Source organism: Monodelphis domestica, chromosome 5 (genome assembly GCF_027887165.1).
Source record: "Monodelphis domestica isolate mMonDom1 chromosome 5, mMonDom1.pri, whole genome shotgun sequence".
Lineage (NCBI taxonomy): Eukaryota > Metazoa > Chordata > Mammalia > Didelphimorphia > Didelphidae > Monodelphis > Monodelphis domestica.
This window is the reverse complement of record NC_077231.1, coordinates 208,288,866-208,349,917: the sequence shown is the minus strand read 5'-3', so window position 1 is coordinate 208,349,917 and position 61,052 is coordinate 208,288,866. Positions and strand designations below refer to the sequence as shown.

The 61,052-nt window shown below is 43.7% G+C and overlaps 2 protein-coding genes and 1 long non-coding RNA gene across 3 annotated transcripts in view; 2 read left to right on the top strand and 1 right to left on the bottom strand.

Annotated features, from left to right (window-relative positions):
• LOC100022115 (solute carrier family 23 member 1-like) overlaps window positions 1–17,385 on the top strand; it is a 59,791-nt gene extending 42,406 nt beyond the window's left edge. The window contains 11 exon segments of the mRNA XM_016426178.2: window positions 1,331–1,455; window positions 1,458–1,489; window positions 3,538–3,634; window positions 3,637–3,718; window positions 7,613–7,733; window positions 9,334–9,490; window positions 10,834–11,087; window positions 14,906–15,070; window positions 15,738–15,846; window positions 15,971–16,066; window positions 16,861–17,385. Coding sequence (XP_016281664.2) covers window positions 1,331–1,455; window positions 1,458–1,489; window positions 3,538–3,634; window positions 3,637–3,718; window positions 7,613–7,733; window positions 9,334–9,490; window positions 10,834–11,087; window positions 14,906–15,070; window positions 15,738–15,846; window positions 15,971–16,066; window positions 16,861–17,123 — 1,501 coding nt within the window. The 3' untranslated portion in view covers window positions 17,124–17,385.
• A 2,375-nt stretch (window positions 17,386–19,760) lies between these two features.
• On the bottom strand, window positions 19,761–36,057 carry STRA8 (stimulated by retinoic acid 8). The gene is made up of 8 exons (XM_016426179.2): window positions 35,843–36,057; window positions 31,220–31,295; window positions 30,733–30,817; window positions 29,324–29,485; window positions 27,087–27,375; window positions 24,827–24,876; window positions 22,987–23,098; window positions 19,761–19,927 (listed from the first exon to the last, which is right to left on the bottom strand). Exons 1-8 carry the CDS (start codon window positions 36,032–36,034, stop codon window positions 19,853–19,855), a joined length of 1,041 nt encoding a protein of 346 aa, XP_016281665.2. The 5' UTR covers window positions 36,035–36,057; the 3' UTR covers window positions 19,761–19,852.
• LOC107650147 (uncharacterized) lies at window positions 27,236–31,631 on the top strand. The gene is made up of 2 exons (XR_001625029.2): window positions 27,236–27,371; window positions 30,807–31,631. It is a non-coding gene; the product is annotated as an uncharacterized LOC107650147 (long non-coding RNA).
• Window positions 36,058–61,052: the final 24,995 nt, after the last annotated feature.

Here is a 61,052-nt window from a genome sequence, read left to right as displayed (position 1 = left end):
CTTGAAGGCTTTGCCAGTAAACTATGGCAGGTTTTATTGGAGTTGGGTTTTTTTGGCTGCAGACATTCCCTAAACGATTTACTTACCAAGGGGTGAAGTGATTTCTATCTGAATTGGTGAAGGCAGGAAAACCACAGATTTCTGGGAGTACCAGAGTAAATGGCTTCTCCCTCCTCTGTGCTTAATGGGACCGTCCTTAACTTGGACACCAGCTTTAGACACAGACTAACTGAGAGACTGGCGTAAGCCAACATTGATCCCTGGCTTCAGCATTTGACATGACTGCTCTGGACCATCCTCTCACCGAACAATACTTTCCCCCTGCCATTCTAGGCTGCCCAGTCTTCAGTTTGAGGCATTTCCTTTTATGGTGCCCATTATCATCCCTGTGGTTCAATCTTAATGAAAACTTAACAAACTAGAACAAATCTAATGAGGGTGAGCACAGTGGTAGAGGATTTGAAAACTGCTCATATGAGGAAGAGTTGAAGGAAAATGAGGTATTGTAAGGGCTGTCATGAGGAAGGGAATGTAGACTTGTCATGTAGTCCTGCTGGGCAAGACTAGGACCAATAGGGAGAAGTTACAAAAGGACAGCTTAAAAAAAAAAATAAATATGAATTAGTTAAAACAAACCAGAAAGAGTGGTTTGTCTATGTGGTATAAGAATGCCATCATTGAATGTATTTTAATAGAGGTAGAAAACTATCTGTCAGATGTTGGAGCAGAAATTCATATTCTAGGTAGGGAAGAAGAAAGAAAGAAATATTTACTAAGGACCTTCTATGTGCCAAGTACTGTGCTAAGCACTTTATAAATATTATCTTGTTTGATCCTCACAACAGCCCTGGGAGGCAGGTACTATTATTATCCTCATTTTATAGTTGAAGAAAGACAGTAAGTGACTTTTCCAAAAAGTAACTTTTCCAAGGCCACAGAGCTAGTATGAACTTGAGGCTGAATTTGAATTCGGGTTTTCTTAACTCCAGGACCAAGTCTCTGTCCATCCTACCACTTGCTAGTTCTAAAAGGTGATGATACTCCTTGGAACACAAATGCAAACATATCATTAATGCAACTGTAAGTAGCACCCCTGTCTTTAGGAATTGTCCTTTCCTACTTTGATATTTACACTGGGATGAGAAAATAGCAGGAAAAGTTTCAACATAGTATGTACTTAACAGTTTATTTTTGGTGGAAAATGCATTGGGATGCTGATCCTAAACTCAATCCTTACACCAATCACCATGCCAGTCCCAAATAATGTTTTTTCCTGGCTGAATGAAAAGAAGTGGTCAACTAACCCTATTCTCTCTCTCTCTTTTTCCAGGTTACCTATTCTCCAGGGTGGCACATTTGCCTTTCTGGCCCCATCCTTGGCCATGCTCTCTCTCCCTGCCTGGAAATGCCCTGAATGGACCCTCAATGCTACCCAGGTGAATGTCAGTTCTCCAGAATCACTGAGGAATGGCAGAAGAGGATCCGAGAGGTAATTCTGGAGAGAAACTGTTGGGAGCTGGTCCAGGGAAATGTTGGGACTTGTAGGTAATAACAGAACTAAAAATGGGGAAGAGGCCATCAGAAGTAAAATGGCGCCATACATAATAATTGAAACTTTTATAGTTTTCATCTAAATTTTTCAGAAGATTAACAAAATGGCTCTCAGTAACTCTCCTAATCAACCCAGAGAACCAGGAGGAGAGAGGTGGGACTACTGGAGGGCGATAGAGAAATATCAGCTCGAGGCTGCATGGACACATCCAGGGTTAAAGTGGGTATACATAATGCTCACGTTTGTCAGTGTACTTAGAGGTGTATCTTTTTGTGACAATTTTGCCTCAATGCAAGAAACTATCTGGAATTATTCAAAGCCATTTAAGACATTAACTGGGAGCAAAAGTAAAAGACAGGAGAAAGACATCATAGGGATTGGGCAGGGACAATCCCAGTTCTTCTTCCCCCCTTCCTCAGAAGGATCCAACAAGCTCTCAATTTTCTGAAGACTTTCTCGGATGGATAATTGAGTTAGTTTAATGAGCTTCTTCCAGCAATATCTCAAGGCCTGGTGGCTGACCTGTTGCTGGACCAGAGCCCTTGACGATGTCTAATCTGGCATTACTAGCTAGAGGGAGATGTAAATATGGGGAAACTTTTCTTATACAGTTTCATCCTCAGTAGTTTGTTTCTGCTACTTTCTCTAACACAAGAGCAGGTTGGGATTGAGAAATGAACACTGGATTGGCTTTGATTTAGGTTTAGGTTTGTTGGAACCTAATCTAACATAGACCCCTCCTGATTTGCCATAGAGGATTAAATAGAAGAGATAGGCTCCTACTCCGATGGGATGGGATGTGGGAGCTTCCTTCTCTGGTTGCTTCAAGATCTCCCTCCCTACTCTGCAATCTGGATGTCTGGGCTCCTAGAGGCCATCAGACCATATGTTCTAGGGCATAGACTGTGTGTATTGATGTATTTTAAATTCCAGACTCCTAAACAAAATTTTGCCAATCTCTTTGAGTTGACTATACCAAGAAATACTAACCATTTACCTTGACTCAGTCATTTCAGTTGTATCTGACTCTTCCTGATCTTATCTGGGATTTTCTTGGTAAAGATAATAAAGTAGTATGCCATTTCCTTCTTTTTATTTTATTTATTTGTTTGTTTATTTGTTTAAACCCTTACCTTCTGTCTTGGAATCAGTACTGTGTATTGGTTCCAAGGCAGAAGAGTGGTAAGGCTAGGCAGTGGGGGTACAGTGACTTGCCCAAGGTCACACAGCTAGGAAGTGTCTGAGGTTAGATTTGAACCTGGGACCTCCTGTCTCTGGACCTGTCTCTCCATCCACAGAGTCACCTAACTGCACCCTATTTCCTTCTTTTTAGATCAGTTTACAGAGGGGTGAACTGAGACAGAGTGAAGAGATTTGCCCAGGGTCCCACAGCTAGTGGCCAGATTCCTGAGGCCAGATTTAAACTCAGGAAGATGAGTCTTTCTGACTTCAGCCCTGCACTCCATCCACCTCAACTATTTACTTTATGAAGTCTCAAAATACTGCTGAGGATTCTCAGAAAGTAGCTTCACTTATACTCTGGCTCTTCTATATAAATGTCTGGCTGCCTAAGGAGAGGTGGTGTGGAATAGTAGAGAGTTAGACTGAAAATCATGAAGGTCTGGGTTCAAAACTTGCCTTTGCTATATATTTGCAGTGGGACCCCCATGTGAATAATCTTCCCTCAGAAAGCTCTAGACTTTATTCTAGACTAATATTCCCTCAGAAAGCTCTAGATTATTATAAAATAGAGAGAAAGTGTCAACCTGCCCTGGAAGAGGGAGTTTCTTCACTCAAGAGCTTACTCTGTCAGTGAAATTGGAGGTTCAGTGCATGTCCTTAGACTGCTACAGCCCCAAGGCACATAGTGTGCCCTCAAGTCGTCGTTCCTACAGATGATAGACTGGTATTAGATTAAAACATTTAGTTCTGACAGGTTCAAGAAATGGTTCAAGAAATATAAAAGTATAGTTCTTCTCTTTCAGTTACAGGGTGCCATCATGGTGGCTTCTTGTGTCCAGATCATTGTGGGATTCTCTGGCCTCATTGGCTTCCTGATGCGCTTCATTGGCCCCCTGACCATTGCCCCACCATCTCCCTTGTGGCTTTGCCTCTCTTTGACTCTGCAGGGAATGATGCTGGGATCCACTGGGGCATCTCTGCCATGTAAGTTTTCCTTGGAGAGGCCAGCTTCTTTGGGGATGAGCCCACAATCTCATTTGCTGAGAAAATCACCTTGTGGTCGTTTCAGTTCATTAATGCTTTGACTCACTACTAGTTGATAGAAAAACAGAATTTCAAAGTTGGGAAGGAGTCCAGCGGTCCATGTTGTCCAAGTCATTCTTGAAAAAGATCCCCTCCCTACAGAGTACTTGAGACTCCCTCTCCTTTGATTGATGAAGCGGGGTTCCTGAGGGAAATCCACTCTCATAAGGCAGCCCACTGCCACTGTGGAAGAATGCTAATTGTTGGAAAACCTTTCCTTACAAAAGAAACGAAACTTGTCCCTTTGCAACGTCTTTCCCTTTGTTTCTAGTTCTTTCCTCTGGAGCCAACTAGATCATCAATGATCCCTCTAACACAGGGCAGCCCTTTAAGTAGCCTGGAGTCATAGCGATGCTGTCCTTCATCTGCCACATGACGCTGCTTACCCAGAGCCAGGAAGACATCTCCTGTAATGACTTTTCCATCAGTGGAGAAGACATCGGATACACTATGGCCATATATCCCCCTTGTCATAGGGATCCTCACTTACAGAACGTTTGTTCAGAGTTAACAACGGTACAGCTTGTGGCAAGGAATAACCAAGATAGGCATCAGATTGGCCAACGTTAGCCTCATCAGCACCCTGCTGTAACTAGTAGTTGTGCAGTTGTGTCTGACTCTTCCTGACCCCATTTGGAATTTTCTTGGCAAGGATACTAGAATGGTTTTCTTATTTCCTTTGCCAGATCATTTTATAAATGAGGAAACTGAGGCAAAAATAGTTAAGTGACTTGCCCAGGGTCCTACATCTAGTAAGTGCCAGCTTTGAAACCAGGTCTTCCTGACTCCAGCTTTGGTGCTCTATCCACTGTGCCACCTAACCACTATTAGTGCCATCCATGCCCAACTAGCTCCAATTTCACTTTAGTCTCTGATGGACGTATGGCCCTTCTACTTATGGAGCTGATCTATACCCTTCAATCTATACCTCAACATGTACTCTTTGTCCCCTTGTCTCCCTTTTCTCCAGCATATTCCCCCTACCATCTTCAGCTTTCCTCTCATCTTCTCTATCTACTAGTTCCTTTCCTGTTGCCTACAAATAAGCCCAAGTCCTCCTCCATCATTAAAAAAAATCTCTCAATTGATCCTGCCATTCCCACTATATATCATCCTGTATGCCTTCTACCCTTCTCAATTAAATTCCTTTAAACAGTCATGCTTGGTGCCTTCCCTTCCTCTCCCCTCATTCTCTTCTAAACCAGCTGCCTCTCAGGCACAGAGTCTACTTTTTATTCCCAAATCTAAAAGCATTTTCTCAATCCTCATCCTTCCTGACCTCTCTAGCATTAGACGCTGTCAAACATCTTCTCATCCTATGTACTCTCTTCTCTGGGTTTTTGTGACTTTGTTCCATCTTGGCTTTTTCTTGGCTCTTTGCTCCCTCTAAGTCTCCCATGCTGATCTTCATCCATGCCATGTCCACTAACAGTGGGAATATCCCAAGGCTCTGTCCTGTGCCCTTTTCTCTTTTCTCTTTATGATCTTTCCCTCAGTAATCTTGTCAGTTCCCATAAGTTAAATAATTATCTCCATGCAAAGGATTTCCAGGTCTGAATATTTAGCTCTACACCCTCTTCTGAGATCCATTCCCAAATTATCAACTGCCTTTTCGACATTTCAAAATGGAAATGCCATAAGAGTGTCAAACTCAATATACCTAAAACAGATCTTATTATCCACCCACCCAATCCACCCATCTCCCATATTTAACTATTATCATCAATGGCCCCGCCATCTTTCCTAGTCATCCAGGTCCTCCCTCTTGCTTCTCCCACAAATCCAGTTGTTATTGAATCTTGTCATTTCTACCTTCACAAAATCTCTCGTATGCAGCCATAACTTCAGCATAGGTCCTTGGTACTTTCCACTTGGACTTCTAATTGGACTTTCTGCCTCAAATCTCTCCCAATCAATCAATCAACATGTATTTATTAGACATCAGCTATGTGCTAGTCACTGCTGCTGAGGATAGAAATATAATCAAAGGAACAAACCCTACATCTTCTACAAAGCTGCCAAAGTGATTTTGCTAAAGTATAGTCTGAGGGGGCAGCTGGGTAGCTCAGCGGATTGAGAGCCAGGTCTACAGATAGGAGGGTCCTGGGTTCAAATTTGACCTCAGACACTTCCTATCTGTGTGACCCTGGGCAAGTCATTTAACCCCCATTGTCTAGCCCTTACCCCTCTTCCGCCTTAGAACCAATATATAGTATTAACTCTAAGATGGAAGGTAAGGGTTATTTTTTAAAAAATGAATAAAGTAAATGTCTGACCTTATTATCTCTTCCCTATTCAGAAAAATCCAGGGGTTTCCTAGGACCTCTAATATCAAATATGAACCTTTGTAGGGTGTTTAAAGCTCTTTGTGTTTTTTCCCCTTGATATCCTTCAGAGTTTTCTAATACATTCCTACTTTCAACATTCTCTACGGTTCTCCCATGCTAGCCTAATTGCTGTTTCAGCACAGTGCTAAATCTCCCATTTCCTGGCTGCCCCTTATTCCAGAATGTTCTTCTCCCTCCTGACCTTTCCTCTTTTGACCCCTGCCTTCCTTTTATGCTCAACTCAAAAGCCCCCTTCTTATAGGAAGCCTTATCCATTCCTTTAGCTGCCTGGACCTTCCCCACTAAGACTACCCTCCAGCTCTTCTGTACATTCTTGTGTGTTTGGATTTATGTCCATGTTGTGCCCCCCCCCAGAAGGCTCCTTGAGGTCAGAGGCTGGTTTTGCATTTTCTTTGCCTCCCTGGCACTTAGCACAGAGCCTTAGGACATGGGAAAAACCCAATCAATGAGTGACTGATGGATGCTAGGGTGGAACTATGTGGGACCTTAAGGGTCAAGGAGGATCTAATCCTTTCCTTTTACAGATCAGGAAACTGAACCTTACAGAAGTCACAGAGAGTAAGGAGGAGAGCTGGAACTCTAATCCAGGTTTTCTGACTCCAAATCCAGTGCAGAGAAGGCTTCTTTCTTTTCCACCTTGGAACTGCAAAGACAAAAGAGCAATATGGTCTAGACCTGGGATTTCTTGGTGGTGTCAGGTATCTTGCATCAGATAATTCTTTCCACCAAGGCAGATGGTCACCTTCTCTGCAACTTACAGTCTTAGAGAGTTGCTTAGAGCATTGAGAGGTGAAATGACTTGACTGGGGTCACACAACCAGCATTCGTCAGAGGCAGGACCTGACACCTAATTTTTCTGGCTCTTGAGCTGGCTCTCCATGTGAAGGAAAACAACATGGAATTAAACTAGAAAGGTAGTTTAGAGCCAGATTTCTGTGTTTCAGTCATTTCATTTTTGTCTACCTCTTCTTGACGCCATTGGGGTTTTCGTGGCAAAGATACTGGGTGGTTTTCCATGTCCTCTCCCTCATTTTCCAAATGAGGAAACTGAAGCCAACAGAGTTAAGTGCCTTGCCCAGGGTTACACAGCTAGTGTCTGAGGCTGGATTTGAACCCAGTGCTCTGTCTACTGCACCACCTAGCAGGGCTTCAACTATGAGGGTCAGGAGTTTCTGTTTTATTTGGTAGACAGAGTCACCAAAGATTCTTGAGTAGAGGAATGACATGATCAGGGCAGTGCATTTAGAAGTGTACACAGGCAGTAGCATTAAGAATGAATTGGAAAGGACAGGAATCACTTTAGGAGGATTATATCCATTGTCTAGATGGGAAGAATGAGAGAGTTGTACTGGAAAAGAAAAAGAAGCAATTTTGAGCACAGCCTAAGGAAGATCTGAAATCTTTTCATAAAGAGCAATGCCCAAGATTTGGTTTCTTTCCATTCCAGGACCATCTTCCTCATTGTACTGTTTTCTCAGTACCTAAAGAATGTCCAGGTTCCTGTACCAGCTTATGGGCAAGTCAAAAAATGCCATGTTTCTAAGCTCTACCTCTTCCAGATATTCCCGGTAAACTCTATTTTGAATTCTTAAAAAAGAAACAAAAACAAAAACAAAAACACATTGTTGATGCTTTTTTGTTTTGATCTGATCTTTTTCCTTCCTTCCTTCCTTCCTTCCTTCCTTCCTTCCTTCCTTCCTTCCTTCCTTCCTTCCTTCCTTCCTTCCTTCCTTCCTTCCTTCCTTCCTTCCTTCCTTCCTTCCTTCCTTCCTTTCTCTTTCTTTCTTTCTTTCTTTCTTTCTTTCTTTCTTTCTTCTTCTTTCTTTCTTTCTTTCTTTCTTTCTTTCTTCCTTCTTTCCTTCTTTCCTTCTTTCCTTCTTTCTTCTTTCTTTCTTTTCTCTTCTTTCTTTCTTTCTTTCTTTCTTTCTTTCTTTCTTTCTTTCTTTCTTTCTTTCTTTCTTTCTTTCTTTCTTTCTTTCTTTCTTTCTTTCTTTCTTTCTTTCTTTCTTTCTTTCTTTCTTTCTTTCTTTCTTTCTTTCTTTCTTTCTTTCTTTCTTTCTTTCTTTCTTTCTTTCTTTCTTTCTTTCTTTCTTTTCCACTTTGGAACTACCAAGACAAAAGAGCAATATGGGCCTAGGCAATTGGGGTTATGTGACATGTTCAGGGTCATATTGCTAGGAAGTATCTGAGGCCAGATTTGAACCCAGGATCTCTGTCTCTGGGCCTGGCTCTCAATCCACTGAGCCACCCAGCTGCCCCCCTCTGGTTTTCATTCTTGACAAATGAAAACAGGGATGGGGGTCACATGAGCTGTTTTTGTTGGTTTGCTTATTTATTTGTTTTGGCATGGTTGTTCTCTGTTAGAAGAGATCCTTTAATCTGGAGAGTAGGGGAGCTATTTCTAGAAATACTGAGATGTAAAAAAAAAAAAGATCAACAAAAGTTATTTATAAAAAAGAAGTCAGACAGGGAAAAGCCGTGTTGACAAGCCACTTAGGGTTACTTGGGCTTCCCTCTCTTCTTTATCTCTAGGCAACCCAGGAATGATAACAGAGTCTCACTTTGTCCTTCTTACTCTTTTGCCATGTGTAAAGCACGTTCACGAGTTATCTCATGTAATTCTCGTAACAACTGCTAGAATCAAGCAGGACATGTACCACTATCCTTACTCAGGATATGAAGTAGAATGGTGAATAATGAAAGCTGCCAAAAGGCCATAATTTGAGTGGGCTGCCTTAGACATAGTGATTTTCAGCCTTACTAGAGACATGAGTAGAGGCTAAATAATCACTTCTTGGGGATGCTAAAAAGGGTTGACTGGACTTTTTCAGAAGCCCTTCCAACTCTGAGATCATTTGACTCCTTAAGGAGAGAACTGAGCCTCCCAAATTCAGTGGCGTGTTCAGGGTCAGATAGCTAAGAAGGGGGCAAAGCCCTAGACCTCTCCCGCCTAGCCTGCTGCCCTTTCTACCACTACCTCTCCCTTGTTCAAAGTTTAGCCAATCCACATTCTGTCTCTAGTACTTATGAAATTCCCACTGGTCCAGAAATGACTTCTGGCTTTATTCCCCATCACCTCCCTTTCCCCAGCCTTTCCCGGAGGCAGGCAGCTCAGGCTAGGATGAGGGGACTTAACATGGAGTGATTGAGCTGCTTCTCTCTGGCCAGGTGCTGTTGGGACTCTCCATTTCTTGGATCCTCTGCTATGTGCTTACTGTGACCAATGTCTTCCCCTCATCCCCCTCTGCATATGGTTATTTGGCTCGTACAGACACCAAAGGCAGCGTCCTGTCCCAGGCCCCTTGGTTCCGCATCCCTTACCCAGGTATGGTCAGTGGCTTGTTTCTGCCTAGTAGAAATCCTCAGGTGTAAGGAAAGACATCATTGAGGAACAAAGTCCTAGGGGAATAGAATGGACCTTTCTTGTCTTCCCAGGCTTCCATGAAAGCCAAGGACTCCTCAGGCAGTACCTGGCTGGATGCCACTGTTTCCCCAGCTACCATTTTGATCCCAGTCCGGTCTTAGGAGTATGAGACCAAATGGAACAATAAGGGGTCAGAGTGGGATACGAGGATATGAGGGTGGGCAGAGAGGCAGCCTAGGGGATAGAGTATGGGTTCTTCTTGGAAAATCTGAGAGGGCCCAGTGAGTTCTAAAAGACTCCAGACCAAACTAGAACCCAGGTTCCCTTTAGAGTGAATTCAATACCAGATTTCTTTGGAAAACAAGTCCTTTGAGAGAACTTTTGTCTCCAAGGTTCCTTAGACTGGCTCACAAGATTTCAGATTATTTGTTCTTCTTCCTGCACCAAGCCTACCCCATTGTTGAGTCTATATTTTCCTTATTTAACCAGCACTAAACAAACCTTGGAATGTAAGAGACTAGCAAGTGGGAAGGGAGGAAAGAAAGACATTAATCACCCATTCATCTTGACTCACTCCCTGCCCCCAAGGTGAAAAACCAGGTAGCGCTATTTCCTCTCTCTACTTTTCATCTCAAGTGGGGTTGGTCTAGGACTAAGACACCAGATCCTTGAATTAGATCATTTCTGAAGAAATCAGGTCAGGTGTGTCCATTCAGCCCTAACCCTGAGTCCTTGTGAGTCTGGGAAGGAAAGCCCCACACTGCAAGGAGGTCTAGCCTGGGCTTCCAGTGTATGACGCAAGGACGGACCCTGGTAAGAACTTTTCAGACCCTTCTCAGCCCCTCAATACCCACGCCGCCGCCCCAAGAAGCAGCACGACTTCTGAGGCGCTCTATCAGCGCTGGCCTCTGGCGATCTGGCAGCTGCTTCCCCTTCCAACAGGCAGGAGGAGGCTGGCAAGAATCCTTATCCCACAGGTCTAGCTGAACCGCTGGAGATCTTGCAAGCTCAGCCAATAGAGTATTTGTGGAGGGCTTTTAATTTTCCGAGAAACGTCCGTGATCAAATTTTACTCTTGGGACCCGGGAACCATGATACCATTGTCTAGCCAGAATATCTATTGGGTCCTCTAGCCAACATGTCTTACGCCACGTCCGCTCTGTGGCAGTTCAGTCTAGATTCATGAACGTTTGTCTTCCCAGACCATCAGACTTTTCCGAGGCCAAGGGTAGAAGAAAGGAGGACAGACGAGTTTGATCGCTGGCTCACGTCCCCTAAATTAATTGTTTGTATTTCATTTCCAGGCCAATGGGGACTGCCCACCATCAGCTTGGCTGGGGTGTTCGGCATCATCGCGGGGGTGATCTCCTCCATGGTGGAATCTGTGGGGGATTATTATGCCTGTGCTAGGCTTGTGGGGGCCCCACCCCCTCCAAAACATGCCATCAATCGGGGTATTGGGATGGAGGGGCTTGGATGCCTCCTGGCAGGAGCGTGGGGGACTGGCAATGGCACCACGTCCTACAGTGAAAACGTCGGTGCGCTGGGCATCACCAGGGTAAGGTTGTTTGGGTTGTCAAATCAGCCCATCAGATCGATGTTCTGACATAGACGCCAGTTAAAAAATTAAATTAAATTAAATTAAAGTTAAAAAATTAAATTAAAAAAAATCCTTACCTTCTTCCTTACTAAGTATTGATTGCAGGGCAGAAGAGGAATATGGGGTAGGCAGTTGGGGTTAAGTAACTCACTCAGGATCACACAGGCAGGAAGTGTCTGAGGCCAGATTTGACCCCAGAACCTTCCATCTCCAGCAGGCTCTCAATCTACTGTGCTATCTAGCTGCTCAAAGTTGGTTGATTCTTACAGACGCATCATAGGATTATAGATTTTAGACAGGCAAACTAATCTTAGAGGCCATATAATCTAATCTTCTCATTTTACAGATAAGCAAATTGAGACCTAGAGAATAAGGAAGAGAACTAGAATATTAAGTATCTACTATGTGCCAGAACTGTGCCAGGCACTTTACAAATATAATTTTATTTGATCTTTTACAACCCTGAGAGGTAAATACTCTGCTATTATTATCCCAATTTTACAGTTGAGGAAACTAAGGCAGGAAGAGGTTAAATGACTTATCCAGGTTCATACAGCTAATACATGTCTGAGGCCATATTTAAACTTAGTCTTCTAGGCCCAACACACTATCCACTGTACCACATAACTGCCTACATTAAATAGCAGAAATGGAACTCGAACTCTGGGCTTTTGACTTCAAATTTTCCAGTATATCATCTGGTGACTCATTTAAAAGTGAAATAGAAAATGACCAAGTGATCTTCATATTACTCAGTGAATATAAGGAATTCTTAGATGGTGAGTGAATAAAGAAGAACAGGCAAATAGCATTTATTAAGCACCTACTATGTGCCTGTTAAACTTTGGGAATACTCATGCAATAGAGATAAAGACTTCCCCTCAAGGAGCTTGCAAGACAGCCCATAAAAGGAGGGTAAAAAGGGGTCATGAGACAAAGGCACTAGAGGGGAGAATGGTGGAGAAAATCCTGACTGTGACTGGAAAGCTATGAGATACATCTGCCCTGGGCTCCCTCCTTAAATGGAAGTTCTTGGAGAAGCCATCCAAATCTCAGGGAGAGACCCTAGAGGTGGACGGTACTTCCATTGGGTGCATTCCAGGGCTGGAGTGAGTTTCAGGGCATCTGGAGAAAGTCCTGAGTCAAGTTGGAAGGGCAATGATGACCCTTCATTGGCTCTGGAGAGCCAGAAATCAGGATACATTGATATCCTAGCACTGGCGAGAGTACAAATACTAACTAAAAAGAGTCATCCACTTGGAAGTTGGGGTCCATGACATAAAAAATGCTTGAGACCCCCTACCCAATGGAGAAGGATAGGAGAGGTTTTTTCTCTGGATGGCCACAAGAAAATAGGTATATTAGAACACTTTCCCTCTCCAATTGCCTCGGAGAGAAAAATGGTGAGATAGTGTGTCAGGGCTACAACTTCTCCATCTCAGGAGGCTATCCCAAGAAGAGCTTGGGGCACTAGGACTAGGGATTAGGGAGCCTGCCAGGACCAGGCAGAAAAAGGCAAGAGAAATTGGAAGAGAGTGGAAGTAGATGAAAAAGGGAAGGAAAGAGGAGAAAGAGAGAAGAGCTGCTTCTAGCATGGTAGGATGGAGTCAGCACCACCTAGAACTGGCTTGGGGACCACTATGGCTGCCTTATCCTCTTGGGTTTCTTACCCCCAAGCCACATCCTACATTAACGTCTAGGAGTTTGTTAAGTATTTGGAAAGGTACAGTAAGTTTTCTAGGCCATTGAGGGCACAATTCACTAATCTGCCCATCTCTAGTGGTGGGTGAAAAGTAGTACTTTTCAGGAAGGGTAATAAACACAGTGAAGGCCATTCAGATGGAAGAAGACTTTTCTTTGATCCATGCCCCATAGATTCTAAATGAGCTCTTAACATCTGAGGGGCATGGCTAACCTTTGAAGACAATATCTTGGACACCAGCTACCACACTTTCTGAATGGTCACTGCCTTTGGAAGTCTCAGCAAATTTCGTGCAACATAAAACAGGAGTATACAAACTGATGTCCAGTTCTGCCCCTGAAGAGCTTTTAGTCTAATTGGAAAGATAAGAAAGATAACTAGACAAGGAAAAAACAGATATAAACACAGACATTGATATAAACATATGGAGAATTATAGATACCCAAGTACCTATAACATATATATGCATGCATGAAAATAATAGAAAACCATTACACGCTTGTGTTTGAAGAAATATGTATGTTAATAATGTGTTAATTTTATTATTTTAATTTTTATTTATTTATAAATATATATTTATATATAATAAATATAAAATATAAAAATAATTTAATTTAAATTATTAATTTAAAATTAAGAATATGTAGTTAACAATGCATAAGTGTTAAAAGTACCTAGAATAAAGGAATAATCTTAGGGAGCTCAAATTAACCTGTGGCACTAATTGATGAACAAATAATTATTATATGCCTTTTGGAGGCCAGGCACTGTGTGATGTGACAGAAGCTGACACATAAGAAAGTGTCAGGCTGAAGAGTGTGTGGAACTGATCACCTTGATGGGGGAGGGGCCCCAGGAGTTTTGGAATCTGGAGGAGGTGAAGACTCTGGTCTCTCAGATGGGAGAAGCTGAAGAGACACTGCCATTTGTATTCGAGGGGTTGTTTAGTTGTAACTGAGGGGTTCAGTCTTTCAGTATAGAGAAGGGGAAAGAGAGGAGAACTCCCTTCTCAAAACAGGGTTCAGGGGAGATAGCTAATGTTTAGGGTTTGCTCAGAGAAAGGAGAGGAGGTTTGTAGGTCTGCCCCCCCCCCCCCATCTGCCTTCCCTCCTTAGCTAAGGCTGCTCTCCCAGATTCGCTCTTGTCTCTCTTGTCCCACTACTCGAGACCAAAGGGTCTCACCTTGATCACAGCTTGTTCACAGCTTGGGGAATAGTTAACTATTTTAATGTCAACTCCAACAGGATAATACAAAGGAATAACTAGCAGGGAAAGAATAGGAGAGGAAAAGGGGGTCCCTGTCTCTATCTAAACCCTTTCCCCTCCCTCCCTGAGTTTGGGGGAAACTCAGGCCTTGGCAGCCTGAGCCTCCTGAGAGAAAGTCAGGTTGACTCACCCAGGGGTTGGCCCCTTGGCCACAGTTCAGACTCAGGGCAACAGGAACTGAAGTAAAGTCAAACAGATTTTAAAATGTCTTTCTCAGGTTTCCTCTTCAATAGTCTTTTCAATTGGGAAATGTTGGGGGGAAAGATTTCCAGTCACAAACTGGAAAAAGTGAGTAACCCTCAGGAGAAAGTCTTTTTCCACCTTTTCTTTTTGGCTTCTCCTGACTGAGAGACCAACTCCTCTACCAGCCAGAGTCTTCACCTCCTCCAGATTCCAAAACTCCTGGGGCCCCTCCCCCATCAAGGTGATCAGTTCCACACACTCTTCAGCCCGACACTTTTCTTATGTGCCAGCCTCTGTCACAGTGAGGCACTGGGAGATACAGTCCCAAGGACTGAAAATGATCTTTATTCATGTAAAGCTTATGTTTAAAGCTGATACAAAGAAAATACACAAAATAGACAGGAAATTGGAGCTCAGGGGTCACTACTGCTTCCTTTCCAATTCTCTCCTTGGAAGCAGAATGGAGTGGTGCCTCAGGCCTATTTCTACCTCACCTTCTTGCTCTAGTAAAATTGTTCTAAGGCGCCACCCTATCCCATTGGAAGCCATGTAGATGCTCTGTGTCCTCCTCACAGGCTAGCTGGTCCCGAGTGCTCCTATTTCTCACCCTTCCCTTTGGCTGCAGGTTGGGAGCAGGATGGTGATCATTGCTGCTGGCTGTGTGCTCATTCTGATGGGCATATTTGGGAAGATTGGAGCTGCATTTGCCACTATCCCAAGCCCCGTAATTGGGGGCATGTTCCTGGTGATGTTTGGAGTCATCACAGCGGTGGGAATTTCTAATCTACAGGTAAAGAAAGGCTTTTTTTTTCCAATTTAATTAAATATTTGTAAGCACCTACTAATTTCAAGGCGCTGAACATTGACCTCAAGACAGTCTGCCTCAAAGGAGCTGCAGAGACATTTTGCCTCTTGGAAGAAATTCTTTGGGATTTAGATGTATGAAATGGTAGGACTAGGGTTAGGAGGAAATTCCCTGACCCCGCAGTGCCCCACCTCTGCAATGACAGTGGCCCAAATCTGAATTTCCCTGTGAAAATAAAGTGGCTCAGATGAAACAAAACAATGTATAAAAGGCCTTACTTTTGACTCTCTCTCGGACAGTCAACTCCTAATCTGTGGATTAACTAAATAGGTATAAGAATGACATAATTATAATAATAATGTGGATTAATTAAACAGGTATACTTCCTGAATCACGCCCCCCCAAGCAGGAGCTTGGTAGGACAGCATGATAAGTAGCACTCCTCCCTCCCGCCCCTTTGCATCACCGTCCTGTGTCCGGTTATTCCACTTGACTTGTAATGTGCCAAGAGAAGGGTACCTCGCCTTCCTGGCTCCTCACCCATCCCCTCCTACGTTCCGGTTCCGAACAATTGCTTCCAGTGACAAGAGGCTCCCCCTGGGTGGTAAGAGTAACTCACAGGACTATCTGCAGGGATTCCTTCTCCCTGCAGTATGTGGACATGAACTCTTCCAGGAATCTCTTCGTCTTTGGCTTCTCCATCTATTCTGGGCTGACCATCCCTAACTGGGTGAACAAGAATCCAGAGCGAATCCAGACAGGTGAGGATCTGTTGAGTCGACCGAAGACCAAACTGATATTGAATATTGTGACTGGGTCAAGGGCACAACCTGCAGCAGCTCTCCAACTGCTGGCCCTCGTTCTTCTCCTCTTATCTCCATGTAGGCATCCTCCAGTTGGATCAGGTTGTCCAGGTTCTGCTCACCACTGGCATGTTTGTGGGCGGATTCCTGGGCTTCGTACTTGACAACACTATCCCAGGTAAGGCTGGGTCGCCGCTGCTTCTGCCCAAGGATAAGCGGATGCCCGCAGAGCCTCTAGTCTGGTCTTCATTCCCAGTCAGGCAGTTAGCAAAGACGGGCTGAAGTGTGTGCAAGGACTGAGAGGAGAACACAGAAATGGAAAGTCGTCTGACGCCAGCCTGAGGGAGGAGATAGAGAACAAGCATTTGCTTACCTTCTCCGGACACACTGAGAATATGTGCGAGGAGGTGCCAAGATGAGAAATAGAGAGGCAATTGCTTTGGGCTTCTTGGCCCACTTCATAATGGGAAGAGGGGCGCGCGATGTGGTGTGGAGCAAGAAAGACACTCCATGGGGAAGAGAAAGCGTCTACAGACCCACAGAATAATGGGGAAATAGCCAGTCCACCATAGAAGTAGCCCAGAATGGGCTTTGGTCCCCTCCCTGCCGTTAGCCATGAGTGTCGCTTTGGAAAAAATAATTTCCTTTCTTTAAGTCTTGATTTTATCAACTGTAAAGTTATAGTCAGGCTAAATGATCGTTAGAGTATCTCCCATTTCTAAGTGTTTGTGATTCCACGTGTGTGTAAAGGGATAGCAACTCTTAGTCCTACCTGAAGGTCCGGAACTGGACTTAGAACTGGAAGGGTCTTCATTTCGTTCAACCCCCTCATTTTACAGCTTAGGAAACTAGGGCTACCTAGTACATCTTTATGATGGGAACCTCCCCAAAGAATGGAATTCCTTACCATTACCCCAACTGCTATAGCTACAGGGCTTGGCCCACTCTTGACTTCTTATTTCCTCTTATTAGGAAGTCAGGAAGAGAGAGGACTCATAGCGTGGAGCCAAATACACAAGGACTCAGAGGAGGCCCTGAATGTCACAGACATCTACAACTTCCCTTTTGGGATTGGCACAAAATTCTGTGCTGCTTCCTGGCTCTGGTATATCCCCTTTTGGCCCAAACCAGAATCTGGAGGGGGAGCAGGGGAAAGGGAGCATCATGTCCCTGAGGAGAATGGCCACATTTCACTAGGAGCAAGAGACAAGGTGGCTATTGAAACAAGGATGTGAAGAGATGCTTCTTCCCCGTGAGAGACATCCCGGAAGACACAGTGGCTTTGCTAGGCCTCCATCCTCGGGCGATGAAGTTAATGATCAGCCATCTTCCAAGCAGTCCCTAATTCTCTTATGCACTGATCATACCTCCTCCATGTCTTGTTTCCCCCCTTTAGTATAAATGAAATGCATATCCTGAAACATACAAAACACGAATTTTATTATTGGCAAGTATAGGAATGGGTTTGGGCAGTGGGATTAAAACTCTACATTGAAATGGCACGGGTTTCTTTATTACACCGAAGATTTGTCTTTTCCCAAGGGGTTGTGATGAGGGGGGGGAGGGGGAGGAAGGGGGGCTGAGCAGAGCTCTGGACTGTTCCACTCTCCTGACCAGTGGTGGGAGCAGCAACTCCCCTACAAGGGTTTTTTCATAGAAGGTATTAAAAGCATCCATGTGACTTAATGACTGTAAAGGACCAAGATTCAGGCCCTGGATGTAGCTTCCTGGTGGCTTACGTACAAAAGGAAGACCATCAAGAGACAGGAATTGACCCTCAGACTTGACAGGTATGACAACATGGTCATCACAGACTGAGGGAAGCTGCACTCAACTGAATCCCCCCTGAATCCTTGCTGAGCATCTTTCCAAAGATGGACCACATGTGTCTAGTTTCACACCAGTTCCATACCTGAAGCAGAAGCCCAGCCTGAATCAGGTCTAGACATCATGCCCCAATGTCCTGCCTTCTTTTTTTGAAAACCCTCACCTCCATCTTAGAATCAGGACGCAAATAGAAAAGAACTTGTTGTTTTAAACTAAAGTTGTAGTCAGCTCTATGTCCTAAGCAAGCAATTAAAAGAGTTCTTGGGCTGGCCATCCACTTGCTAATAGTTAGATGTTCCCGTGTAGGATTAGGTCTTCGAAGTATCCTATTCTTTCAGGATGTTATAGATAATATCTTCAAAAGAGGAGACTGAGACAAAGATGTGAAAGGTTTCCGATTCAGTGGAGTAGCAAATTTTGAGAAAGCAAAGACCAGTCTGTTTTCTCTAAGAACTAGAACACACACCCACACACATCACTGGTTTCTAGAGGTTTCTAGTGGGACATCCAGGCTTTGGGTGTTTCAGTAACAAGTTCTCAAAATTAGATTAGGGCTTTTACATATAAAATTGCATTGACAATTAACGGTAAAGAAAATGAAATCATTTTCCTGTTTTGAAGTCTCTGTCTAGTAATAAGAGACAGAAGAACTTATTTTCCAAGTCAGGCCCCCATGAATCTATTTTTTCTTTTTCAAGATTCTTTCTTCAGCCTGTGGATGGCAGGGACAGGGTTTAGGTAAACGGAAACAGCAGGCGGTGTGTAAAAGCTGAAATTCTCTGAAGTTTCAGGTGCATCAGGAGCTGCCAACTTCTTATAGCTCTTTCTATAATAGGATCGGGACCTGGAGCTGGTTTTTGACTTATCACCTCGTTACTAAAAAACCAAATTTAGAGGTTATACTCAATTGTACTGATCTTGTTACTGGCAGATTTTAGCGGAACCACCTAGGAATCCCTGCAAGTGGCTTGGAACCAGAGAGGCAGATCTACTGGGAGAAAGCCTTTCAGAATGAGATCTATTCCAGAGTATCCAAGCAAAGATGTTTCCAGAGTCCACACCACTCCCCGGGACTTCTGGGCCTCAAGATGAGATGTGCTGGCTAGATGGATGCTGGGAATGGGTTACTAGGTTACAAGAAAACACTGTTATTTAATGTTGATGTTCATCATTATATTCCTTTGGCCTTTTGTTTCATGGCGCTTGTTTGCGAGCTTCTTTATTTGCCTTGGGTGCCTGTAAATCTCCCCTCTCAAATTAGTCCGCGGTAACCCCTCTAAGGAATTCGATTCCTAGCCTGACTTAGTTTGCCTACAGGGCCACGATTATGACTCTGCTTGTACTCGTTGTGCCTCTCACCTCCTCCCTTTGGTGCCCTTTCAGGTAGACTGATTCCACGCAAAATTCTCTACTAGATAGAAGTGTGTAAAGAAGTGATCTTGGGGGCCCAGAACCCCAGAATCACGGGAGAAGTTGGGTCAAAATAGTGTGGTTGCATTGTGCCTCTCTCCATCGTTTGTGACGGTCCAGCTCCTTTTAAGCCGGCTGAGCACGGGAAGGTCCCAGGAGGACCCCCCTCCCTTCCGTGCCTCCCAGGCCCCTCCCACAAGGAGAAACCTCCGATCCTGTTTTCCACCCCCTTCCATCCTGTAAAAACTAGACACGGAGGCTCCGGGGCTCTGGCCGGATGCGCTTCTGCGGCCACGCACATCGCTGTCTGGATGGACTATCGGTGTGCTTATCCCAACCGCAGTCTCGAGAGAAGTCGGGGCTCGTTCCTGTGCCGGTGCTCTCCCCCCGCGGCCGATGCCGAACAAGGGCCTCCTGAGCAGGACGCTAGCCAGTGGCCTCCAGCACCCCTGCCCTGCCCTCGTTTGTCCTCGTTGGTAGGGTCTAGGCCGCGTGTGCGGCCGCATCTGCCCCCAGGCCTGGCTCTCCGCCCCCTGCCCCTGCCGCCTCCCAGACGTGCGGCGGCCTGGCGTGAGCGCCGCAGACGTGTTGTGGAAGAACTTCCCCTCCCTCACAAACCAGGACAGAGCCTTGCATTCTCTTAAGTGCTTTATACAGTCAGCGCCCGGCCCATTCCGGATGTTTCCAAGCCCCGGGCTCGGCCTTCGCCACGCATTGGGCTGCCCTCTTACAGGTCTTCGTCCTCGAAGGTCTCGGTGCAGCGCAGCATCACCGCCTCCTCGTCAAGTAAGATGATGGTTTCCTGCAAAAACAGAGGAAATGAAAGGACGAGGAAGGCTGTCCAGGCCAGCCCGGGGTTGTCCCCTCCTTTCACCAGGCGGCCGGAATTTCTGTTCCTCCATCCCCGGGTCTGGCAGAAAATAGCCCCCAAGAAGGAGGGTCCCCAGCCGCCCCGCCTCCTGGAGGGACCCATCCTTCCAGCGGCCCTGTGGGCGGCAAAGCAGAGCAGGAAAAGCTCCGACGTCCCGCGGTAAAAGCATACTCAGGAGTAAGGCCTGTGTGTGAGGGCACCCCTGAGGGGGGCGCTGGCTAGCCATAGCCGCTTGACTGTTCTGGCCAGTGACCGCTCTGCTCTCCGCTTGGGTCTCGGGAAGGACTCCGGGGAATTCCCTCCTCCCCACCACAGAAACATTTCCGAGCGCAGGGCCCACTGGTGATGGGGGCGTCTGAAGGGAATGCCCAGGAAAAAGTACTACTGGCCCTTTCCCCAGAGTAGCTGCCTGCCCAGCTGAAAATGACTTCCAAAACCTCAGCAAAGGAGATTTAATTGGAAAAGGAACTATTTGGATCTAGCCAAGGAAGGAGAAAAAGAACTAGGCTACAGGCATAAAAGGAATTAGAATGGGAACGGCTGGGTGGCTCAGTGGATAGCGAGTCAGGCCTAGAGACGGGAGTTCAAGTTGGGTTCAAGTGTGACCTCAAACACTTCCTAACTGTGTGACCCTGGGCAAGTCACTTGAACCCCATTGCCTAGCCCTGACCACTCTTCTGCCTTGAAGCCAATACACAGTATTGATTCTAAGAGGGAAGGGAAGGGTTTAAAAAAAAAAAAGGAATTAGCAGAAGATGGAAGGGGAGGGATTTAGGATGTTCAAGATGAGGCCAGAAGGCCAAGTTTATCAGGAGGAGGAAAAAAAATCAAGTGAAAAACAATTAAGAGCAAACAAAAACCCAACTTGTAAGGAACCAATCCTGAATCTCCTAAAACACAAGATTCAATTTATTCAAAATGCCCTGTGCAGGAAGTGCTTGAGGGGCCTAAGAAAACAACTGGAAGCTGTCAGCAGCAGAAAACGTGCGGCCCACCGACAGGCCCTTAGTAAAAGGCCGGGATGGGAGGGAAATGCAGCCCCACTGGCTCATGTGGAGGAAGCTGAGGGCAGCGAGAGGGGGAAGATCAAGCAGAAAGCTTTTCCTCCTCCTGGGGTCAGGAGGCTGGTAAGCCCGCTGGGGCTCTTGGTTCTTCTCTCTCTGTCTGTTCTAGGCCAAGATTCTAAAAAGGCAGGTGACGTTGGGGTGTGAAAGCTGCCCCAATACCTGCAGGAGCTGCGGAGGGAGAAGCGTTAAAGGTCCCAAAGCAGCCCAAAGCTTCTTGCTCCCAGCGAAGAAGGAAGAGGTAAAGAAGCATCGTGAGGCAAGAGAAAGGCCCCGGACTGTACCGTCGTGGTGTGAGATGGTTAAAGAATCTTGCTCTAGAACAACTCTTTAAACCTCAGGGCTGGGTATTGTTTAGATTCGACTATTTTAACAATTTTTCATTTAATATCATTTTAGTGGAATTTCCATTTTAACGCAATTTACGTTGTAAAAAGTGTGGGAGATTCGTGGCTTTTAATGAGTCGCTGAAGGCTTGGCCAGGGAAGTGCCAGCATCAGAATCTCAGGCAACATCCAGTAACAGCTTGAGCCTAGAGTCTTCGAAGCTCTTGCCAGAGGATCACTGCCAGCTGATGGTGGATCTCTAAATGCCAAGGCCAGCCTTTTTTTTTTTAAGGATGAATGAAACTTAATTCTAAAATGTCAGCAAATTTCACAATAAACCTTCATGAAATACGTGACAGCCCACCCCAACTGGGGTGACGGAGGACAGCCTTCAAAGTCAGACTATCCAGAACAGTTATGCTGAGGCGGTAGAGATGTGGCCCTCCTGGGCAGCCCATAAGCAAACCTCTTCTTTCCACTTTTGTCCCTTATACTGAAGTTTAACTGGAGTTCCAGGCTACTCACCAGAAGGTCCCTGATCATTATGAAATTGTTTTGTCCTTGTGAGTGATATAAAAAAAATATTTTTTTAAAGGCTTTCTTGGGGGCAGCTGGGTGGCTCAGAGGATTGAGAACCAGGCCTAGAGACGGGAGGTCCTAGGTTCAAATCTGGCCTCAGACACTTCCCAGCTGGGTGACCCTGGGCAAGTCACTTGACCCCCATTGGCTAGCCCTTACCACTCTTCTGCCTTGGAGCCAATACACAGCATTGATTCCAAGACAGAAGGTGAGGATTTTTTTTTCTTTTTTTAAAGCCTTCTTGCTTTAGAAAGAGTTCTCTCTTGTTCCTTTTCTCATTTTTCTCTTAATAGTTTTCAGTTCCAAAGAACACATGACTTAAATCACCTTCAAATGGAAAAAGGACAAAAAGGAATGAAATGAAAATTAAATGTCTTGTGGCCCCATTTTGTGTGATCAGGAAAAAAAAAGATACAGTCGTACCTCGCTGTCTTGTGGTTCACTTCTGGCTTTACTGTATCACAGGTTTAAAAACAAAATCTAATTCTGTATCACAGAGTTTTCGCTCTATCAAGGGACCAACTACAGTTCTTTTTTTTTAAACCCTTACCTTCTGTCTTGGAGTCAATACTGTGTATGGGTTCCAAGGCAGAAGAGCGGTAAGGGCCATGGGGGTCAAGTGACTTGCCCAGGGTCACACAGCTGGGACGCGTCTGAGGCCAGATTTGGACCAACTATAGTTCTGCTCTGTATCCTGGGCACTGATGGGCTCAGTGTTTGTAAGGTGTGGGGGGTTTATAGGCGAGGGGAAGGGCTTAGGAAGACTTATAGATATAAATGAGGACCTCAATCGAATGCTACCTCGTGCGTTTTCCCTGTGAGAGGCGAGGGATGGCTGTACTCAGTCATGTGACATTGATTCAGCTCCTGCCACATACCACATATTTGTCCTCAAAACCCGCCCTTTCCGCTAGGACTTCCTGGAAACTCGAGGAATGACGCCCATTTTGAATTCTTCTCCCTGGCGCGGTGGAGCAAAGGAAGGGGCAGAGAGAGGTCTCCCTGCTCTGCTCTGTCCTACCTGTGGTAACTGGGTGTGGCCATAGAAAAGGCCTTTTAGGAAACTGATGATCTGCACATAGAGGTGATCGTTTTCCTCTGGATTTTCTGCGCTGCAACCTGCAAACTCGGAGCTGCCGGGACAAAGACAGAGGTGTTGAGCTCCGAGGCTTTGGTTTGGGTTTCTCTGGGCCTGGGCCCGTGGACCGCCCACACAGAGATGGCAGCCAGAGGGCCCCGGCTCCAGCACAGACCCTGGAACCCTCCCTGCCTCGCTCTGTGGCCTCTCCTCAGCGCCCCCCTTGTCATCTCCCCTGATCGTGCCCCCAGTTCTGGGCTATTCGGAAGCTACTCCGGATGCTCATTCAGATGGCAAACAAGGAGGACGGCCATCAGCTCTGCTTATGGCGGGGTTGGTGTCCCAGGCAAGCCTCAAAGGCCCCAAGTGACAGATGGGCGCCAGTCTGCCCTGGCGTGGGGTTCACCCATGAGGAGCTGCCTGCACCCCTGAAATCGTCTAGTTTCAAACAAAATTCTAGTGATCGGATTTGTGGTTCCACATCACAGTCTGTGGGCAGAATACAGGGATGGCATGGCCACACTATCTCCTCCTCTGGTCCCACAAGACAGTGGCATAGACCGTTGGTTTTGTTCTCGAATGCTGCTCCTTTTACAGAACCAGCAGCGGGTCTGGACTCTGGGTCCTGGTTCCTCCACCCGTAGCCCACGGCCCTCTTTCTGAGCCCCATTGTCTCCCCGTGGGGATGAAAGGGGAAAGAACACAGTGGCTTTTGTAGAGGACCGATGACGTCATGGGTGAGGCCTTGGGAGGGGATGGCCTGGAGCGCGGCCGTCCCCCACGGGCCTCCGCCTCACTCACTCTCCTCCAGCGGCCCAAGTGCAGAGGCAGGACACGGCGGGTGCCGTGTGACCCACCTCCCAGGGCTCTATGAGCTAGTGGGCCTACAAGGGAACGGTACATATGAAACCTGTCCAGCAGGTCCGCCCCCTCCTCCAGAGCACGGTCCATTCCCCCTAGAGGCTCGGGAGGCGGAGGGCCCGTGCCAGGATCCCGTGTCTGCCGCTGCTCTGGGTGATCCTGGCTAGTCACTTACACTCCATGGGCCTACATTTGCTCCTCTGTTGAGACAAGGAACAACTCCCTGCCTCCCCCTGTCCCTTTAGGAATCAGAGTGTAGCTATTTCTGCTTCCCGTGGGATTCCCTCTAAATCCCACGCGTCGGGGGACACCTCCCAGGTTGCTTTTATTCCCCTTCTCTGGCTGCTGCTCTAAGAGCCTCGCTGTGGGCCAGGCTGCCCAAGGGGCCGGGGATGTCCCCGGCCCATCCCCGAGTCCCCCCGCCTTGATGGCAGCGCTCTAGACTTATGTTTCTGGGGTGCAGGGCTCTGTGGCCTCTCTCTGGTTCCTCCTCAGCACCCCTTCCTTCCTTTTCCAGCATCGCCTCTCTCTGGGGTCCTCCCCAGTGGAATGTTAACTCCCCAATGCTTAGTACAGTACCTGGAATATACTAAGTGCTTAATACATTTCTGTCTGTCTACCTCTCTATCCACCCATCCCTCATCTATTTATTTGTCTCTCCACCTAGCATCTAAGTGTCTGTCTAGGCAACAAGGTAATGCACTGGACAGAGTAATGGATTTGGAAAGGAACAGACCTGGGTTCAAATCCTGCCTCTGGTGCTTACTAGTTCTGGGACCCTGAGCAAACCACTTAACCTACCTCAGTTTCCTCATCTACAAAATGGGGATAGTAACAGCCCCTCCTGGGTAGGGTTGTTGTAAGGATTAAATGAGACCACGTATTTAAAGCACCTGCTAAATGCTCCCTATTATTATCTTACCTGGGACTGGACACACTTGTAGCCACATCAAATGCATCTTCAAAAAGGATCTGCAATCAAAACATGCCTTTGTTCAATGATTTCCTTTGTGGGTTTTTTCTTGCACGAGCAATATGGAAATCTGTGTGGCGGGAGAGCCCAGATCAGACTTCTCACCACCTCAGGGAGGGAGGAGGAATCTGTGAAGAGTGTTGTTAAAAATGGTTTTTCCGTGTCGTTTTAAAAAAGTTAAAGAAGGGAAAAGGCTCTGCGAAAGGCTCATGGTTCCTTAGGTCAGAAGCAATACTCGGTTTCTGGGCCCAGTGTGCTTGGGATCTCCGGAGCAAGACTCCTGGCTTATAAGATCTTCCTAGCTGGGACAGCGGGGGAGGAGGGAGGCCTGACGCCTTTCTGGGCACCCGACTAGAAGACAGACGCTTTGGTCCCTTCTGTACATTTACCCCGAGGACGGCAAAGATGGAGAGAGGGTCCACATAGACCCAAATATTCCCAGCAACACTTTTTGTGCTATCAGGAACTTGGAAACAAAGTGTCTGCTCCCCAATTAGGGAATGGATGAATAATTGTATAGAATTTGAGTGGAATGGCAAGTTATTCTAGAGTAAGAAACAACAGTTAAAGAATCCAGAGAAACTGAGGGGGCCCTGGTCAAACTGATGCAGAATGAAGCAGGCACAGGAGCAGCTGGGTGGCTCAGTGGAAGGAGAGCCAGGCCTAGAGACGAGAGGTCCTGGGTTCAAATTTGACCTCAGATCCTGGGCAAGTCACTTAGCCCTCATTAATCTAGCCCTTACTACTCTTCTGCCTTGGAACCTTGCATAGTTTTGATTCTAAGATGGAAGGTCAGGGTTTAAAAAAACTGAGAGAAGAGTACATATGAGGGAAACAATTGTATACAGGGAAACAACTCTTTTTAAAAATCCTTGTTTGAATGCATTGAATAATCTTGATTCCTGATAATGAGGTATAACTTTCTCTTTTCAGTAGAGAGGGGAGGGACTACAGGTGCCAAATGGTGCATATACTTTTAGGCATAATAGTTTTTGTTTTGGTTTGTTTTTGTTTTGTTTTTGCTTTACTACTTCATTATTTAAGAGAGGATGTATGAGACAAGAGTCCTGGGAAATGACTAATTTATTTTTGCATGTCAAAAGGAATCAATTTTTTAAAAAATCTAAAAAGAGAATGATGATTCCATTCCTATTCCAGTTTGGTTAAACATTTGGTATATTCCATCAGAGGTCTCCCTAATGCTGGAATCTGATGGAAAGAGCCCTCCTTGAGGCAGCTAGATAGCACAGTGGCTAGAGAACCAGGCCTAGAGTCAGGAAGACTTGGGTTCAAATCTGGTCTCAGACACTTTCTAATTGAGTGATCCTGGGCAAGTCACTTAGCCTAGATTGTGTAATTACTCCTTGCCATTTATCTGATTTAGAATTGATACTAAGAGAGAAGGTAAGGGTTATTGTTTAAAAAAGGAAGAGAGGAAGGAAGAAAGGAAGGAAGGAAGGAAGGAAGGAAGGAAGGAAGGAAGGAAGGAAGGAAGGAAGGAAGGAAAAGACAGAGTAACATCATAGAAAGAGCATTATTCTTAATAATACCAGACCCGAGTTCAAATCTGAACTCATATTATTAGTGGTAATAAATGAACAGGATATTCTCTGAGCCTTAGCTTTCTCATCTTAGTAATGGGGATGAAAATGCTTTCCTCCCCTACCTCTCCCCTCTCCAAAGTTGTTGAAGCAAAGCATGTAGTAAACCGCAGGGCCCTATATGAATAGGAACTATTTTATGAGGTACTGATTGATCGATTACCTTATCCTAGGCAATGTGGCCTAGCACTGGCTCTGGTGTCAGAAGGCCTGAGTTTGAATCCAGCGCTTACTCTGTGCATGACCCTGGACAAAGACACTTAGCCTCCCTGAGCCTCAGTTTCCTTACCTGCAAAATGAAGGGGTTGGACCAGACAGCCCTTCCAGCTCTGGGTCTGTGATCCCACAGGTGAGAATTGAAGCTGGAACTGGGATGTCCCAGATTCCGAGCCAAGAGTTCTAACTTAGAACCTCCCCCCCCCCCCCCCCCCCCCGCCCCCAAGAGCCTCTGACATTCCTGGTCATGGGCTTTGTTGGGGGGGGGGCAAGAGTCACCGCTGGCCTCTGCCCAGGAGCCCGGCAGTATAAAAGCCGCCCCTCTGCTTCCGTATGCGCCGGAAGTCCCCCCAGTGCCTGCAGCCTAGTCACCCTGCGGGGCGGGCCCTCACCTCCTCCGGGGTGGAGACCAGGGAGCCGCTGGCCTCCTGGCTGCCCAGGCCGCTGTCCTTGACGCTGTCCTCGGCTGCGCTGGGGGGCTCCGCGCACGCCGCCTCGGCATCCTCGCAGTCGCTCTGAATCTGAGCGCAGGCCAGAAGGATGCTCTCTCTCTTGTCTTCCGGAAGCTCCTGCCACAGGTGGGAGATGGCCGTGGAGACGATGGGGAGCGTCACCTGCTCCGGGGAGACGACCCCGTTCTGGATCAGGAGGCCCACCGTCTGCTTGTAAAAATAGAGGTACCTGCAGGAGACAGAGGCCGCCTTTGGGTGGAGGGTGTCTGCGGCTGGGAAGCCAGAGAGCACGGCAGACCTCCGGGAGAAAACATACGAATTGGGGGCAGCCCAGTGAATGGAGAGCCAGGTCTAGAGACCGGAGGTCCTGGGTTCAAATGTGGCCTCAGACACATCCTAGTGCTGTGACCCTGGGCAAGTCACTTCACACACTTTTCCCTCCTGCCGCGGAACCAACAGCAGTACTGATTCTGAGGCGGAAGAGAAGGTTTTAGAAAAAGTAATAAAACATATATGTGTGTTTATAATGTTACCTACATTTAATAGTCTTAAAGATGCCTCTCCATCAGGTCCTGGCTGAGTAGAGGTTTATGGGGGGGAGGAATCCAATAACAGATATGCTGAGGTAATTAGGTGATAGAGCACAGGCAGTGATAGGCCTGGCAGTCGGAGCGTCTGGCCCAGAGCCAGGAAGTCCGGAATTCAAATCAAACTCAGACCCTAATTGGTCACGTGATGGTGGGTAAGCCGCTTCACCCGTGCCTCACTATAGCTGTTCATGCTGTTAGTAACCTGGGATGAAGAGGAACTCCGAGAGGTGTTACCTCCTGGTAAGTGCCCCTTTCATGCCCCAAGCCTGTAGGAAAGCATTGCTCTGGCGCCCCCTGCCGGCCAGAGGCGCCCTTGACGTACATCAAGGCGGCCTTCTGCCCAGGAGAGGAGGGGGCAGGTCACAGGAGCATAAAGCATGGCGTGGGCTGGGACAGGCCTCGGAGGCCCGGAGTGCCGCCTCCTCGTGCTCTCTCGCTTCCTTTGCTAGCTTTGTTTAAATCTATGATTTACAATGAACTGAACCAGGCCCGAGGAGATTTGGCCCTTATAGAAGCGTGGAAGACCAAAAAAGAGGGTGCGCAGCACTGCAGAGGAATGGGCCCCTCCAGCAGCCCAGGGAGTCCCTGTGGCCCCTTCTCCGAGGAGCGCTGTAGAGGGGCTGGATTAATACACAGGCCCACCCAGGAGACCACTTAGATCTGTTTGTGCAGGGCCCGAGGAGGTGTGAGAACTATGGAAGGGACACTGGAAGGAGGGCCCTGTGAGCCTCCTCAGCCCCCACAGGCCTAGCCCAGCCGACCCCTTCCTTCTTGCTCCAAAGGAGGATACTCGGAGGAGATCCAGCCTCGGGACCCTCCTTTCCTCCCTCCCTCTGTCACCCTCCCACTTGCCCCCCTCCTCATCCCTCTCTCCTTCCTTCTCTCTCCTCTTTCTCTTTCCCCTTCTCTCTCCTCTCTCTTCCCTCTCCCTCCTTTCCTCCCTCCCTCCCTCTCTTCTTTCTCTTCTCTCTCTTTCTCTTCTCTCTTTCTCCTCTCTTTCTCCCTCTCTCCTCTCTCTTTCTGTCTCCCTTTCTCCCTCTCTCTCTCTCCTCTTCCTTTCTCCCTCCCTCTCCCCTCTCTCCCCCTCCCTCCCTCTCCTTTCTCTTCTCTCTTTCTCCTCTCTCTCTCCCTCTCCCCCTCCTATTCCTTCTCTCACCTCTTTCTCTTCTCTTTCTCCTCTCTCTTTTTCCCTCTCTCACCTCTTTCTCTTCTCTTTCTCCTCTCTCTTTTTCCCTCTCTCTCCTCTTTCTCTTCTCTCTTTCTCCCTCTCTCCTCTCTCTTTCTCCTCTTTCTCCCTCTCTCTTCTCTCTCCCTCCCTCTCTCCTCTTTCTCTTTCTCTCCTCTCTTTCTCCTCTCTTTTCTCTTTCTCTCTCCTTCTCCCCCTCCTCTCCCCTCCTCTCTCTTTCTCCCTCTGTCTCTCTGTCTGTCTCTATCTCTATCTCTGTCTCTCCTCTTTCTGTCTCTTTCTTTTCCTCTCTCTCCCCCCTTCTCCCTCTCCCTCTCTCCTTGTCTCTCTGTGTGTTTCACACACACACACACACACACACACACACACACACTCTACCATCACCATCTCCGTATACTTACCTTTCAAATTCCATCAGGTCAGGAGATGAGGTCACGGGGGATGACTCGGAAAGTTCACCGCTTCTTTCTTCTTCTTCTTCCTCCTCCACAACTTCTCTGTCAAACTCTTGGATCAGATACCAGATTTCTGAACCATTCTCAGCCAGGGCTTCCAGTGCCATGCTGGGAAAGATTGGGAAAGAAACAGACACATGTTAGATGGACAGCATCTCTAGCGGCATCCATACCTCCCTCCCTCTCTATTTTCATTTCCACCCCCTAGTTCAGGCCCTTGGACTGCTTGAACGGATTCATTTGTTCTCTACAGAATGGAGCTCCCAAGTCTTCCCTCCTGTGTTTGTTCCTACTGCTAATCCATCATTTACCCTATACCACCAGACCAGACTTTCTCTGCTCATAGTGCCTTTTCAATGAAAATACTGCAGGAATACTGTTGCCAACTGTATAAAGCTTAGATTCCATGGCTTGGCCTTCAAGGGTTGCTGCCACCTACTACCCGCTACATTTCCAGTGCTCTCTCTGAAACTCCTACCTTCCTCCTTAGAATCAACACTGTATTGATTCCAAGGCAGAAGAGCAGGTAAAGACTAGTTCATGAGAGTTAAGTGACTTGCCCAGGGTCACACAGCTAGGAAGTGTCTGAGGCCAAATTTGAACCCAGAATCTTCCATCCCCAGGCCTGGCTCTCTCTTCACTGGACCAGCTCTATCTTGTACTATCTCTATCCTCTCCACCTTTCCATGGCCCTATGCTTAAGTCAAACTGGATGACTTACTCGCTTCCACCTACGTCCCCTACTTAACCACTTCTGAGTCCTTCCATGAATCCTCATTCCTGGATGAGTATCCCTTATATCTCCACCTATTGAATTCCTATCCATCCTTTAAAGCTCAATTTAGAAGCCATCTACTCCAGGAAGTCTTCTCTGGTCACCCAACTAGTATTGATCTTTCCCCCAATCCTCAGACTTCGCATGATGCTTCATATCCCACTTCATATAACATATATTTTCTTCCCTTGCTCACAAAGGGAGGGCAAGAAGTAGGGAAAAAAGTGAAAGGGTTTAAATTCTGTTCCAAAGCCTTACATGGAACCAAAGAGTAAACAAACCTGGATGACTTTGAGCTAGGGAGTTCAACTGGCCCAGGTTGGAAATAGAGTAAGTCAAAGCTCCCACACCATCCAGAGTGAAACTGGGCCGCCATACTTTCAGCCTTGGTGAAATAGGGAAATCTACGCTCAGAAACAAACAAGAACCATTCCTTTAGCCGTCCCTCGTCAAGAAAAGTTTAAGTAGGCATGAAGTGGGGACGATTCTTATCCCTACTCTCCAATATGAAAGACAGATGTCTTTCACGTAACTTCTAGGGCAGAATGTCTTCAAACTTTGGGAATAGGCAGGACCTTACCTGTGATTGTTGGAGTACATCCTGGCATACTCTTCTCTGACCTCCTCTAAAGTGGATGCGTTTCCATCCTCCAGGTTGAAAGATTCTGTGGGCAGGAAGAAGGGAAGAAGTTGGAAATCAATGCCACTGCCCAAATGGGAAGCTTCTCCTCTAGATGCGAAAGGTACCGGGGGAGAATGCAAAGAATTAAGAAAGCAAGAAACACGTAGCTTCAAAGTAAGGAACATGAGCGCTGGATCTCCTGATTAATCTCCAGCCTATCAAAAGATCTTCCTCTTCCCTCCACTAGCTGGCAAAGGGCTCCAGAGGAATCATTTGGCCCTTCAGCCACACCAATCATCCTGCCTTTACATAGTGGCGGAGGACCCTTTGTTTCTCATTTCAAGAAACGCTAACCAATCTATCCAGACTTAAATTCTAGCTGATTGAGAAGCAGGGCCAGGTTTGACCATCAAGGGAGAGAAGGAGTACTCTGGGTCCTGATTACCTTTCATCTTCAGCAAGTTATCCAATGTTTTCTCCAGTTCCTGAATGTGATGCTTCGCCTTACGCAAAACCTGCCACTGAACACAAAGACAAAGCTGAAGCCCTTCCCTGACCACTCTGAGCAGGTTTGTGTCGCTAGAGGCCAAGAACTGTCCCAATGGGCCCTTCTTTCCCACTCACTCCAGCCAGGCTTTGGGTGCAAGTGATAGGAATGGGCAAGAACGCCAAAGCACGAATTCAACTACAATGGGTTAAGACATAATAGAGTTCATGTAAATGGGTTTTATATGAAACACTAAATACTTGGGTAAGCAGAGATCAGCATAATGTTACTAGAGTGTTTTTTAGTGCTTTGTCAAAATGCTGAGCTGAGATCCACAAATTAAATGTTGATGCCAACGTGGTCACTACAACTCTGCCCCTCTAGATTTTTAACAATTTAGAACCTGTCTGTTGATTACAATGAGATTATGGATTTAGAGCTAGAAGTTCATCTAATCTGGTAGTTCTTCATCTGGGTCCATGATCTTGTGTTCTTTAATATTCTGATAACTCAGGTATTTAAAACCATTATTCTGAGAAGAGAAAGTGTCCAAAAGCTTCACTGGATTTCCAAAGGGGTTGATGACAGAAAAAAGGTTAAGGATATTCTAGATAGTCCAGCTGAATCCCAGAAAGGTGAAGTGTGCCCAAGGGAACACGAGATAATTAGTGATGGAGCCAGGACATGGATCCAGGTCCTTGGACTCCAATCCCAGTGCTCTTTGCCCCTGGGCCATGGTGTTTTTCCATCAGTGTTACCAGAAAGACATCCCTTAGCTTGGTAAATTTGGAGTGATATGAAAAACAAACATACGACCTTATGGCACATCCAGTGTAGTCAGTGCTAAATCTGTTTGGTTTGTATTATGGTTTAAATAATTTCTTTAAGACTGGACTATCTGGCCTCAGACACATCCTAGCTGTGTGACCCTGAGCAAGTCACTTAAACCCTATTGCCTGACCTTTACCACTCTTCTGCCTTGGAACCAATATACAGTATTGATCCTAAGCTGGAAAGTAAGGGCTTAAAAACAAACAAACAAACAAAAAAACTAGACTAGAAGCAAGCTGTAGGTACCCTACTATGCATACTTCTTCATGGAGTGGTTGTCTGACTAGGTAATTTAGCCAGTAATTTAAGTAAATTAACCCATTACTTTTCAGTAGAAGATTTCCTATAATTGAGGACAAACTAGTTGGAATACCAATCTTGAGAATGCTTAGCTTCAAAGTATACAGGCAAATGGAAGTAGCAGGATTAGATTTGGCTCCTGAGTAATAATATAACATTCAAATCCACCATACCAACCGGGTTGAGTTTGGGAGCCAGGCCTCTGTCGTAGTCCTCTTTGTTTCCCTTTCTGCCATGCATGGAGCTGGCATTTAATAAATGCTTGTTAAATTTCAGTAGCACTGCAGTTTATCTAACAACTCATTAAAATAGCCACCACCAGGACAGACCCATTTCTATTTGCAAGGTCTGCTTTAACTCTGAATTTGTGATTTCCCTTCTGACCAATGGAACTTCTTCTCTCCTCCCCCCCCCCCCCCCCCAAAGCATGAAAAGTTAGAAAAAGGCAGACACAAATTAAACCTCTGAAATCCTTATTCCACAAAGCAAGGCAATATGAAAGGGTTTTTTTTTTTTAGTTGCCTTCTACCCTTATCTTCCATATTGATCTGGTAGGAATTAAGTTTGCAATTTTAAGTGAATTCATACTCTAAATAAATGCACTCTGGGGAATTCTCAGGTCAAAGCCATAGCCAAGGGACTCTGGTCAACCCAAAAAACAAGGAAGAAGACAGAGACAACAGCACAACAGAATATATTTTCCATTTAACACATTCCACCCTAATTAGCACCAACAGTCTACTTAGTATAAAGGCACACTTAATATTGCTCCAAACAATGCTAGGTGTCTACAAGGCCCATGACTCAATGGAAACCATGCTGGATTTGGAGTCAAAGACTCTGAGTTCCTGCATGATCTTGGACCAGCTACGTAATGAATTCAGGCCTCAATTTCTTTGGCTGCAAAAATTGAGGCCTTGAACTAGATGACCTCTAAGACCCCTTCGAGCTCTCAATATGCTCTTGAGAGATCCATCCAGTGTCTCAAAACAATAGGGAAAGGCCTGCAGAAAGAATAGGGTTCTTTCCGAAGAACTTCACTACTATTAATAACGATTTATCACCCTGTAAATAAGATCATGTAAAACCTTCTTCTTTCTATTCTCCTGCCCTACAGAAGTGTATATTGTATTTGGTATTTGTTAAATTCAAAATTTTTTTAAAAATGCAAAAGCAATAAGTTCAAAGTTTTTTTTTTAAGTTTGCAAATCACTTTATATACATTTCTTCCTTGATCCTCATAACAACCCTATGAAGTAAGTATTATTATCCCCATTTTATAGACTGGAAGACTGAAGCTCAGAGAAGTTAAGTTAAATTGCCACGAGTCACCCAACTAGTAAATGTCTGAGGCAAGACCTGAAGCCAGGTCTTCTTAACTCGAGACACTGTACCACACTGTCTAACTCTACTAGTCTGAAATAGCAGGCCACTGCTTCATTCAGCACCCTCTCCACATTGAAGGAAAAGTATGAATTAGAACTTTTTTCAACTGGGATAAACATTCCCCTTTAGGTCTTATACTCCTTAGTCACATGTAGAAAACACTTCCTTCCTGGCACAGAAATACCATTCAAGACTGGTTTCTTTCTGAATGACCCCACTTCTAATGTGTGGAGGGATAACAATGACTTCTTTTTTAACCATTATTTTCCCTCTTAGACACTGTGACAGAAGAGAGGCAAGCACTAGGCAATGGGAGTTAAGTGGCTCACTCAAGAGCACACAGCTAGGAAGTGTCTAAGATCATATTTGAACCCAGGACCTCTTTACTCCAGGTCTGGCTCTCTACCCACCATGCTAGCTAGTTGCCCTGATGACCACAACTTGTGATTCATGGAGAATCGACTTTACCCAAGTTCTCTTCTGCCTTAACTTCCTGCTGTAAAAGTGACTCTGAGGAGAAGGAAATGGCAAACTACTCCAGTGTTCTTGCCTTCAAGAAAACCTCAAATAGGGAACACAAAACTGCACCCAAATGAAACAACCAAAAAAAATTCCATTGTTCTGATTATAAAAATTTTCTTTTAAAAATTCCATTAAAATATTCTGAATAGTTTGCATTTAGTTAAAAAAACAGTCTTGGGCTCTTCTTTGCAAAGGAGGGTCCTCTCACATAGCCCCAATCCAAGCTAGAAAGACTTCAAGTGCAGATTCTGTCAAGGAAGGAGACGCATATATTTTGTCCAAGGTCCCTGCGTCTGAAGAAGTCAGAAAGTCAACAAGAGGTTAGCCTAGAGGAATGCCAAGTGACCATCTATGTCAGGATTGCCGTCTGGACCTATGGAAGGAGCAGCTATGCCTGGGAAATAATGGAACCTCCCATTCAAATGGAGTCAACAGTCTACCTTCAGGGGAGGCAGATTAATGGAGAGGAGAGATTGGGCCTGAGAGATAGAAAGACCTGGATTTGCTCTGTATTTGTGACACCCAGTAGCCAGGGGCAAATCCTTGGATCTTGGTGCTTGGAGCAACTCTCTACAAATGGCAGGCGAGATTCCAGTTCCCAACAGTGATGAAATTCCATGGCGGACCCCCAAAGAAACAAAAAGGAACAAAATCAAAGTACAAAAAAGGAAAGCAGCCCCTGCCCTCAAAGTGCTTACAGTCTATGCCAAGTCCTGAAATCTCGCCAGGGCTAACTTACTCTTTTTAGCTGGCTTTGGAAATGTATTGTTTAGACCCTTAGAAGCTTCTGCATGTTCTTCCCGACAAGAAGTGGACTCCAGTAGGACCAGGATTTCCAATTCTTTTGTATTCCTCTCACATAGCACCAAAAAGTGGGAGCAGTGAGTCTAGGCTACAATCCCTGACTCTAGGCAGATCTTTTTCCCCCCCATGGAAGACCCAATGATGTAAGATGGTCACACAAAGTACTTAAAGTGGCTTCTGCTAGTCTGAGCTCTTTTCTTACAACCTAAGATATTCATCATAATAGCTAGTATTTATAGGGCCATCTAGTTGGCACAATAAATGGAGTGCTGGGCCTGGAGTCAGAAGCCATCTTCCTGAGTTTGAATCTGGCCTCAGACACTTACCAGCTAGGTTGCCCTAAGCAAGTCACTTAATCCTGTTGGCCTCAGTTTCCTCATCTGAAAAATGAGCTGGAGAAGAAATAGCAAATAGCAAAATAGCACTCTACTCCTTTTGCCAAGAAAACCTCAAATGGCATCACAAAGTGTCAGGCATGATGAAGTAACTGAACGGCAACAAAGATGAGGAAACTGAGGCCCATATTGGTTAGGGGACTAGGTCACACAAGCAGCAAGCATCGAAGCTGTGATTTGAACCCAAGTTCTCCAACATGAAATCCAATGCTTTTTCTACTGAAGGAGGCTTCCTCGTTCTCAAAAATGTTGGGACCCCTGATGGATCTCTGCTCAAAGAAATCCGTGTGTCATCTTGTTCTATGCCCTCCCCCTAGAGCCAGTCACCCCTTCCTCCCCATACCTTTGATGCTGTACTATCAGACTGAGAAAAAACCGTTCTCCTAAGGCTGTTGAAGAGTCCAGCCAGCGTTGCACGGTGCCGGGCCTGAGACAGGCGTCTCCGCAACACTCGGGGCTCTAATTCCTGCAGTTGGGCTAGGAGCCTGGGAGCCACTCTGACATATGGGCTGCTGTAGTCTCCAGATGTCTCCATTAAAAGCTGCAATGGAACATTAAGCCTTTTGCCCTAAATAAATTAAATACCCAGGAGAAAGAGAGAGACAGACAGACAGACAGAGAGAGGCTGATTGTGGGTAGAAGCAAAAGAGGCAGAGGGCACCAGGCATCCCCACTCATCATCTACATCAGACCCTGACAGAAATACCAGTGCAAGCTACTGGTTGAAACTTCTAAGCCCAGCAGCAATCTTGTCCCATTGAATCACAGAATAAGAATCCCAGGGCACCAGGTGGAATCCCAGCTCCTTGAATTCTTGTAGCTATTGCAGTCAAGAGAGCGGCCTCCCAGCCCAAACCCTGTCCTTGAATCTAAAGTTCTAGATCCAGTACAAACTCCTCAGCCTGGCATCATAAGACCTGCCCTATCTGGCTGGAGCCTCTTTTTTCTCACACAGTATTTCCCATCACACTGACCTATGGCATAGACCCAGCCATCCTTGATGCCTCTTCTCCGCTGCCTCACAAAGTTCAAGGCCCATTTGGGATGCCACCACCTACAAGCAGCCTTTTCCCATTCCTCCTTCACAGGTCTCCCCCCAAGCTGCTGCCAGCTTAAAGATGCACACTGTTTTTTTTCTTGTATCTCTTAGCTCCATGCTTTGCACATAGTTGGGGCTTCAGAAATATTGAATTCGACTTAGTTGATCTCTACCCATTTTTGAACAGCTGGAACTCCTAAAGGGCAGCCCCCACTGCAGGATCATAGATTTAAAGCTGGAAGAAGGGATGGCAGAGGGGATCAAGACCACCCCCACCCCTGCCTCATTTTACAAATGAAGATGAAAGAGATTAAGTGACTTGCCCAGAATCCCCCAACCAGTAAGAGAAGAGTGCAACGCAAATCTTCCTGCAAAGTCAGCGCTCTGTCCATCACCCCACCCTGCCACGACATCGTCTTGTTCCCATAACAACCAAAACACTAGCACTGGCTTTCCTTTACATAGTGCTTTCTAGCTGGACAAAATGCTTTAAGTAGGGATTTATGGTTTTCACTTCCTAACAGTGATTACTGGGGATAATCCTTACTTCTGTTTGAAATCTCCCTAGAGCTCGTGACTTCTGGGCTTGTGAGGAGGGAGTCATTTCCCTGGAGCAGCCCAGGCTGGGGATCTCACCGCCGTCCTCCTGCTTCCCACCTTAGTCACAGCAGCCGTGTGCAGACCACGCACACTTATTTCTAGAAGCCCCTTATCAACGCTCCCTCAGAGGGAGGCAGGCCATGAAGGGATGTCCTGAGGGTTCCTGTCTGAAGGGCCAGAATCGGTCTCCTCCAGAAGCCCTCATGTCATTTTTGCCAGGGGGATTCCGATAACGGCCCAGAAGCTATCAACCTCTGGGAGAAGGAAAGGGTGAAGAAGGAAGCCTTGAAGGGAGAATCAATTCAAATGCATACTAAATCACAGATGCTAAAATGTTGTCAGGTTTTTTTGGGGAGGGAGGTAACTGAAAGAATACTGTATTTGTCGTCACGATTCTGCAGGCCACTTACTACTCATAGCTCTGGATAGATTAGTTTACTTCTCCAGGACTCAGTTTCCCTCTCTGTAATATGGGCATAATAATACTACTTCAGAGAATTATAAGGCCCTTGAGGTTGGAGATTTTGCCTTTGTATCAGGACCTGATGCAGAGCAGGTGCTGGACAAAAAAAATGCTTCTTGAATTAATGTTATTATGGCAAAACCAAACCTAGTGAGTCCTGAATGAAGCAATCTTTCTTCTAACACACCCATCTCCACCTGTAGCAGAAATGAGCTGCACATCCATTTCTCCACATTCTACTTTTAGGGAGATTGGAAAGAAGGCACCCAACAACTTTTTTTTTTTAAACCCTTACCTTCCGTCTTGGAATCAATACTGTGTAATGGTTCCAAGGCAGAAAGTGGTAAGGGCTAGGCAATGGGGGTTAAGTGACTTGCCCAGGGTCACCACCTAACAACTTTTAATCTGCTTCCCCAAGGTGGCATGAGAAAAATGGAGCAGCTACCATACTGAGAATACTGACAGCCAGCTCCTATGCCCTATGTAAACAATCACCACCCAATGACAAATGAAATTGAAACAAGCACTCTATTTTTCTCAATTTCTTACAACAGCAATTCATCTGTAAAAGAGATAGCCACCTCAAATAATAATTTCTATTTCTATGTCACTTTACACATCATTGGATCCTCACAACAGCCCTGTGAAATAGATGGAGAAAGTATAATTACCTCCAGTTTACATGAAAGGAAACTGAGGCTCACTGTCGTAAGAACACACAACTGAAAGGCAGAACTATGATTTCACTGTAGTATTCTCACTGCAAGCCCAATATTCTTTCCCCTACCTCATACTGCCTTCCAATAAAATGTATTAAAAGTTTATCCCCACTCTCTCTCTTCTACCCCTACCTCCCCAAAATAAAAATCAAATTTGAAGGCAGTGTGATCAACTCTTTGGGACCCTGAAGAGTGACACCAAATGCTAGTGAAACATAAAAACATACCTACAGGAGAGCACTTATCTCATTTTTTTCTTCATATTTTCTGACTCAGAAATTCTGACAGGCAAAATGAATGAGATACTGAGGAGATTGCTGTGGATGTGTGTACAAAATCAAAGGCAAGCATTTGGGGGCTCCTTTCTTAGCCACACCTAAGACAGTGGCTGGGGCTGAATTCAGCCTTTCACATTTTCCCTCTTTCTCACAGGCCTGAGCATTTGGGCAGTGAAGAGCCCAAAGTATCACTACTGAGGACCATCAAGCCTTTTTCCAAATCCATCCTTTGCCTGAATTATTGGACTGACTGTATGGTATGAGGGGTTCTTGAAGTCACTGGATAATTCTACATTAATTTGTTTGACTTTATAAAACTCAAGTCTTACCCTGACCATGTCATTTCTCTGTTCAATAATCTTCAGTAGTTTTCTTTTGCCTCTAAGATAAGTGCCTTCCTTGACATGTAAATGCAAGCTGGCTTCAATCCGTCTTTCCAGACAGATTTCACTTTACTCTCATGCTCACTGTATTCCAACCAACTTGCCCTATTTGCTGTATTTTATTTTATTATCATTTTTTAAAACCCTTACCTTCTGTCTTGGAATCAATACTGTGTATTGGTTCTAAGGCATAAGAGTGGTAAGGGCTAAGCAATGGGGGTCAAGTGACTTGCCCAGGGTCACACAGCTGGGAAGTATCTGGTGTCACATTTGAACCCAAGATCTCCCATGTCTAAGCCTGGCTCTCAATCCACTGAGCCACCCAGCTGCCCCCTATTTGCTGTATTTTAGACAGAATCTTCTGTCTCTCACCTGTGTGACTGTGTGGGCTGTTCCCCCTACCCAGAAGACCCTTGCTCCTCATTTCTGCCCATTGGAATCCTTAGGTCCCTTCATGACTGAAAAGGGCCCCTTCTTGCATCTGTTTTTTTTCTGATCTACCTTCCCCTAGATTTTTAGTGAACTCCTCACCTTGAAATTACTTTGTATTTACTTATTTGGGTAAAAGTTGTTTCCCTTATTATTTCCACTCCAGTAACATATAAACTCTGTCAGCACAAGAATCATTTCATTTTTGTCTTTGTATCCCACTTTGTATCCTCCAGCACATCATAGACACTTCCTAAATGCCTGGAGAATTAAGAGGGCCCAGCTAGCTAATCCCTTTCTATACCAGGACGCCACAGCCTTCTGAGGTGGTCAGTCCAAAGTCTGCATTCATTCATTGAGATGAATGGAGGGATAGCCCTCACTCAGGAACAGATGGTGACCACCTGCCTTCAGCTGGACCATCAGGCAAACTGTGCAAAGGGAAAGGAAGAGGTAGGCCGAGGACTGAACACCACCCCAGCCAATGTCTCACGGAAAAAAAAAAATCAATTCTCAGGCTGCCTTTGACATATGTACCATCTGTGGCTGATGCCCAGTACTGTCCCTGAGTCTTCTGCCCTCCCAGATCTTCCCAATCTACAAAGCTGTGCCTCCAGCACAGCACTAAGAAAGACCTCTCTTAAGAGCTACCAACCTCTTGTAATACAATTATGATTAATTCAGAGGCATGCTGGAGCCAGTTCATATGTTAAATTTTCAGTGTGAGTATTTATTTCCACCTCCAAAGTCAGCAAAAGCTTCAAACCAGAGCTGGATTTGTTGTTTTTCTTTTGACTTTCTAAGCTTGAGAAAGTGATGAATAAGTATGTTGTGAATACATAATATTGGAGATCCGGGTGTTAAACATTTACTAGCACACCCTTCCTTATCAAACTTGTTTTACAGAAAGGAAGGAGAAGTTGAGCCTTAACCACAGCTGAAAAATGCTAGAGCTGGGACTCCAATCCAGAGCTCTGAATTCTCAATCTGTTTCCCTTTCCATTATGCCACTCTGCCCTGGCACACAGGTCAAATACTTTTACTGTGAACTCACTACAAGGGATCGTGCCAAGTTTTTTGTAGTACTAAAATCTTGTTGCACGGAATTTTGCTGAAAGTGAGTAAGTAGGCTGCTGGCCAGTGCTTGGGTAGGTTTTTGTTCAAATAACACCTTCCACATACATGTTGCTTCACAGTCTACAAAGCTGATCACAGGTCTGGGAAGCATGGAGGACAAATAATGCTGTGCCTTTTTTGCCAATGAGCAAACTGAGTGTCAGAGAAATTACCTGACTTTCCTGGGCCATATACCTGGAAAGGATCAGAGCTGAGACTCAACCCAGGTAGGCTGACTCCAAGGCCACTAGACCATGACTTGTCTTCCTGCTAGACTATGACTGCTTGTAATAGTATTTGATCTTCATGGCAGATTCAGTCTAGACTGCAACTGCCATAACTGTGAAGGGCTGCACTAGCCAAGAGGAATCATTAAGTGACAAATGAACCTGAAAGAACGAACTACTCAGTTCTCATTAGAGAGCTCCCATAATCACATGGAAGGAGACAAAGGCTTTCTCTTCCCCCTACTAATAGGTAGCTTCATTTTGTTTGGGAATAGAGAGGGACTCATCTAAAAATTAAGAATAGAGGTAGAAATGCTTTTATTTTTTAGTGGAATTACTGTATAGACAAGGTATTTTTTTTTAAGAAGCAGTTTAGGGAGAATCTGTCTTTCACAATCCTCCATAATCTGGGTCCCACCTCTACCCACCCCATTCAATTTTATCTCTCCAAAGAAAATCTCTAGTCTGATCTATTCACTTTCACCTCTAGAAATTGCTTACAGAATCTTTCCTCTATGAGAAACTTTCCTTCCAGGGTGCTTTATTGCTGTCTCTGTTAGACAATGGACCCTTTTTGTGATAATAGGCTCCAGTCAGTCTGTAACTAAGAGTCATTCTTCAGAGCCCAGGCTGGGTCTTATCTCTACCACTGATCTCTCCCTTTTTGAAGGATTCATTGCATTGAGCACACCATTGGGGTGCAGTTTTAGTCTGCCTGCCATTTAATCTTTCATATAGTAATTTTATCCACCACCACCCCAACAAACAGCTATAAGCCCCTTGAAGCTGAGTCCCTGTTCCCTTTCTTGGCCATGCCTTATAATGCTCAGCAGAGTGCATGGGTAATGCTGTTCCCTTCTATTGCCAGGTTTTTTCCAATATAACTCCTTCCTTCTCTCTCTCTCTCTCTCCCTCAGTCCCCACTAAAAATGCTCCCAACTCTCCATCCCCACAGTACAAACCAGGTAGGTCTAGGGAGGGACAAGGCTTTGTGAGAAAGATGATTGTAAATACCAGAGGCACATAGAGGAAGGGGATGGGGGTGGGGGTGGTTCGTGGGAATCAAAATAATATTGGGCTGTTTCAAGTCGCCAAAAAAGCACGAATTTCACAATGTTTTGGGGTTTAAAAAAATCCCTGTTCTCATTTGTACATTGATGGTCAGTGAAGTCGGAGACTGTATTTCTTTTGCAGTGATTCCATTTCTTGACTGACCCTTCCCAGCCTACTGGCACATCAACCCCCGAATTAGCTTTTGCTATTCACGGTAGATGTCTTCTATAACCCCTTGCAGCTCTAAATCTGCGATCTTCTGTATTTTATTAAAAAAAAAAAAAACCACTAAACATTTTGCCATCGTCATTACCCTCACGAATCAAACTTTGTCATTTAATTTACTCCCAATCTCGGCACGTTTCTGTTTGTTCCAAGTCCAAGTCGGAAGAGCCAATACAAAGAATTATTATCACCCACACCCACCCGCACCCATACCCACACCAACCCACCCACCCGCACCCGCACCCGCACCCACCCACTCACACCCACATCATTTTTTTTAAAGGTTTCGCTATCCTTTGAGACAGATGTTTTAAAAATCTTTAGGCTAAACGTTGAATCACGCCACTGCACCCTCCCCCTCCCCGCCCTTAATCAGTCCTTTAACTTTCCCGTCCAAAGAGCGCCACTATCAATTAAGCAGCCTACAAATAGCCGGTTTATGGCTCTAGCTATATAGATAAATTATCTATCCCTGCCAAGAAACAGGTAGCTAGAGAAAGCATTCCGTCATACATAATGAGTTTGCTATCAGTTGGAGGCAGCTTTGCGGGGTTTGGTTTGGTTATCGTTTTGCTTCCTCAGGCACAAAAACAAATCCACCCGGGCAACATCTGCTCACTGCCGCGTAGGTGAAGTCACATCTGCGCCAACCAGGAAGCCTAAATACGCATCGCCTGGCTGAGAGCATTCCCGCACCCTTCAGTCCATGCACACGCGCGAATGCGCACGGCATCCCTGCACATGGCGGCACCCACACATGCACAGGTTGGGGTGCTCACCCAAATACCCAAGTTTACCCTCCCTGACACGAAGACGCCGCTTCTCAGACGCAAGGAGACCCTCTCCCTCACCTACATAGGCACTGGGGGCCCGGTCGGCAGCCCCCTAAAGCGCAGCCCTCCCTCTCCGAGTCCCCCCGCCTAGCCGCCAAGCAAACGCACACACCAGAACACCCCGGCTGCGCAACTGGAATCCAGCTGCTGCCCACCACCCCGGGCAGAAAAATGCAACGCCCAGTCCAGGGCCACTGGCCAATCCTCGCCCGGTCCGTGGGCTGCCACAACCAATAGGAAAGCTCAACCGGCGGGCCAATGAGAGCGCCGCGGAGCTCCTAGAACTTTGTAACAAATTTCCCGAGGGACAAGAGAAAAAGACAAGAGATGGGGCGCTGGCAGGTTGGCAAATTTCAGAGCGATGACCTTTTTTTGACCTTGTTACCCTGCCTGTGCCGTTTGCTTTTGTTGTCTGTTATGTATGGGTGAGAGTATGATAAAGATGGATAGAGAGGCAGAATAGAAGGATGGATGGATAGAGAGACAATAGAGAGATGCTGGGGGGATTGATTGGCAATACAGATACTGGATGCTAAAGAGATAGATAATAACGATAGACAGGTAACTAGGTAGATGATGGATAGAGAGATGGATATTAAAGGCAGGTGCTGCATAAGTGGATAAATGTCAGACACAAATAATTTATTCATGTCTGTAGAGGAATAAAGGCCACCTTTATTTGCTCTTTATGCTATTCATTTAACATTATGACATCCATAGAATGTCAAGTTCTAGAGTTAAACAATGAAAAAAAAGGATAAAATATATATGTGAGAGAAAAGGAGAAAGTTTTGACAAGGAAGGGGGAATGTATTAGTCTTAAGAAGAAAAAATTTAAAAAAGAAAAACATGTAAATATTGCTGAGAATGGAAAATGTTTAAATATATTATTTAAAGTACATGATAAAAAGAGTGAAAAAGAATAGAAAATGGTGAAATTTCAGAAGTAGATCTGTGGGTGATCATATATCCAGAGTATTCAGGAGAGTCTTGATTAAAAAAAAAAGCATAATTTTAATAATGCTTTTGTAAAGCTCCATTTTGAGGGACAGCCTTTCTCACACCACATATTGGGATTATTTTAGTTGTATAGATACAGTAATCACCTTCAGGGAGTGGGAACCTTCTCCATGTAGAAAATTCCCCTTTCCCTCAATTCTGTTACCCAGCCTTGCCTTCTTTGGGGAGTCTTTTCTTTTTTCTTTTTGTCATGGAATCAACTTCTTGGAGTATCTCAAGATTCTTATTATGGAATACCTATGCAATTGCTTTTTGTGTTATACTGAAAAATTAGAAATTCAATTCACACAATAGGGGAAGAGATGAACAAATTATACTGTTTAGTCATAGAATCATGGAATGCTAGAGTTTAGAGATAGATTATTCAGTCTAACTCATTTTAACTCATTAACAGACTGCATTATCTCAACACAAGAAAAGATGTGTGTGAAATGATGCTGTGGGAAAAAGAGATGGAAGACAAAACAACCTGTATACTCTGATTATAACTATGCATAAATCTCTGTGTACAGAAACAAGGTTTAGAAAAGACAGTGGAGAGGAAATATAGAGTTAAGTTTGGATTAGATGCACAATATTTGTTCATAATAAAATTATATGCTCTCAAAATAATGTGTATGTACCTGCAGCTTGATTTGTTTGTTTATACTAGATATCTTTTCTCTAGAGAATTGCCCATCTTTCCAATCTAATATATTCCACTCTAATGGATTCATTGAACAACTTTTGCCAAATCGTCCCTCTCTGCTCAAGCATTTGAAGGAATCTGTATTGCTTATTATGAATAGCAAATCTAAACTCCTTAGCTTAGCAAATAAGACTCAATGCCAGGGGCAGCTGGGTAGCTCAGTGGATTGAGAGCCAGGTCTAGAGAGGAAAGGTCTCGGGTTCAAATCTAGCATCAGACACTTCCTAGCTATGTGACCCTTGGCAAGTCACTTAACCCCCATTGCCTAGCCCTTACCACTTTTCTGCCTTGAAACCAAAACAAATTATTGATTCTAAGGCAGGAGGTAAGGGTTTTAAAAAAAGACAATGCCAACTCTACCCATGCCCACATAAAACACCATCTCCCAGCTCTGGGCTTTCTTCTTTGTTTTTTTTTCCTCTTTGCTTCTTCTATTTACAAAATTTATTGAAATGTCTAAATCTTCCTGCCATCATTGTTCTCCTTCAAGATTATTTTGAATTATTATTACCTTCTACAAAACTCATTTCCTCCAGGAATATAATAAATAATGAATATAATAACAATAATAAAAGAACCTTATTAACCTTACTCCATAATCACCCTCTTGCCTGTATCCCCTCAGGATCTAATTTTTGATTTTTCACCCATTGAAATATTCTTTATCTTCTCTCTCCATTCATTCATTTGAATAATAAAATTTTGAGAGCTGGAAGGCATCTCGTAGAACCTTTCCCCTGACATATTTTATAGGAGGAAATTGAGGCTTCATAAAAACAAGTAAGGCAAAATGTTTTCCATGGAGCACCCTACTCAAAGCCTCAGGAAAAGTTTGTTAGGAAAAATTGAGAAGGGCAAAAGTCAAAGAAAGGACAGGATTTCGGATAGGGAGAAGAATGCTTGGCACTTAAAGGAGACTAACTTCTTCAGCCTTTAGAAAAGCAATCCTGGACATATCTCTGCCAATATCACTTTTCCCTCGAACCAAATTTCCACAGAGGCCATCTGTATTTTGTACTCCAGGGAAGGTAGTGGGATGGAGAAAGATTTGATGAGGCAGCTAGGTAGTTCAGTGAATTAAGCTGGTCCAGAGATGGAAGGTCCTGGGTTCAAATTTGACCTCAGACACTTCCTAGTTGTGTTACCCTAGCAAGTCACTTAACTCACATAAAATCCTTATTGTTCTTCTGTATTGATTCCAAGATGGAAGGTAAGGATTAAAAAAAACAACAACATTTGATGGGGCACTTGGCAAGTTTGTTGAGAAATTCTGGTGGGAAATTGGTAGGAATTGGATTTTTGTCTGCCAGCATTTTCTAGCAGCATTGAAGAAAGCCAGATGTCTTCCAAATGGGTCCCCTCAGATGCTTCAAATGGTGCCCTCTCCTCCCCCAAAGTAAAATTCCTAGGGGTCCTAGTCTTTTTTTTAACTTTTAACTTTGATTTTTAAATTATTTTTTTCTGGGTTATACATGTGTTATCATGCAAAACTTATTTCCATATTGTTCATTTTTGTAAGTGAATAATCTTATAAAACTAAAACATAAAACCCAACACATAAACCTAAATAACCAAGTGAAAAATCACATGCTTTTATCTGCATTCTTACTCCAACAATTCTTTCTCTGGAGGTGGATCTCATTCTTTGTCCTAAGTTAGGGGTCCTAGTCTTATTCATTTGAGCTCAGCATTGACATATAGGAGGAGCAGAGGCATTTGTCAAAGGGAAGGCCAATTTTAACTGTGAAAGTATTTGAGAAAAATATAAAATGATGGGACTGTAAGTTTTTGTCAGGGAGAATGGAAAATGTGTAGGACTGGGAGTCACTAAGCCTGGGTCTTGCTCTTATGTCACTTAGGATAAACCATATACCTTCTCTGACTCTCAGGTCCCTCATCTGTGAGAAAAAGGAGCTTCGATGGTGTCTATATTCCTTCTGCTTCTACTCTTCATGTTACATAAATGGAAGGAGTATTAGTCTTAGAATCCAGAAGATCTGACTTGGAGTCCTAGCTCAGACTTTTAAATGATGGATGAGTCATTTTTTACCCTAAATTTCCTTATGTGTAAAATGACTAAAATTCAGGTTTGTTCTTTGGAAGGAAAGAGCTCTGTAAATCAAAAAATCAGAAAGCCTTGGGTTCCAGAGGCATAGGGAACCCCAGGGAAGAAATTCCTTCTACTAAGGCAATCAATCAATCAATCAATCAATCACCTGATCTTCAATTCAAAGATTTGCTCAGCACACTATCAGGTTAAATGACTTGCCCAGGATCACATTGCCAGGATGCTGATCCTGGGCTTGCTTTCTTTTCTCTAGACCTCCCCCCCCCCCACACACAAAACGAGAGTCATTATTGTGAATAATGATGACTATCATGGTTTCTTGGTTTAGGTGCTGAACCACAGAGGTTGCTGGGTACAGAAGTATATTTTATAGCCATTTTAAGTAGTATATTTAAATACTCTGAGTCTGTTTCTATTTATCTCTGGAAACATAGGATCAGAGACTTTGACCTTGGCAGTTATCTAGTCTAATCTCTTTATTTTACAAATGAAAAAAATTGAAGCTTAGAAAAATGTGATTTGATCAAGGGACACAGGTAATAAACAGCAGAAGAGATTTGGGTCCAGATCCTCTGATTGCAAATCTAGTGGTCTTTTCCTAGCACTACCTACTTATCCAAAGTATAGCTGAAGATATTTGAGTGGCCAAAGTAGATATGACAAATTCCCTGGACTTAAAGTCCACATTACTCATAGAAGACCTCACTCAGAGGTTATTGACTTTTATTCTAGATGTGATGCTAACGCATTTAGTTATCTGATTATCCAGTACTCAGAAAAATACAACACAACCTAGAAGGTGGTTTTCTAAGTCAAAGTCTAATTTCTAGGGCAATATATAGCCTACAGGGATCCATTTCTACTTTCTACCTGAAGTGATAGCAATAGGTGGAGGAGATGAGTGCTGTAAGAATTAAACACAAATAGGACAGGTATATATCAAGGAAAAAGTGATATGTAAAAGTGAGAACAGAGATGGAATACTCAAGACCCCTAAGGATACAGGAATCTGGAGTTGGGTAATGCTGGGGAAACCCCTCCTCAAAACTCGCTAAAACCTCTGAAAGTATCAGCATTTTCTGTCCCTGTACAATAACTGTGGTTTCCAAGGAGCCTAGGGCACTTAGAATTGGAGGGGTCCTTGAAGGGATCTAGAGGAAAGCCCTCATTTTACAGATGAGAAAACAGACCTAGAAAGAAGTGAATGAATAGACTTCAAGCTTATCTTCATTCAAGCCATTTTCTCCTCTAAATCTGTGATCCTATGATTCTTACCTTTGCCCCGCCTGCTATTTTTTATTTCTCTTGGAACTATACTCAAATCAGGATTATTATTGCCTCTGGAAAGGATTGTCAAGGGTCTTATTATTTTTGTGACATCCTGAACCATAACCCCCTTCTCTGGCTACAGCCTTCCTCTAATTCCCCAATGGAATTTAGGATACAGCTATAGCCATGGAAATGGAAATGCCACCAACAAAGCATTCGACATGGAATGTTGCAAAATTATACTGACCAAGTTGGACCCCAATGCTTTGTATATACTGTCTTTCCCCATTGGTGCATGAGCTCCTTGAAGTCAGAGACTTTCTTATACCTTTCCTTGCATCATCAACTCTTAGCACATAGTAGGTGCTTAATTTTATTGCTTGACACTGTTTCATAAAATACAGCTTTTAGATCCTCAAGAAGGGTTAAATGATAAAGCGTGGAAGTGTCAAACTCTGGGCCTGCAGGCTTCATGCAGCCTACAAAACTTCCCAAGCTTGGCTGGAACCACATTAAAATGTAATTAGGGAATATTTAATAAAAGAAATTAAAACATAATGTAGCATAGATAATATTAGTTTGTGGAATTCCTTTAAAAAAAACACCTTACCTTTATGTCTTAGAATTGGATTCCAAGGCAGAAGAGCAGCAACAGTTAAGCAATCAGGGTAAAATGATTTGCCCAGAGTCACATAGCTAAGAAGTTCTAAGGTCAGATTTGAATTCAGGTCCTCCCATCTCCTGGTCTGGGTTTGTATCTACTGAACCATCCAGATGCCTCTAGTTTGTGGTTCAATAGATGGCCTATAGGGAACCATTTCTACTTGAGTTTAACATCATTGCTGTACCATATTTCACTTAATATAATTTGGGAAAATTTCCATCCAAAGTAGTTAAAATGAATTTTGTCTCTTTCAAGGGGATAAGTTTGGTGATTTCCAAAATTCACTTACTCTATGTATTATATTATACAGCTATATTATAGAAATGTAGTATCCCTATGGCTACTACAAAACACCACTAGAATGAAAAAGCACAAAATATTTGATAGGATATGAACTCTAAGTTCTCTAATTCCAAGTCCTTTGGCTCCAAATCCAAGGCATTTTCCCACATTTACTGGACAAAGAGTCAGGAGACCTGGGTCCTGCTGTGACACTAACTTGGCACCTGTATACTTCTCCATTAAATGAGAGGGTTGGACAGAGTGGTCTCTAAGGCCTTTTTCATTTTAAGAGACTCTGAATCATGAGATTTGAGATCCAGTTGACTCTACTTCATCTCAGTTTGAATTTTAATAGGAGTAAAATAAGTCTTGGGCAAATTATTTCCCCTCTCTGGGCCTTGGTTTCCCTTGTAAGATGAAAATGTTGAACTAAATGTTTCCTAAGTTCCCTTTTAGTTCCAAGGGATATCTTGAGGGATTTGGGGTGTATGTGTGGTGGCTTTGAGTCTTCTTTTAGGTCCCTCTCCCAAAGCATCTCTGTTTAGAGTAAACATCTCTCCTCCATCCCAGCCTCCTAGTAATCAGACTTCTTGAATACCAAGAGTGAAGATCTGATTGATCTTAGCATCTTAGCTATTGATGATAATTAGTAAAAAATAGGAAGTTAGCAACTGAGCTTTTTTCCCTCTGGGCATGAAATATAATGGATAGCATCCCCAGCAGCAACCTTATAGCATTCTAGGATCTCTGTTTTCCCCCTTCTCCTGAAACTTTTCTTTCCATTTTCCTCAGACATAGTTTAGAGTGGTTGTCCCAGGTGCAAAAATTTCCAGCTATATTCTGGGGGTTCTTCATTTTATATAATAGGCATGCTGTTAAAAACTTGGGACTAGCTGAATGTTTGTACATTAAATCACATTTCAATGATACTAGCTTCTTGAAAGAAATCTCATGTTGAATTCAATCCCATTTGACAGAAATTCATCATGTACCTACAGGACCCAGGTGCTAGCAACTGAGGATGCAAAGAGGGAAATAAATCAATTCTTGCACTCAAAAGACAAGGTGGTGTGAGTTAGCAGATAACACTAAAGATTAAGGGAATTCTTTTGGTAAAGTAAAAAGGAAGCAATATGGTGCCATGGGAAGAATACTGGACTGAGTCAGAGGATTTATGTCAAAATCCCACCTCTAACATTCATTACCAGTGTGGAGCAAGGCACTTCATCCCCGACTTCTATTTCCTCATCTGTAAAATGAGGGGGTTGGACTAGATGATCTTTGAAGTACTTCCAACTCTAGATCTATAACCATTCTTTAGTACAGGGGAAAAAAATCCCTTAATTTATCTTCTTCCTTCCTCCCTCCCTCCCTCCCTCCCTTCCTTCCTCCCTCCCTCCCTCCCTCCCTCCCTTCCTTCCTTCCTTCCTTCCTTCCTTCCTTCCTTCCTTCCTTCCTTCCTTCCTTCCTCCCTCCCTCCCTCCCTCCCTCCCTCCCTCCCTCCCTCCCTCCCTCCCTCCCTCCCTTCCTTCCTTCCTTCCTTCCTTCCTTCCTTCCTTCCTTCCTTCCTTCCTTCCTTCTTTCCTTCCTTCCTTCCTTCCTTCCTTCCTTCCTTCCTTCCTTCCTTTCTTCCTTCCTTCCTTCCTTCCTTCCTTCCTTCCTTCCTTCCTTCCTTCCTCCCTTCCTCCCTCCCTCCCTCCCTCCCTCTCTTCCTTCCTTCCTTCCTTCCTTCCTTCCTTCCTTCCTTCCTTCCTTCCTTCCTTCCTTCCTTGCTTCCTTCCTTCCTCTTTGACCTGGTCATCCCACTACTGGGCATATGTCCCAAGGAGGTCAAAGGCAAAAATAAAGGTCCTGTATATACCCAAATATTCATAACAACAATCTTTGGGATAGCAATGAACTGTATACAGAGGATAGGTATCCCTTCCATATCGCAGAGGCTAAGAGGATGGCACTCCTGAAATCTGAAAGATCCACATAAATTTTTTTGGCTTGCCCTTCATAGCAGAGAAATTGAGATTTTTTTTCTTTTATGGGGCATTTACAGCAAAATAAATTGTGTGTATTTATGGTATTAAAAGGCAAAATATGTTGATGATATATAATACTATACATGTATTTTATGCATTTTTAAGTTTTAAAATTTTTTCTGCATGGTCTGCTGGCCTTTGGGTTTCATCTGTGACTTTTGCAAAACTTTCCCCATTTAATATCTTGTGCTGATGCAATATATTGAAACTCTGAAGGGGAAAGTAACAATGTGGAAAGGGTACTTGCAGTTGCTCATATATTGGGGAATGTTTAGATGAACATTGGTATATGAAGGTAGTAGAATACTATTTTATAGGTAATTAAGTCTATGAAGCATTCAAGGAAACATAAAGTTTCTGTGAACAGAAGCAGAGTTCATAGGCAGACAATTATATGCAAAGATTACAATAGTGCAGACCAAAGGCAACTAAAATGGGCATAAATTAAAAAAAACAAATACCCAGTGATAATCCTGAGAATATATGATGAAAAGTACCACTCTCTTCATGGTAGAGGTGTGGAGGATTACTAAAGCAGAATTCTGAATACTTTCTCAGATAGACTTGGTTGTTCTGCTTAATGTCTTTTTCCTTTTTAACAAAGGGAGATTTTTTTTTTAAACCCTCACCTTCTGTCTTGGAGTCAATACTGTGTATTGGCTCCAAGGCAGAAGAGTGGTAAGGGCTAGGCAATGGGGGTCAAGTGACTTGCCCAGGGTCACACAGCTAGGAAGTGGCTGAGGCTGGATTTGAACCTAGGACCTCCCGTCTCTAGGCCTGGTTCTCAATCCAGTGAGCTACCCAGCTGCCCCCAAAGGGAGATTTTACAAATTGGTCAATATGACAGTAAAGGAAAGTGATAAATGTTGGAGGAGATATGGCAAAATTGGGACACCCATGCATTGCTGATGGAGCTGTGAACTGATCCAACCATTCTAGAGGGAAATTTGGAACTATGACCAAAGGGCTATAAAACTATACATACCCCTTGATCCTGTAATACCACTGCTATGTCTGTATCCCAAGAGATAAAAAGAGGGGGAAAGGACCTACTTGTACAGAAGTATTTATAGCAGCTTTTTGTGGTGGCAAAAAATTGGAAATTGAAGGAATGTCCATCAATTGGAGAATAGCTGAGCAAACTGTGGTATATGGTGGTGATGAAAACTATTATGCTGTAAAAAATGAACAGTGTAATTTCAGAAAGATTTGGAAAGACCTACATGAATTGATGCAGATTGAAATAAGCAGCACCAGAACATTGTACACATCACCAGCAATGTTGTATGATAATTACCTGTGACAGACTTAGCTACTTTTAGCAATACAATGATCCAGAACAGTTCTGAGGGATTTATAACAAAGAATGCTATCCACCTCCAGAGAAAGAACTTAATGCAGATCAAAGCATATGATTTTTCACTTCAGTTTATTTGGGTTTTTATTTGGGGGTTTGGTTTTTGGTGAGGTTTTTTATTTACAAATATGAATTATATGGAAATATGTTTTGCATGATAATACATGTTTAACCCAGATCAAATTGCTTACCATCTCAGGGAAGGGAAAAAGAAGGGAAGGAGGGACACAATTTGGGTCATCTAATTTCAGAAAATTTATGGGGAAATTTGTTATCACATGTAATTAGTAAAATAAAATATCTTTATAAAGGAAAAACAAATCAAAGGGAGGTTTTAAGCTGAAGGTGGGAGGGAAGCTTGTTTTTTTCCCCCTGAAGTAATTGTGATAAAATGTGGGAAAGAGTGAAGCATTAAAGATGTAGGGAGAAGGAATGGGTTTGTGATTTCATTAATATAGGGAACTACCAGATGAGGGAACTCCTCTATGAACGTAGATTATCAATGCCTGCAATTTACCAAATTAAATGATGTCAAACTCAAATAGAAATGAGGGTCACTAATCAGTACATTAGGATCCCTGATGGCAGAATATTGACTTAGTTTTTTAAAAAAAATTATTAATAGAATTTATTTCTATTATCTCACCCCCTCCTTCTCCTCCCTGCACCATAGAAGGCATCATCTGGCAAACAGATATATTTTTCAGTTCATTCTCTGGAGGTGAATATTCACAAGTTATTCTTCAAATATTAAATCGAGCACTGCATATAAATGTTCTCTTGGTTCTACTCATTTCACTCTTCATTATCTCATATAGTCCTTTCCAAGTTTTTAAAATCTGATCATTGCTCCTTACAGCATGGTAGTCTTCCATCACAGTCATGTTCCACCATTTGTTTAGCCATTCCTCAATTGATTTCCAGTTCTTTGCTATCATAATAAATATATATATATATATGCTATAAATATTCTGTTTCCCTGATCTCTTTGGGCAAGGGTACACAGTTGTATAAATTACTGACTTAGTTTTTTAAAAATGTAATGTTATCCATGTATTATTGTTCTTTATTTCTTTTGTTAATTATTTCCCAGTGCCTTATGTTTGATACACCTGGTTTAGAGTATTGAGAATTAAAATGACTTGTTTTGCTACCTATAGCAGCTACTAGACTTAAACTCAAGTCTTCCTGGTCTTGAGGGTCACTCTGCCATGTACCTTCACTATGCCATATTCACTCCCATCAATAAAATGAATGGTTAAAAAAAAGACTAAAGGATAACACTTTAAAACAAATTTATACCAGCAATGCCTCCTCTGTTCAGAGTTTAATCACCTAATTTCCTCTGCTGAAGTTAAATTGGGAGGATTCCTGTGTTTCTTTTGTTGTTCAGTATAGCAGCCCAGTGATGGTTTTGGGTTTGCCTTGAGGTTTTTTTGGAGGGGGAACAGGGGAAGATAAGAGGACTGTGTTTAGGATCCAACTATATTAAATATATTGTCATGTGCTATTAGGTTTCCCAGGATTTCAGGGTTTAGAACTGACAGATCCTTAGGAACTCAAGTAGTCGAGCTCCCTCCCTCATTTTACAGAGGAGGAAGCTAAGAAAGCCCTCCTTGCTTGAGGTTACAAAGGTAATAAGGAAGAGCTGAGATTCAAGCCTCAAAATCAGGTCCTCCCATTCCAGGACAACAAGCCCAATCAGGGAGGGATTCACACAGAAGCTCATAGAGGAGGCACGTGCTTAGTGGGTTCTCAATTTTAGCTAGCACCTCCAAGCTTTAGCACCTCGCAGCGTGGCACGAATGGTCCCCTTACCTTTCAGTACATCCCAAAGGAGAGCAAGCAGCAACATAGAAGGAAGTTACCCACTGGAGTCACCTGATTCTTCTTAGTGTCCACACTGCTCTGCCTATGTGCCTAAAATGAGTGGGGCCGGGGATGGGGCAGGTACCTAGAGAGCTTGCTGAGCACTCCACGGCCAGTCCTCTGCCCTGTGGCCTGAAGCTCTGTCCCCACAAATAGAGCTGAAATGTTCAGAGAGGAGATTTCTTCAAAGTGAGACTGAAGAGCTTAGAAAACGGGGAAAGAACAGTTAAACTCCCAACAGAGACAAACCCACAGGTGGGGCAGAAGAAACAGGAAACGTCAGCCCAACTGACAGTTAAAACCATCTCTTCCTCTAAAGTCTAACAGTATTTGCAGTCCGAATCAACCACTCGATTTAGGCCCTTATCCAAACAGAATCTGCCACGGTTGGCAGTATTTAGCACGTCTTAATCTTCTGCACCCAACTAGACTGGGAGCTCCTTAGTGAAAGGAATTCTTTCTCTTTTCATCCTGCACCTAATGGAAATAGACAACATTTACGCATTGTCTGCTGCATTCTGGGTATTGTGCTGAAAAGCATTTTACAAGCACCTCATTTAATTCTAACAATAATCCTGAGAGGTAGGTCTATCCCTATTATTTATAAATTCAGTATATCATTTATTTCTAAATATTTTTAAATTTATATATACATAATATAATATAATAAGATAAATTCATGTTATTTCCTCATTATACAGTGGAGGAAACTGAAACAGAGTTTAAATGACTTGCCCAGGGTCACCCATCTAGTGAATCTCTGAGGCTGGATTTAAACTCAGGTCTTCCTAATTACATGGACTCAGCACTCTCTCCACTGCGCCCCTTAGCTTTCTCATCTATCACAGTGCTAACACGCTAAGTAGGAATTGGATATGTTTTTGTTGATTTGCCTGGTACTGTACCCCAAAGACTCACAGGTCCCCCTTTCAGCAGAATTTCAGCTTCCTGGGCATTTGGACAATTTTCAAAGATTTTAGATTGAGAACTTGAAGGGATCTTAGACATCATGTAATTAGACCAGACTTAGACATCAACCTCCTCATTTTGTGAAGGAGGAATCTGAGGTCCAAGTTTAAGTGACTTGTCTGAAGTCACTCAAGTAGTTTATTGGTAGTCTTGGGATTTGAACCTAGATCTTTTCACTTCAAGTCCAATACTTTTCCCTCTGTCCCAAAATACTTAAAAAAAAAATACAAAACCCTTGCCTTCTGTCTTAGAATCAATTCTGGGTATTGGTTCTAAGGCAGAAGAGTAGTAAGGGCTAGGCAATGAGGGGGAGGGAGCCAAGTGACTTGTCCAGGGTCACACAGCTAGGAAGTGTCTGAGGTCAGATTTGAACCCATAACCTCCCATCTCTGGGCTTGGCTCTCAATCCACTATGTCGCCCTGCTGCCCTCCCCCCCAATACCTTTTGAAAATCCCTTCCATCAGAATTCTGACTTTGTCACGATGTAGATAAAGAGAGTGCCAGATGGTGGAAAGCTGAATGTTAGCAGGACAGGGACTTATTCCATTGCTCTAACCTTCATTGCTGAGCTCATCCAAAAGTTAGCGATTGAAAAGACCAGAGTTCATATCGAGTGTGAGTGGAAAAACAAGTAGTAGGAGGACAATTGTAGTACAAGTTAACGATGAAATGACAATGGCAATAATTTGGCAGAGCATCAGGACTTTCTGGAAACAATATCAGTCTCAAATATTCCTTAATATGGTCCCTACAAGCCATTGAAATGTCCCAGAAATGTTGATATCTTGTGAAATTGTAACTGACTGAATCGACTTGGATTAGGAAAAAGAGCGCTGGATTGGGAATCCAGAGACACGGCTATTCCTGTCCCCACTACGGGCAATCCCTTTGGAAGAGCGATGAGCTCAGAAGCCCCGGCATCCAGGCACAGAGACAGAAGCTGATCTTAAAACCTATTTATCACTGTTCACATGCTGCTAGAGGCTTCTGCCTGCTGCATTCCTCCCATGAGGTCCCAGTGCATAGCCGGAATTGCCAAACTTTTTGATTGCCGGAGCATGGACCTTGATTGCTTTAGCATTCTTTCACTCGTCCAATATGACTATTAAAACCACCCTCACACCGCGTTCATCTCCAAAACGAATGTATCTTTCATGCAGCCTCACAGCAATATTCAAAAACAAAATAATTCTTACCAAAACCACTAATTCTCTTTCTACCTTCCCATGGTCACTGCGCCTGGATCAGTCTTTCGACCACCAAATTCATTGGCCTTAGGCCCAAGACTATGTTCTGACTCTTGAATCGCCCTTTAGAATTGTAGCTTTGTAGCTTCCTGTTTCTCCTTATTCCTTGTCTTTGCTCCACAAGATTCTAAACTCCTGATGACTTGGGTGTGAATCTCCACTCTGCTATCCAGTAGCTACATGACTTTCAACAAGTCACTCAAGCTCTGTGTCCTTTGGCTTTCCTATAAATGAAGATGTTGTACTAGATAAAACCCAATGTTCATTCTCAAAGTAAATCTGTTAATTTTAAATAATCTTGTTATTAAAATACAATAATATTAAAATACAATAAAATATTAAAATATTTTAAATAATCTTATTATTAAAATAAAAATAATCTTATTAAAATAAAAATGTAAAATAATCTTATTAAAATAAAATTATATTATATTAAAATAAAATATTAAAACATTTCAAATAATCTTATTAAAATAAAAAATTTTAATAACATTATTATTAAAATAAAATTATATTATATTAAAATTAAATATTTAAATACTCTTATTAAAATAAAATTTTAATAATCTTATTAAAATTATTAAAATAAAATAAGACAGAAAGTACATATTAAAAAAATCAAGAGCCACAAAAGATGGATTCTCTCTGCCCCAATGAATCTTTTCCCTTCATATTCTGATAATAGAAACCTGACTCTTCCCATTCATGGCTACCTTCTTCAATACTAAATTGAATACTAAAATACTAAATGGAATACCAAATTCAATACTAAAGGAATGTACCTTTTTGCATGCCCACTGACTTATTGAGTCAGAGGGAAGAATAAATGTGTTCCTTGCTCATTATTGACATTTCCCCTCCTTGCTGGCTGCCGTCATCCAGCAACTTCTGTGAGGCTGATCAGAAGAGATGACCCTGAAGAGGAGATGGGCCATATTTATGGTGTTTGACTGGCCACAGGACTTCTATGTAGAGATATCTGCTTGACAGAGTACCCTGAGGGCCTGGAATATTGGAGGCAAGGGGGGAACTCGGGGCCAATTGTTAAATCTCTAATGTGAGCATTCATTCCTAGAAATCAGCAAATGCTACAGATCAGGGTTTGATTTCTTATTTTATTAATTGCCTAGACTTTAAAAAGCAATGCAGAAAATTTTAATAATGCAGATCACATGTAGAAGTACTTACACCTTTTTCCTGAAGACCCAGTCATTAAGCATATACCAGCACACTCTGGGAATTAGGGTGAAGGAAAGAAAACACAGGCAAGAAGATTTGCATGCCATATGCATCTAGCAGCTGCATTCATTCCATGGAATATAATGACCTCGAGGAGAAAAGTGTAAGGAACCTAGCTGAAACTTAGAGAAGCTGAGGGGTCAGCAGTGTCAGTCTGAAGTCAGTCCCCTTCAGGGAAATAACAGGAGAAAGACTGTCCGTCCACAAGCATGAGACAAAAATGATTTGGGCATCATCTTACGTCCCACAATCAGAGAAGAGATTGAAAGCTGCAAAAGAAAGAAGAAACAGATGGAGTTACCTCCTTTGGGTTTATTTATGAGAAAATAGTCAATGGAACCTGGGATATAGGATCTCAGTGGAGCAAAGACTCATAGTATAATGAAAAGAATGATGGATCCAGAATCAAAAGAGCTTGATTCTACTCCTGAATCTGCCATTAACTAACATTCTGGTGAGTCATTTCCTCACCCTACATTGCTGGTTCTTTACCCATATCTAATGAGGGTGTTGAATGAGGTGATATTTAAAGTCTTTTCCAACCCTAGACTCGGTGAGTCAAGAGGATTCTGAATTATAGAGGACAAGGAGAGTCAGCTTTCAGTAAGTCAATAGAGTTTTCTTCACTCTCCCCTGTAGGGAGGCATCACGCAACAAATCCCTGTAACTAAGAGACCTGAAAGCAAAACTTTTTATATAATCTTAGACTCATGGACTCCTACTGCTTACTGTTAAGTGCCCAACAACAACATTAAGGAATTGGCAAATATTGACTGTGTTGTTCATTGAAGGTATGAAGTAAAAGCTTAAAGAAAGAGGAAGAATGAGAAGGAATGGGGAGGAAAGATTGGTAGCAGGTCTTCATGGCAATATGAGCTCTAGGAGGAAGAGATACAATGACCATTTCTGTCTTGGCCAATTCTCTTAAAAACAACAACAACAACAACAACAACAACAAATCCTTACCTTCCATCTTAGAATCAATACTAGGTATTGGTTCCAAGGCAGAAGAGCGGTAAGGGCTAGGCAGTGGAGATTCAGTGACTTGCCCAGGGTCACACAGCTAGGAAGTGTCTGAGGCCAGATTTGAATTCATCTAGGCCTGGCTCTCTATCCACTTAGCTACCCATCTGCCCCCGGCCAATTTTCTTTCTTAATTCTCAGACTTTATTTTGGGAGTTACCTTTTTTGGGTAGAGTCACTCTGCTTTCACCATCAAATCCATAGTTGACTTTGCCATCATTTTGATCCCTGGAGGATAAAGCCTCTTTCCTGTTTGCTTTTCAGGACCACCTTTTTTATTTGTTTGTTTCAGTTGAAACTTCTAATTTTACAGTAATATTCCTAATTAATTCAGTTTCTTTTACATTGAGTATTGTTGTCAACAATAGGAAGCAGGAATGTCCAATAGGGAGGCAGGGGAACTTGCTTCTCCCTTCTATTTCTTTAGGTTTAAAACTAAAAGGTAGAGCGGTGGCTCCCAACTTGTGGGCCACAGATCCATGGGGTTTGTATGACAACTGAACAATAAAAGTAGGAATTGATGCAGAGTGACATGAGTAGAACCATGGAGTAGAACAATTTATGTGATGACCACAATAATGCAAAGGGAAACAGCTTTGAAAGACTTCAAATAATTAACAAACACATTGTCCAGTGATGGATTCAGAAAACTGATGATAAAGTATTCCTCTTGCACCTTATAGAGATGAAGGTGTAGAGAAACAGAATGAGAAATACATTTTCAGAAAAGACATGTTTTGTTTTGTTATGTTTGGTTCTGCTTATTGTTATAGGAGAGGGCACCGATTTGGACAGGTTGAAATGTAGAAAGTAAATAGCATCAATAAAGCATTTTTAAAATGTGCAGAAGTATGTCTTATGGCCACCAGGTTATTCTGGACAAAAGAAGTCCAGAAAGGGGCACACACAGGATGATTCTGTTACTACTTTATTAAATTTAATACATTGAAAAAACAAATTGTACATAATGAAATTCATGGTTTCATATGCACTCATTTTTGTTCTTCTTATATAAAATTATTCATGTTTACTGATGATTAGGTTTCATAAATTTAAAAGGAAATATGAGCAATATAGAGTATAGTTATCATTATCGTAGAGATGATCCAATCCAACCGAATCATTTTATGGAAACTGAATCCTAGAAAGGGGAAGTGACTTGCTCAAAATCACAGAAATAGTAAAGAGCAGAGGCTTTATTCAAATAACTATATCTAGTGTCAGATCCAAACATGTTCCTTCTTTTTTTCTTTTTTTAAACCCTTACCTTCCATCTTAGAATCAATACTGTGTATTGGCTCCAAGGCAGAAGAATGGTAAGGGCTAGGCAATAGGGGTCAAGTGACTTGTCTAGGGTCACACAGCTGGGAAGTGTCTGAGGCCAGATTTGAACCTAGGACCTCCCATATCTAGGCCTGGCTCTCAATCCACTGAGCCTCCCAACTGTCCCCGAAACATGTTCCTTCTAAAATGGGCTTCCTCTCACTCTGGAAACTGTTGCTATGTGTTACTGAGAGCAGTCTCCAAATAGAAAGATTGACAGATTCCCCAGGTGGGTTCCCTGTATCTTCATTTGCAAGTATTTGGTTAACCTTTTCCCCAAAAAATCATAAAAGGAAGATTTTTCCATTGATGACTGTGTTTGGTTATCCTGGAATAGACTGGAACCATTGGGAACTGAAACAGAGACTCCTTTAGAATCAATCAATAGACCCCAGGACAGAAGGCAAGGAAGCTAGAATCTTCTTAGTTAAAAACAATAATGATTAGGTTATGGGGAATGAGAAGTAAGACAAAGTATGTCAGAGAAGTCCATTGGGGAGCCGCCTTAAAGAATGAACTCAAGCCAAGGCAAGAGCAGGACCATGGACAGCTCCACACATACCTGTGTGGAGCTCCTGTTTTACCTACTTGACTCTGATAACAATCTGGTATTCCCCAGCTGGTAAGATGAACCTTGGGGTGGGGACTGAGTTCTCCCGACCTTCTTTGAGGCCCTGACATCCCTGGAGGCAGTGATTAGAAGTCTCCCAGAAGAAAATCCTGGCTCTTCCACACTCTTCCTGACAAACCTTTGCCCCAGGGAAACTTGGGAGCATTGAGCAGATTGTTCAATGGAAAAGTCAGTCTTTTCTATAGAGAAGGAATTCCTGTGCAGAAGTTATATATAGTTGATGCAAACCACAGGGATAGTATCCTGGCCCTCCAAGTCATTTGGTAGAAATTCAAAGTATAAGACAGTCCTTAGATATTACCTGGAGCCACTTCCTTTTAGTCTTTAGGCCTTATTTATCCTTAGTTATCCTTTTTTCTTTTTGGTATATCATATTTTTACTCACCAGTCCAATGTTTAACATTTAATAATCTTTTGTCTCTTATAGAAACATATTTCTTTCCTAGTTGGGTTATGGGTTAACCCTTTTCAGGTTTCCTGTTGAAACTGCTCTCTGCACAATCACCTT

Excerpts from the sequence above, each read along its gene's own strand:
- STRA8 (XM_016426179.2), bottom strand. The coding sequence starts at position 36,034 with ATGGAGACATCTGGAGACTACAGCAGCCCATATGTCAGAGTGGCTCCC. Across the intron at positions 31,296-35,842 it reads CTGATAGTACAGCATCAAAG|TGGCAGGTTTTGCGTAAGGC; the intron begins GTATGGGGAGGA and ends CTTTGTGTTCAG. Across the intron at positions 30,818-31,219 it reads TAACTTGCTGAAGATGAAAG|AATCTTTCAACCTGGAGGAT; the intron begins GTAATCAGGACC and ends TCCTGCCCACAG.